Genomic DNA, 71299 nt, shown 5'->3' with positions numbered 1-71299 from the left:
GAACGTGGTACTCATTTTGGATGATCAGCCGTGATCATATTAAATGGCGGTGCTGGCTCGAAGGGCCGAATGGCCTACTCCAGCACCTATTGTCTATTGAGGATGGGACTATCCCAATGTTTAAGAAGCAGTTGGACAGGTACATGGATTGGACAGGGTTGGAGGTATATGGGCCAAATGCAGGCAGCTCAGACTAGTGTAGCTGGGACATATTGGCCGGTGTGGGCAAGGTGACATCAAACTAAACTAAACTAAACTAAACTAAACGAAACGAAACTAAAGTAAACTAAAGTAAACACGTTTCAATAGCAGCGGGAAGCCATCAAAGATCCATTGGAAGCACCAGCGGTTGTTGCAATGGCTCTGTGTTTCTCAGTGGAGAGAGAGCGATCAGCAGATCCGTTCTCAGCATCACGAAGGCTCGATGATTTCAGTTTGCCACCCTCATCTTCAGAGGCTGCGTGTTCAGTGTTGATGTTGTTCAATTGAATCTCTTCCTGAAATAAATACAATGCACTTGTAACATGCAACGACGGGATATCACCACAGAATCTTTAGAGACACAGCGCGGAAACAGGCCCTTCGGCCCACCGGGCCGTGCCGACCAGCGATCCCCGCACACTAAACACCATCCTACACCGACCAGGGACAATTTTTATGTAGGAAAATAACTGCAGATGCTGGTACAAATCGAAGGTATCACAAAATGCTGGAGTAACTCAGCGGGTCAGGCAGCATCTCAGGAGAGAGGGAATGGGTGACGTACCTACAACATTTTCTCTGGAATGCTGGAGGTTGAGGGGACTCGATACAAGTGGTATAAAATTATGCGAGGCGTGGATAGATTGGGTAGACAGTCAGAACCTTTTTTCCCCAGAAATGTCCACCACTAGAGGCCATGGCTTTAAGGTGAGAGGGGGGAAAGTTTAATGGAGATGTGTGGGACAAGTGTTTTACACAGAGGGTGGTGGGGACCTGGAACGTGCTGCCAGGGGTGGTGGTGGAGGCAGATACGATAGTGGCGTTTAAGCGGCTTTTGGATAGGCACATGGAAGTGCAGTGAATGGAGGGATAAGGATCACATGCAGGCAGAACAGATCAGTTTCACTTCAGTTTAAGTGGCACCATGTTCGGCATGGATATTGTGGGTCGAATAGGGTTGCCAACTGTCCCATATTAGCCGGGACATCCCGTATTTTCGGCTAAACTGGTTTTCCTGTGTGGGACTGCCCTTGTCCCGTATTAGGGGACGCTTTAGGCCCGGACGGTGTAGGCCCGGACGCTGTGGGCCCGGACAGTGTCGGCCCGGACACTGTCGGCCCGGACAGTGTGGGCCCGGACAGTGTGGGCCCGGACAGTGTAGGTCCGGAAGCCCGAGCGCCGCCTAACAGAGGTTGCGTAGCAACCCACCTCCCTGCCTGGGCGGCCGCCATTGGTGGAGCAGGTGTACATGGCCGCTGGCTGGGTGAGGTCACATGGGGCGCAGGGCGGTGACATCACCTTGTCCCTTATTTGGGAGTGAGGAAGTTGGCAACCCTAGGGCCGAAGGGCCTGTGCTGTACAGTTCTATGTTCCATGTTCTATTGAGTAACAGCAGTTAATTACCGGTTGCTCCTCTTCATTATTTACATTGTTGGTGGTGTCTTTGTTTCCAACTGTAAAGAAAAAAAGTTTGTTAATTCTTTCACCTTGTATGGCTTATCTTTTCTTCAATCATTTAACAAATATCTGAGATTTACTATTTTCCACTCATGGAAACTAGATGTGGGAGAGTCCAGGACTGGAGGTCGTAGTCTCAGAATTAAAGGACGTTCCTTTAGGAAGGAGATGAGGAGGAATTTCTTTAGTCAGAAGGTGGTGAATCTGTGGAATTCTTTGCCACAGAAGTTCTGTGGAGGACAAGTCAGTGGATATCTTTAAATCAGAGACAGGTAGATTCTTGATTCGTGCGGGTGTTGTCAGGGGGTATGGGGAGAAGGCAGGAAAATGGGATTAGGAAGGAGAGATAGATCAGCCATGATTGAATGGCGGAGTGGGCTTGATGGGCCGAATGGCCTAATTCTGCTCCGATCACTTATGACCTTATGATGACTATTGTGTTTAGTCCACTTAGTTTGTGTTCTCCCAGGGAACTTTGAACCAGTGTAGGACTTCCACAGAGAACGGTAGGAACAGTAGAACGAGGGGATTGTTGTAGAATAGATGGAGCCAGAGGTACAAGTACATAATTCCCTGATAGTGGCATTACAGGTGGGCATGGTGGTGGAGATGACCTTTGGCCTTTATCAAATGGACAGACAACCTTTCAGGTCAGGACCCTTCTTGACATTGAACCCCAGACCATCTCTAGTTAAGGAGCGTTGCAGAGCAGAGGGATCTTGGAGTACAGGTATATAGTTCTTGCAGATGGACACAAAGTGCTGGAGTAACTCAGTGGGACAGGCAGCATCTCTGGAGGGAAGGAATGGGCGACGTTTCAGGGTGAGACTTCTTCTGAAGGACCCTTCGTCTGAAGAAGGGTCTCGAACCGAAACATCGCGCATTCCTTCTCTCCAGAGATGCTGCCAAACCCGCTGAGTTACTCCAGTTTTTTGCGTCTCTGTTCAGTTTAAACCAGCATCTGCAGTTCCTTCCGACACACGTAGTTCTTGCAGTATTGGATCCAGGAGAATAGGTATATAGTGTGAAGCAGAGGTTCACCTGCAATTCCTCCAACCTCATCTTTTGTATCCGTTGTTCAAGATGTGGACTCCTGTATATTGGTGAGTCCAAGTGCAGGCTCGGCGATCGTTTCGCTGAACACCTCCGCTCAGTCCGCCTGGACCTACCTGATCTCCCGGTTGCCAAACACTTCAACTCCCCCTCCCACTCCCACACTGACCTCTCTGTCCTGGGCCTCCTCCACTGTCAGAGTGAGGCCCAGCGCAAATTGCAGGTACAGCACCTTGTATTTCGCTTTGGCAGCTTACACCCAGCGGTATGAACATTGACTTCTCCAACTTCAAGTAACCCTTGCTTTCCCTCTCTCTCCATCCCTCCCCCCCTAGTCAAGTTACTAGTTTCACTGTTGTTCTGGTGAGTTTCATTGTCAGTATTATGACACCCCCCGAAACCCTTAGTAATCAAGAATCTATCTATCTCTGCCTTGAAAATATCCACTGATGGCCTCCACAGCCTTCTGTGGCAAAGAATTCCACAGATTCACCACCATCTGGCTAAAGAAATTCCTTCTCATCTCCTTTGGAAAGGAACGTCCTTTAATTCCAAGGCGTTGACTGTTCTTAGACTTTCCCACTAGTGTAAACATCCTCTCCACATCCACTCTATCCAATCCTTTCACTTCAAGTTAAAGTTGTTGCAAGAGCTGGATTTATTGGCAAAATCATTCACGGTGAGGTCACAGCCTCAGAATAAAAGGACGTTCCTTTCGGAAGGAGATGAGGAGGAATTTCTTTAGTCAGAGGGCGGTGAATCTGTGGGATTCTTTGCCACAGAAGGCTGTGGAGGCCAAGTCAGTGGATATTTTTAAGGCAAGATGGATAGATTCTTGATTAGTGCGGGTGTCAGGGGTTATGGGGAGAAGGCAGGAGAATGTGGTTACGAGGGAGAGATAGATCAGCCATGATTGAATGGCAGAGTAGACTTTAGTTTAGTTTGGTTTAGAGATACAGCGCGGAAACAGGCCCTTTCGGCCCACCGGGTCCGCGCCGACCAGCGATCCCCGCACATTAACACTATCCTACACCCACTCGGGACAATTTTTACATTTACCAAGCCAATTAGCCTACAAACCTGTACGTCTTGGAAGTTGATGGGCCGAATGGCCTAATCCTGCTCCTGTCGCTTATGAGCCATAACTGTAGTCCTTATATAAAAAGATGTTTAAATCTTTAATACTCACCATGCCATACTGCGAAAAAAGCAAGGAAGATCAGAACAACACTGATGATAATTGGGGCCAGTATGCTCCAGGTTAGAATAGTTTCGTAGCAACCTTGACCTGAAATAAAAAATACATAAGTAAATTGTGCAAAATTGATGCGTTCAGTTTTGTTTAATGAATCATCGTCAGGTGTACCGAGATACTTTGAAAAGCTTTTTCTTGCTTGCTATCCAGTCAGCGGAAAGACTGTATCATCATATCATATATATACAGTCGGAAACAGGCCTTTTCGGCCCTCCAAGTCCGTGCCGCCCAGCGATCCCCGTACATTAACCCTATCCTACACCCACTAGGGACAATTTTTACATTTACCCAGCCAATTAACCTACATACCTGTACGTCTTTGGAGTGTGGGAGGAAACCGAAGATCTCGGAGAAAACCCACGCAGGTCACGGGGAGAACGTACAAACTCCTTACAGTGCAGCACCCGTAGTCAGGATCGAACCTGAGTCTCCGGCGCTGCATTCGCTGTAAAGCAGCAACTCTACCGCTGCGCTACCGTGCCGCCAGGTACATGATCACAATCACGCCATCTACAATGTGCCGATACAGGAGTAACAGTCGAAGGAGGAAACCGGAGATCCTGGAGAAAACCCACGCAGGTCACGGGGAGAATGGGGCTAGGAGGGAGAGATGGATCAGCCATGATTGAATGGTGGAGTGGACTTGATGGGCCGAATGACCTAATTCTACTCCTACAACTTATGACCTAATGACTTGTAAGTAGGGTTGCCAACTTTCTCACTCCCAAATAAGGGACAAAAGGTGACTTCACCGCCCCGCGCCCCACGTGACCTCACCCAGCCAGCGGCCACGTGCTCCCGCTGCACCAATGGCGGCCGCCCGTGCCGGGAGGCGGGTTGTAATACAACCTCCGTTAGGAGGAGCCCGAGCCTCCGGACCTACACTGTCTGGGCCTACAGTGTCCGGGCCTACAGCGGCCCCCGGGCCTACACTGTCCGGGCCCGCAGCGTCCGGGCCTGCAGCGTCCGGGCCTGCAGCGTCCTCCGGGCCTACAGTGTCCTCCGGGCCTACAGTGTCCAGTCCTGCAGTGCCTCCCGCGCCTAATATGGGACAAGGGCAGTCCTGTACGGGCCAAACCAATTTAGACCAATATACAGGATGTCCCAACTAATCCGGGACAGTTGGCAACCCTACTTGTAAGGTGGGTTCAAGGGCCTGTTTCCCGTGTTCCCGGATGTGTAACAGCGGGCCGTTGCCAAACTTACTTCTTTGCTGAGTCTCTTCGTGGAGAATGACGATGGAGCTGACGAGAACGATGAAGGAGCTGACGATACAGCAGACGTCCATCCAGGCCCGTACACCTGTCGGGTACAGAGAGCGGAGTGGAGTTAGGGGAACGGTCCCGCCGTCCGAGAGCGGCATTCCACCCTGTGGGCGCCCTCCTCCTTACCTGTGCAGTCCAAGAGACGCGCGATGCAATGGCAGCCCAATTTCCAAACAGTGATGGTCAACGACAGGTTGAACAGCAGGAGGACAAACGCAGTGCAGGAAGCAACCACAGTGACTGAGGCAGGTCCTGCAATAATGATGCACAGTAATGACACGGAGGTTCAATCATAGAAACATAGAAACATAGAAAATAGGAGTAGATTGAATAGGAATAGATTGAAAAAACTAGGCTTGTATTCACTGGGGTTTAGAAGGATGAGAGGGGATCTTATAGAAACATATAAAATTATAAAAGGACTGGACAAGCAAGATGCAGGAAAAATGTTCCCAATGTTGGGCGAGTCCAGAATCAGGGACCACACACAGTCTTAGAATAAAGGGGAGGCCATTTAAAACTGAGGTGAGAAGGAACTTTTTCACCCAGAGAGTTGTGGATTTGTGGATTTCTCTGCCACAGAGGGTAGTGGAGGCCAAGTCACTGGATGGATTTAAGAGAGAGTTAGATAGAGCTCTAGTGGCTGGTGGAATCAAGGGATATGGGGAGAAGGCAGGCATGGGTTACTGATTGTGAACCATCAGACATGATCACAATGAATGGTGGTGCCGGCTCGAGGGGCCGAATGGCCTCCTCCTGCACCTATTTTCTACGTTTCTGTTTCCTTGCTCACAGACCTGTCTGACAAAATATAATGTGGGCTCATTCCTCTGATCACCATCCAGAAAATGAGGGCAATGAAGATGGCGACAAGAGAGATAGTGTTCGAGGCAACCAGTAGTAGGACCCATCGTTTGTGCTGCCTCAGCGGAGCTATGGAGAAATAAACACAAAAGTAGGTTGAAGTTGAGGTTTATTATTGCCACGTATTTTGCACACGACCCAATAAAAATGAGGTAACGTGTCGGAAGGGACTGCAGATGTTGGTTTACGTCAAAGATGGACACAAAATGCTGCAGTAACTCAGCGGGACAGGCAGCATCTCTGGAGAGAAAGAATGGGTGACGTTTCGGGTCGAGACCCTTCTTCAGACTCTACTATGCACAAACACAATCAACCCAAACTCAAGTGGAATAGGGAGAGCAAAGGGGAAGATACAGAGCAGAGAATATAGTCCTCAGCATTGTAGGAAGGACCTGCAGATGCTGGTTTACACCGAAGATAGACCCGGGTTCGATCCTGACCACAGGTGCTGTCTGTAGGGAGTTTGCACGTTCTCCCCGTGACCTGCGTGGGTTTTCTCTGCAATCTCCGGTTTCCTCCCACACTCCAAAGATGTGCAGGTTTGTCGATTAATTGGCTTCGATAAAAAGTGTAAATTGTCCCCTGTGTGTGTGGGATGGTGCTAGTGTGCTGGGATCGCTCGTCGGCGCGGACCCGGTGGGCGGTGAAAGGGCCTGTTTCCACGCTGTATCTCGAAAATAAACCCAGAGCGTCACCGGTCCACGTTCTCCAGAGATGCTGCCTGACCCGCTGAGTTACTCTGTATAGTTTTTGTCAACCAGCATCTTACTATCAGATTAATTGATCTGGGTTCCCTTGGTTTATAGGAGTAAATTAGACCCATTCAACAAATACCTTGCACCAGTTTCTTCCTGCTGATACAGAGAACCAGCAGTCCAATAAATGACGTAGTAGGGAATATTATTCCCACAATTGATGCCACAATAACAACGATATCCATTTGCTGAAGGCCTGCAAAATAAAACTTCCATATTAGGATCATAAAGGGATGCCCAGAGAAAATAGGTGGATAGGGTGATCAGAAAGGTTTTTGGCACTTTGGCCTTCATCAGTCAGAGTATTGAGTTTAGAAGTTGGGAGGTCGTGTTGCAGTTGTATGAGACGTGGGTGAGGCTGCATTTAGAGTATTGTGTTCAGTTCTGGGCACCGTGTTAGAAGGTCATAAGTGAAAGGAGCTGAATTAGGCCATTCGGCCCATCATGTCTACTCCACCATTCAACCACGGCTGATCCATCTCTCCCTCCTAACCCCATTCTCCTGCCTTCTCCCCTTAACCCCTGACACCCAGGATCCTATCTATCACTGCCTTACAAAATATCCATTGACAGCCTCCATGGCCTTCTGTGGCAAAGAATTCCACAGATTAGCCACGCTCTGAGCTCTATTTGAATGGTGGAGTAGACTTGATGGGCCGTAGGGCCTAATTCTGATCCTATCACTTCTGAACTTAATTCACAGAGAGATTTTACTAAGGGGAAGTCAATGGGTGGGTTTGATAATGTTGGCAGATGCATTCTTACATGGAACTGATTCTGCACCGGTATCATCAGAGACACCATAAACGCACTCGAGGGGGGGAATAAACCTGCCCTTTATCACTTCAATGATGCCATCCACCCTAAGTGAAGCAATGGCCAAGAAGGCACACCAACGCCTCAACTTCCTTAGAAGGCTTAGGAAGTTCGGCATGTTCCCCAACAACTCTCACCAACTTCTACAGATTCGCCGTAGAACGCATTTTATCATGAAGTCTGAAGTACGGTATCATCAAGTCTGAAGTACGGTATCATCAAGTCTGGAGTACCGTATCATCAAGTCTGGAGTACCGTATCATCACGTCTGAAGTATCATATCATCCAGTCTGAAGTACGGTATCATCAAGTCTGAAGTACGGTATCATCAAGTCTGAAGTACCGTATCATCAAGTCTGAAGTATCGTATCAAGTCTGAAGTACTGTATCATCAAGTCTGAAGTACAGTATGATCCAGTGTGAAGTACAGTATCATCGGCAGGTCAAGCTTACCGTAAATGGTGAGAGTGTAGTCTTCCTGGACATAGCTGACAGGATTGCTGACGGTACAAGTGTAAATGCCGCAGTTCTTTCTGGTCACATCTAGGAGGACTAGGCTTCTGTTCCCCTCTACCAGGTGATGATGGGGGATGTCCACTCCGTCTTTCTGCCACCAATATCTTCTGGCATCTCCCACAACGGTACATTCGAGCTGGATGGTGGCACCTGGAGAACTGCCGTTGCTCCACATCGAAGGGTTGGAAGCCTCTCTACAGGAGAAACCAGACGCAATGTCTGAAGAAGGGTCTCGACCCGAAACTTCACCCATTCCTTCTCTCCAGAGATGTTGCCTGTCCCGCTGAGTTACTCCACCATTTTGAGTCTATCTTCGATGTAAACCAGCATCTGCAGTTCTTTCCTACACATGCAATGGGCTTGTCATAGACTTCATAAGGCCATAAGTGTTAGGAGCAGAATTCGGCTAGTTGGCCCATCGAGTCTACGCCGCCATTCAATCTTGGCTGATCTATCTCTCCCTCAGAACCCCATTCTCCTGCCTTCTCCCCATAACCTCTGACACCCGTACCAATCAAGAATCTATTTATCTCCGCCTTAAAAATATCCATTGACTTCTGTGGCAAAGAATTCCACAGATACACCACCATCTGGCTAAAGAAATTCCTTCTCACCTCCTTCTGAAAGGAACGTCCTTTAATTCTGAGGCTGTGCCCTCTGGTCCTAGACTCTCCCACCAGTGGAAACATCCTCTCCACATCCACTCTATCCAGGCCTTTCACTATTCGGTACGTTTCAATCCCCATCATCCTTCTAAACTCCAGCGAGTACAGGCCCAGTGCCGACAGATGATGGCAGCAGATGGAACAGTCTGCCCAAGACCGCAAGAAATTACAGAGAGTTGTGGATGTAGCCCAGTCCATCACACAGACCAGACGCCCCCACCACCGCCTCCCTCTACACTTCACGCTGCCTCGGGAAAGCAGCCAACATCATCAAAGACTTGTCCAGAAGCTTGAAAGCGCGCACCACCAGACTCAGGAACAGCTTCTTCCCCTCTGTTACCAGGCTTCTGAACGCCCCTTCCATAAGCTAGGTTACTGTCCGATTCACCTCTACCCCATTGCGGACATTGGACTTTGTCTCTGGAACTGTGCGCCACAATGCTGAGAACTATATTCTGCACTCTATATCTTCCCCTTTTACTCCACGTTTTACTTTTGAGTTTGAACTGATTGTATCAATGTGTGGTATATCTGATCTGTTGGGATCGCTGACAAAAGAAAGCTTTTCACAGTAACCTTGCCTACGTGGCGATAATAAGTCTAAGCATGAACCAGAATTTTGTTCTTAAGGCCGTATCACGGTTGAAGAAAATTCACTTTGTACTTTGTTTAGTTTGGTTTAGTTGATAGATATGGAACCGAAAGAGGCCCTTCGGCCCACCGAGTCCACGCCCACCGGCGATCACCCCACACACCAGCACTATCTCACACACACTAGGGACAATCTTACATCAGGCTTGTGGGTTAATTGGCTTGGTGAATGTTAAAATTGTCCCTAGTGGGTGTAGGACAGTGTTAGTGTGCGGGGATCGCCTGTCGGCACGGACCCGGTGGGCCGAAGAGCCTGTTTCCGCGCCGTATCTCCAAAATAAATCTGGCAAAAGATACCGCTTGGTTCGGGAACAGCTCCGTCCAAGACCGTGAGAAATCGCAGAGAGTTGTGGACGCAGCCCAGACCATCGCACAAACCTCTACCAACCTCCCTTCCATTGACTCCATCTACACCTCATGCTGCCTCGGCAAGGCCAGCAGCATAATCAAGGACCAGTCGCACCCCAGCCACTCCCTCTTCTCCCCTCTCCCATCAGGCAGCAGGCAAAGAAGCTTGAAAGCGCACACCTACAAACTCAGGAACAGCTTTTCCTGAATATTTGTTTTTATCTTTTCCTTAAAAGAAATTCCTCCTCATCTCCTTCTGAAAAGAACGTCCTAAAATTCTGAGGTTCTGACCTCTGGTCCAAGACTCTCCCACCAGTGGTAAAAATACTCTCCGCATCCACTCTATCCAGGGGCCACACACAGTCTAAGAATAAAGGGGAGGCCATTTAAAACTGAGGTGAGAAATAAAACGCTTTCACCCCAGAGTTGTGAATTTGTGGAATTCTCTGCCACAGAGGGCTGTGGAGGCCAATTCACTGGATGAATTTAAAAGAGAGTTAGACAGAGCCCTAGGGGCTAGCGGAATCAAGGGATATGGGGAGAAGGCCGGCATGGGTCACTGATTGTGGATGATCAGCCATGATCACAATGAATGGCGGTGCTGGCTCGAGGGGCCAAATGGCCTCCTCCTGCACCTATTTTCCATGTTTCGTTGTTTCTATCCAAGCCTCCCATTATTCTTACTTCAACCTGCGCGAGAAACTTACCCGTGATCCAAAGCCTGACGTGCCGAATGATCCGGGTCCGTAGATTGATGGAAAGTCGGTAAAGGCCAGTGTCTGCGGAAGTTAGATTGCTGAAGACCAGTGAGCCATTGAGCGGGATGAAGTGGATGCGCCCCATGTATTTCTGTATCAGTGAAGGTTTTGTAGCGCTAACATGGAACTGGAGAACATATTCCGTGGAGGTCAGATTCCCTAAACGTACGTCCACTTTCTCCCAGCTGAGTACCCGAGTAGTATTCATCACCTCTTCACCCATTCCGAGAAACATCACCGAGCTGCCAGGCGGCCGATAAATCTCAGCTTCATCTTGTGCTGTAAAATATACTAAGGACAATAGACAATAGGTGCAGGAGGAAGCCATTCGGCCCTTCGAGCCAACACCACCATTCAATGTGATCATGGCTGATTATTCACAATAAGTACCCCGTTCCTGCCTTCTCCCCATACCCCCTGACTCCGCTATCTTTAAGAGCTCTATCTAGCTCTCTCTTGAAAGCATTCAGAGACTTGGCCTCCATTGCCTTCTGAGGCAGAGAATTCCACAGATTCACAACTCTCTGACTGAAAATGTTTTTCCTCGTCTCAGTTCTAAATGGCCTACCCCTTATTCTTAAACTGTGGCCCCTTGTTCTGGGCTCCCCCAACATTGGGAACATGTTTCCTGCCTCTAATGTGTCCAAATCCTTAATAATCTTATATGTTTCAATAAGACATCGGATCAGGTGCACGGCACCTCCTCCAACCTCATCAACTGCTACCGCTGTTTCTGCCGCGGGCAACGCAAGGGTTAATCTGACTATGCCAGCTAAAATGGAGTTTAGTTCAGTTGGAGTTGGAGATTCAGAGTGAAAACAGGCCCTTCAGCCCATCGAGACAGCGCCGACCAGCGATCCCTGCACACTAACACTATCGTCGAGTCATGGAGTGATACAGTGTGGAAACAGGCCCTTCAGCCCAACTTGCCCAAACCTGCCAACAATGTCCCATCTACACTAGTCCCACCTGCCTGCGCTTGGTCCATACCCCTCCAAACCTGTCCCATCCATGTACCTTCCAACTGTTTCTTAAACGTTAGGATAGTCCCAGCCTCAACTACCTCCTCTGGCAGCTCGTTCCACACACCCACCACCCTTTGTGTGAAAAAGTTACCCCTCAGATTCCTATTAAATCTTTTCCCCTTCACCTTGAACCTATGTCCTCTGGTCCTCGATTCCCTACTCTGGGCAAGAGAATTCGTGCGTCCCACACACACTGGGGACAATTTACAATGATCCCAATTAAACCGAAGATCACAAGAGAAAACCCACGCGGGTCACAGGGAGAAGGTACAAATTCCGTACAGACAACACCCGCGGTCAGGATCGAACCCGGGTCTCCAGCACTGCAACTCTACCACTGCGCCACCGTGCGACTGTTCAGACATCAGCTGGATTAGCAGCACCACATTTCAAAGCCTGCTTCGTACTCGTTGCAATGACAATAAATGAATATTATTATTATTATTATATTATTATTAAAACAAATAGATGTTTCAGAAGAATGCTTCGGCTAACTTTGGCGCAGCGGGCAGCGGTAGAGCTGCTGCCTTAAGGCACTTGCAGCGCCGGAGACCCGGGTTCGATGCCGACCACGGGCGCTGTCAGTACGCAGTTTGTACGTTCTCCCCGCGACATGCGTGGGTTTTCTCTGAGATCTTCCACTTCCTCCCACACTCCAAAGACGTACAGGGGTATGCAAGTTAATTGGCTGGTGTAAGTGTAAAATTGTCCCTAGTGTGTGTCGGGTAGTTTTAATATGCTGGGATCGCTGGTCGGCGTGGACTCGGTGGGCCGAAGGGCCTGCTTCCTCGCTGTATCTCTAAACATAACTAAAAACTAAACTCGGAGGGGGTAGTAAATCTACGGTTAGCTTTGACTCCTGGTTCTTGTCTCCCCCAACATCAGGAACATGTTTCCTGCCTCTAGTGTGTCAAATCCCTTAATAATCTTATATGTTTCACTGGGATCCCCTCTCATGTAAAGGACCGCACTGAGGAATTAGGAGAGGTTTGCTGCTTCGGTGAGTTCTGCCCGCAGAATCCATGCTGACCATCGATCATCCTTTAGACCTGAGAGACACCGCGTGGAAACAGGCCCATCGGTCCACTGAGTCGGCGCCCTGGCCTCCCTCCCTCACTGTGACTTACCTTCTGTGAACAAAACACAATAATGCAGGGTGCTGAGGTAAAGAAGCCAACGAAACATATCGGCAACAAAACTGCCTGAGGTAGGTGTGTTGAACAGTCCCTATGGATCACCTTATTGCTGGGTGAAGCTTCTTCATGTGCAAGGTTACCCCCTGCAGCCTTTTATGAGCTGTGCAGAAACAAAATGGGGAGAGAGAGTTTACGTTCAGAATTGTGAGCGGCCTGGATAGAGGGGGAGAGGATGTTTCCATGAGTGGGAGAGTCTGGGACCAGAGGTCATAGAAACATAGAAAACTAGACCAAGTTGGGCCCAAACCTCTCCTGCATTGGTGCAGCACCTTCTCCTCCCCCTTGCCCCTCTCCTCTTCCCATCCTTCCCCCTCCTTCTCCCCTTTCCCCTTCCCCTCCCCCCACGACATCCCCCTCAACCCCCCTTATCATCCCTCCTCCCACTCCCTCCCTCCCTCCCTCCTCCCTAGGAGATAGATTTAAACTTTAAAATGTGAATAACTTAAAAAATATAACACCGATTTCCATGAAATCTCTTCCATTGAGACGGTGAGAAAGGTGGGCCTAAAATTGTCGTGCTATCGTGTACCATTTTGGCTGTAGTTCAGGAACAAACAAACAAACAAATGAGAGTTTAAGTGTTTAGATAGGTGCAGGAGTAAGCCATTCGGCCCTTTGAGCCAGTACCGCCATTCAATATGATCGTGGCTGATCATCCAAAATCACTACCCCGTTCCTGCTTTCTCCCCATATCCCTTGATTCTGTTAGCCCCAAGAGCTTTATCCAACCCTCTCTTGAAAACATCTACGGAGGTCAAAGCCACAGAATTAAAGGACGTTCTTTCAGGAAAGAGATGAGGAGGAATTTCTTTAGTCAGAGGGTGGTGAATCTGTGGAATTCTTTGCCACAGACGGCTGTGGAGGCCAAGTCAGTGGATATTTTTAAGGCAGAGATAGATAGATTCTTGATTAGTGCGGGTGTCAGGGGTTATGGGGAGAAGGAAGGAGAATGGGGTTAGGAGGGAGAGACAGATCAGCCGTGATTGAATGGCGGAATAGACTTGATGGGCCAAATGGCCTAATTCTGCTCCTATCACTTATGACCTTATGCGAGAAGGGACATGTATTTAATAGATTCTGCAGCTCATAGAAACATAGAAACACAGAAAATAGGTGCAGGAGGAGGCCATTTGGCCCTTCGAGCCAGCAACGCCATTCATTGTAATCATGGCTGATCATCCACAATCAGTACCCCGTGCCTGCCTTCTCCCCATATCCCTTGATTCCACTAGCCCCTAGAGCTCTATCTAACTCTCTCTTAAATTCATCCAGTGATTTGGCCTCCACTTGGCAGAAAATTCCACAAGTTCACAACTTTCTGGGTGAAAAAGGTTTTTTCTCACTTCAGTTTTAAATGGCCTCCCCTTTATTCTAAGACTGTGACCCCTGGTTCTGGACTCCCCCTACATTGGGAAAAATGTTCCTGCATCTAGCTTGTCCAGTCCTTTTGTAATTTTATATGTCTCTGTCAGATCCCCTCTCATCCTTCTAAATTCCAGTGAATAAAACCTAGTCTTCTCAATCTTTCCTCGTATGCCAGTCCTGCCAACCCGGGGATCAACCTCGTGAACCTATGCTGCACTGCCTCAATTACTCAAAATATACCAAAGCACTTCACAGCCAATGAAGCTACGATCATAATGCAGGCAAAACAACAAAGAATTTGAGAACACCAAGATAACATGGACAGCTGTAAGTTTAAAAAACATATTATACTTTACTAGACCAAGTGGACCTGTTCGACCCAAACCTCTCCTGCATTGTTGCAGCACCCTCTTCTCCCCCCTCCCACTCCCCTCCCCCCCCCACTCCATCCCCCTCAACCCCCCTCCCTTCCTCCCCCCCCTCACTCCACCCCTTCCCCCTCCCTCGGAGATAGATTTAAACTTTAAAATGTGAATAACTTTTAAAATATAATGCTGATTTCAATTAAATTTCTTCCATTAGCACCAAAGGGACGACGGTGAGTGAGGTGGGCCTAAAATTGTTGTGCTAACTTGCACCATTTTGGCTGTAGTTCAGGAACAAACAAACAAACAAACAAACAAACGAGAGTTTCAGTATATAGATAGATGTTGATACATACATATATTTATTAAACATGCGGAAACATTCCCCTACAACTCTGTACAAAGCCAGTGACCAGTGATCACCCGTTGTATGATAGTGACCTCAGACTATGGAGATACAACACTGAAAGAGGCCCTTCGGCCCACTGAGTCCGTGCTGACCAGCGATCACCCCGTACACTAGCACGGTCCTACCCACACTGAGGACAGCTTACAATTTTTCACCGAAGCCAAATTCACCTACAAACCTGCATGTCTTTCAGATGTAGGACGAAACCGGAGCACCCGGAGAAAACCCTCACAGTCACAGGGAGAACGTACAAACGTGGCACACAGGCGCACATACACACAGCACCTGAGGTCAGGATCGAACCCTGGTCTCCAGCACTTTGTCTCTATCTCCACAGATGCTGCCCGACCCGCTGAGTTACTCCAGCACACTGTGTCTATCTCCACAGATGCTGCCTGACATGCTGAGTTACTCCAGCACTCTGTGTCTATCTCCACAGATACTGCCCGACCTGCTGAGTTACTCCAGCACTCTGTGTCTATCTCCACAGATGCTGCCCGACCCGTTGAGTTACTCCAGCACTCTGTGTCTATCTCCACAGATCCTGCCCGACCCGCTGAGTTACTCCAGCACTTTGTGTCTATCTCCACAGATGCTGCCCGACCCGCTGAGTTACTCCAGCACTCTGTGTCTATCTCCACAGATGCTGCCCGACCCGCTGAGTTACTCCAGCACTTTGTGTCTATCTGAGTTCCCTTGTCGTCTAACAAGTTCTCTATAAGTGACTTTAAAGGTTGAGTGGAAAGTTGAGCCGCGCTTTGAGGGATTCCGACCGCCCGGGTTAACTTTCGCAAAGACTGAAAGCAAACCTACTTACCCTGAGTGGATTTGAAAGTGGACTGGCTGGTCGCGGCGAACGGAGGCCTCTTATAAAGACTCAACAGATTTGAAAGCCTCCCACTGTCGGGGGTGACAATTTCTCAACTCATATTCAGAATGATAAATTGAAACATCGGCCACACACGCACACACTCACACCCACACACACATATACACACACTCACACACACACACACACACACACACACTCACACACATACACACACACATACACTCACACACATACACACTCACACACATACACACTCACACACACACACATATACACACTCACACACATATACACACTCACACACATATACACACTCACACACACTCACACACATATACACACTCACACACACATACACACTCACACACATATACACACTCACACACACATATACACACTCACACACATATACACACTCACACACACATATACACACTCACACATATACACACTCACACACACATATACACACTCACACATATACTCACACACATATACACACACATATACACACACACTCACACACACATATACACACACACTCACACTCACACACAGGCGCTGCGAGCTCAGTCCAAGCTTATCTTTGGATCAGTCGCCGCCTACTGGTGTTTGCTATAAGTTTGCCTTGAGATAGATACAATGTGCTGGAGTAACTCAGCGGGCCAGGCAGCATCTGTGAAGGGAAGGGATGGATTACATTTCGGGTCGAGACCCTTCTTCAGACTCAAGTCAGACTTCAGTCTTCACCCAAAAGGTCACCCATTCCTTCTCTCCACAGATGCTGCCCGACCCGCTGAGTTACTCCAGCACTCCGTGTCTATCTCCAGAGATGTTGCCCGTCCCGCTGAGTTACTCCAGCACCCTGTGTCTATCTCCACAGGTGCTGCCCGACCCGCTAAGTTACCCCAGCACTTTGTATTTACCTCCACAGATGCCGCCTGACCCGCTGAGTTACCCAGCACTCTGTGTCCATCTCCAGACACGCTGCCCGTCCCGCTGATTGACTCCAGCACTTCTGTGTCTCTCTGCAGTGAGACAGACTGCTACATTATTTACAGGCGGCTTAACGTGGACTGGTGAAAATGTTTCACACGAACTACTAGAAGCCGGGGGAGGGATAGACAAGTTCTTCCATCCAGCAGCTTCCATCCCCACTCTGGATTCAGCCAGTGATCCAATTTGTAAAAAACAGTGAAACATACTCACTGGACGGTGGATGTCTGGGTTTGCACAAGTTGCTCAGATCATTTTCCTTTATATAGTGGCGCTACTGCCTTTAGCTCCACCCGCTGCAGGTCAGGCAGCATCTCTGGAAACAGACACAGAGTGCTGGAGTAACTCAGCGGGTCGGGCAGCATATCTGGAGAGAAGGGCTGGGTGACGTTTCGGGTGGAGACCCTTCTCCAAGTCATTCTTTGACTTTGCCACCAGCTGCAACCCAACCCCACCACGGTTTGGTCTTCCTGCTTTCCCAAAGACCCACGCTCTCTGTGACATTACTGGTTGTTGCATCCCCTCCCGTTCCCCACGAACCCCCCCATCCCCCTCCATCCATCTCTCCCCCTCATCCTCTCCCCATCCATTACCCAATCCACACCCCCCCCTCCACTCATTGCTCCACATCTATTCATTCCACACCCCTCCCCCTCCAAACTCCACCCCCATCACCTCCCCTCCCTGCACCCCTCCATCTTCTCCCCCTCCCTGCACCCCTCCATCTTCTCCCCCTCCCTTCCCTCTCCATCTTCTCGCCCTCCCTCCCCTCTCCAACTTCTCCCCCACCCTTCCTTCCACTCCACCCCCTCCACTCCTTGCGTAGGCAGGTGGGACTAGTGTAGATGGGACATTGTTGGCCGGTTTGGGCAAGTTGGGCCGAAGGGCCTGTTTCCAAGCTGTATCACTCCATGACTCTACGATAGTGTTACTGTGCAGGGATCGCTGGTCGGCACGGTGTCGATGGGCCGAAGGGCCTGTTTCCACTGAATCTCCAAACCAAACTAAACTAATGTCCATTTGAGCTGGCGTAGGCTGGTTAACCCTTGCGTTGCCCACGGCAGCAACAGGGGATGCGGTAGATGAGATTGGAGGAGGTGCCATGCACCTGTTCGGATGTCTTATTGAAACATATAAGATTATTAAGGGATTGGACACGTTAGAAGCAGGAAACATGTTCCCAATGTTGGGGGAGTCCAGATCCAGGGGCCACAGTTTAAGAATAAGGGGTGGGCCATTTAGAACGGAGATGAGGAAAAATGTTTTCAGTCAGAGAGTTGTAAATCTGTGGAATTCTCTGCCTCAGAAGGCAGTGGAGGCCAATTCTCTGGATACTTTCAAGAGAGAGTTAGATAGAGCTCTTAAAGATAGCACACATGCGGAAACAGAGATAGGCACAAAGTGCTGGAGTAACTCAGCGGGTCAGGCAGCATCTCTGGAGATAGACACAAAGTGCTGGAGTATCTCAGCAGGTCAAGGCAGCATCTCTGGAGAGAAGGAGAGGGCGACGTTTCGGGTCGAGACCCTTCTTCAGACAGGGGAGAGGGAAATGAAAGATACAGACGGTGTTGTAGAGGGGTATGGAACAAATGAATGGAAGATACACAAAAAAAGTAACGATGAGGAAGGAAACAGGCCGTGGGTTGGGTTAAAGGAAACAGGCCATTGTTAGCTGTGGGCTAGGTGAAAACGAGTTACAGACAATGAGACGCAACAAGGTGACCTTGAAGCTGGTACGACTTGGGTGGGGGAGGAACGGAGAGACAGGGAAAGCAAGGGTTACTTGAAGTTAGAGAAGTCAATGTTCATACCGCTGGGGTATAAGCTGCCCACGCGAGATATGAGGTGCTGTTCCTCCAATATTACACGCTACCACTGGACTTGGCAAATCATTAAGTATTAAATGATCCTAATGTCCTGCTCCATCTTATCATTACCTACGGTCTCTGAGTAATTGTGGGCAGGGTGGCGCAGCGGTAGAGTTGCTGCCTCACAGCGCCGGAGACCCGGGTTCAATCCTGACCACGGGTGCTGTCTGCACGGAGTTTGCACGTTCTCCCCGTGACCCGCGTGGGTTTTCTCCGGGTTCCTCCCACACGCCAAAGACGTGCATGTTTGTAGGTGAATTGGCTTCTGTAAAAATTGTAAATTGTCCCTGGTGTAGTGGGGATCGCTGGTCGACATAGATACAGTACGTGATGTTTCGGAATGAAGGGTCATGACCCGAAACCTTATCCAAAGGGCCAGTTTCTGCGTCGTATCTCTAAACTAAACTAACGTGGAAACAGGCCCACCGAGTCCGCACCGACCAGCGATCCCCGCACACTACACTATCCTACACATACTGGGGGACAACTTACATTTATACCAAGCCAATTAACCTACAAACCTGCACGTCTTTGGAGTGTAGGAGGAAAGCGAAGATCTGGGAGAAAACCCACGCAGGTCACGGGGAGAACGAACAAACTCCGTACAGACAGCACCCGTAGACAGGATCAAACCCGGGTCTCCAAAGATGAACAGGTCGGACTGTCCAGTCCAGTCTGTATGGAAGATTCTCGGCTTGAAATTCATTGGAATTCATTGCCACAGAAGGCTATGGAGGCCAAGTCAGTGGATATATTCAAGGCAGAGATAGATAGAAACACAGACATCGAAAATAGGTGCAGGAGGGTGGTGGGTGTGTGGAACAAGCTGGCAGAGGAGTTAGCTGTATGGTTTTGTTCCGGCCTCTAGTATATTCCCCCCCCCCCCCCCCCCCATCACTATCTTTTAGTCTGAAGAAAGGTCTCGACCCAAAACGCCAACAATTCCTTCTCTCCAGAGATGCTGAATTACTCCAGCATTTTGTGTCTATCTTCGATGTCAACCAGCATCTGCAGTTCCTTCCTACTCATTTATAGAGTGAGAAAGGATCTTGGAGTCATAGAGTGTGGAAACAGGCCCTTGGGCCCATCTTGCCCAGACCGGACGTGTCCCAGCTACACTAGTCCCCCCCCTGCCTGCATTTGGACCATATCCCTCCAAACCTGTCCTATCCGTGTACCTGTCTATCCGCTTCTTAAACAATGGGATAGTCCCAGCCTCAACTACCTCCTCTGGCAGCTCGTTCCACACCCCCACCACCCTTTGTGTGAAAATGCTACCCCTCAGATTCCTATTAAATCTTTTCCCCTTCACCTCAAACCTATGTCCTCTGGTCCTCGATTAACCTACTCTGGGCAAGAGACTCTGTGCGTCTACCCGATCTATTCCTCTCATGATTTTGTGCATCTCTATAAGATCTCCCCTCATCCTCCTGCGCACCAGGGAATCTCCCGTAATCCTCCTGCGCACCAGCCTGCTCAACCTCTCCCTGTAGCTCACACCCTCTAGTCCTGGCAACATCCTCGTAATCTTCTCTGTACCCTTTCCAGCTCGACAATGTCTTTCCTGTAACACGGTGCCCAGAACTGAACACAATACTCCAAATGTGGTCTCGCCATCGTCTTATACAACTGTAACATGATCTCACAATTTCTATACTCAATACTCTGGCTGATGAAGGTCAATGTGGCAAAATGTGGGGGCGATGTAACTGTTAGGGTTTCATCACAGGGTGAATGCATGAGCTGAACTGCTTCAAGGCACAGGGGAAAGTTCCAGGCCAAGTGACCGCCTTGAAAAACACTAGAGATACCCTTTACCCTGACTTACCCTGAGATACCCTGACTTTCGTTTTGAATCGATGCCCTGCTGCCAAACGCTGTTACTTGGCCCCTTTCTTCTCCAGAGGAACGTCACTGCTTTTACGGTGAGTTTGTGCGTAACGCCTTCCTGATCATTGGGCACCTCTTGCAGGGGAGAGGGTGGACGGGAGAGGGGGAGAGGGTGGAGGTGGAGAGGGTGGAGGAGAGGGTGGAGGAGAGAGGGGGAGAGGGTGGAAAGGAGAGAGGGAGAGGGGGAGAGGGTGGAAAGGGGAGAGGGAGAGGGGGAGAGGGTGGAAAGGGGAGAGGGAGTGGAGGGGGAAAGGAGAATGGAAAGGAGAGAGGGTGGAGGGGAGAGGAGGAGAGGTTGAAGGGAAGAGGAGAGGGGGTGGAGGGAAAAGATAATGTGGAGGAGAGGGTGGAAGGGAGAGAGGCGGAGGAGAGGGGATGGAGAGGGAGAGGGGGTGGAGAGGGAGGAGGGGGAGAAGGGGATGGGGAGTGAGAGGATGTGGAGGGGGAGAGGGGATGGAAGGGAGAGGGTGCAGGGTGAGAGAGGGGTGGTGGAGAGGGGGAAGGGGGAGAGAGCAGGAGAGGGTGGGGAGGGTGGAGGGAGGGGAGAGAGGGTGGAGGGGAGAGAGAAGGGGGAGTGAAGGGGAAGAGAGGGCAGAGGAAGGGCAGAGGGGTGGAGGGGGGAGAAGGAAGGGGGAGAGAGGGAAGGGGAGAGAGTGGAGGGGGGTAGAGGGAGGGGGGGGAAAGGCTTTAAGAATACCCATTGCCTTGGCCCCCACAGCCGTCTGTGGTAATGTTTCTGTGCTGTAATTCTCAAAGCCCTGACAATATTTCAGTCAGTGTCACAAATTGAACTGTACAAGATCGTGTAAAGTCATTTCACCTTTGGCGAGTTAGAGTCATTCAGCACAGAAACAGGCCCTTTGGCACTGAATCCGTGCCGGCACTCAGCATCCAAACTTGCACTAATCCTATGCTAATCCCATTATTATCACGGGCATTTCAGACGCATTTCAGAGGTTCTAAGGGGTTCTAAGAGGCTTTAAGAGGCTTTAAGATGTTCTAAGAGGTTCCAAGAGGCTTTGAGGCTTTAAGAGGTTCTAAGAAGTTCTCAGAGGCTTTAAGAGGTTTTGAGGTTCTATGAGACTTTAAGAGGGTCTAAGAGGTTCTAAGACGCTTTAAGAGGATCAAGGAGGCTTTAAGAGATTCTAAGAGGCTTTAAGAGGCTTTGAGGTTCTAAGAGGCTTTAAGAGGCTTTAAGAGGTTCTAAGAGGCTTTACGAGGTTCTCAGAGGCTTTAAGAGGTTCTGAGGCTTCAAGTGGCTTTAAGAGTCTATAAGAGGCTTAAAGATATGGATATGTAGGGATATAGGGGGTCACGGTGGTGCAGCGGTAGAGTTGTTGCCTTACAGCGAATGCAGCGCGGGACTCCCGGGTTCCATCCTGACTACAGGCGCTGTCTGTATGGAGTTTGTACGTTCTCCCCGTGACCTGCGTGGATTTCTCCGAGATCTTCGGTTTCCTCCCACACTCCAAAGACGTGCAGGTATGTAGGTTAATTGGCTTGGTAAAGGTAAAAATTGTCCCTGGTGGGTATAGGATAGTGTTAGTGTGCGGGGATCGCTGGGCGGCACCGACCCGGTGGGCTGAAAGGGCCTGTTTCCGTGCTGCATCTCTAAAGTGAGATATGGATTCACGAGTTCATGTTCTAGGAGCAGAATTATGCCCTTCGGCCCATCAAGTCTAGTCCACCATTCAATCGTGGATTAGGTGCAGGCAAAGATTAATTTAACATGTTATCTGACAGGGTTCAGACTGTGTGGGCTGAAGGGCCTGTTTACTTTAGTTTAGTTTAGTTTAGTGTAGAGATACGTACGGAGAGTAGAGATACCTACGCTGCACGCTGCACGCGTGGAACCTACGCTGCACGCTGCACGCGTGGAAACAGGCCCATTGGCTCACCGACCAGCAATAGCATATGTCAGTCCCGCCATCCCGGGAATTAACCTGGTGAGCCGATGCTATTGAGGGAGTGCAGCGTAGGTTCACCAGGTTAATTCCCGGGATGGAGGGACGGACATATGGTGAAAGAATGGATCGACTGGGCTTATATTCACTGGAATTTAAAAGGATGAGAGTGGATCTTATAGAAACACATAAAATTCTTAAATGATTGGACAGGCTAGATGCAGGAAAAATGTTCCCGATGTCGGGGGAGTCCAGAACCAGGGGTCACAGTTTAAGAATAAGGGGTCGGCCATTTAGGACTGAGATGAGGATAAACCTTTTCACCCAAAGAGTTGTGAATCTGTGGAATTCTCTGCAACAGAAGAAGTGGTTAATTCACTGGATGTATTCGAGAGATTTTGATACAGTTCTTAGGGCTAATGGAATCAAGCGATATGGGGAAAAGGCAGGAATAGGATACTGATTGTGGATGATCAGCCATGATCATAGTGAATGGCGGTGCTGGCTCGAAGGGCCGAATAGCCTACTCCAGCACCTATTTCCTCTGTTGCTATGTTTCTATTAATGACTTAGACGAAGGGATTAAAAGTACCATTAGCAAATTTGCAGATGATACTAAGCTGGGGGGTAGTGTGAATTGTGAGGAAGATGCAATAAGGCTGCAGGGTGACTTGGACAGGTTGTGTGAGTGGACGGATACATGGCAGATGCAGTTTAATGTAGATAAGTGTGAGGTTATTCACTTTGGAAGTAAGAATAGAAAGGCAGATTATTATCTGAATGGTGTCAAGTTAGGAGGAGGGGGAGTTCAACGAGATCTGGGTGTCCTAGTGCATCAGTCAATGAAAGGAAGCATGCAGGTACAGCAGGCAGTGAAGAAAGCCAATGGAATGTTGGCCTTCGTAACAAGAGGAGTTGAGTATAGGAGCAAAGAGGTCCTTCTACAGTTGTACCGGGCCCTGGGGAGACCGCACCTGGAGTACTGTGTGCAGTTTTGGTCTCCAAATTTGAGGAAGGATATTCTTGCTATGGAGGGCGTGCAGCGTAGGTTCACTAGGTTAATTCCCGGAATGGCGGGACTGTCGTATGTTGAAAGGCTGGAGCGATTGGGCTTGTATACACTGGAATTTAGAAGGATGAGGGGGGATCTTATTGAAACATATAAGATAATTAGGGGATTGGACACATTAGAGTCAGGAAACATGTTCCCAATGTTGGGGGAGTCCAGAACAAGGGGCCACAGTTTAAGAATAAGGGGTAGGCCATTTAGAACGGAGATGAGGAAGAACTTTTTCAGTCAGAGAGTAGTGAAGGTGTGGAATTCTCTGCCTCAGAAGGCAGTGGAGGCCAGTTCGTTGGATGCTTTCAAGAGAGAGAGCTGGATAGAGCTCTTAAGGATAGCGGAGTGAGGGGGTATGGGGAGAAGGCAGGAACGGGGTACTGATTGAGAGTGATCAGCCATGATCGCATTGAATGGCGGTGCTGGCTCGAAGGGCTGAATGGCCTACTCCTGCACCTATTGTCTATTGTCTATTGTCTATTGTCTATTCCCGCACACTAACACTATCCTACACACACAAGGGACAATTTACACTTTTACCAAGCTGATTAACCTGCACACCTGTATGTCTTTGGAGTGTGGGAGAAAACCCACGCAGGTCACGGGGAGAACGTACAAACTCCGTACAGACAGCACCCATAGTCGGGATGGAACCCGGGTCTCTGGCGCTGTGAGGCAGCAACTCTACCGCTGCGCCACCCTGTGGCCACTTTGTCCTTGTTCCGTACTGATCTAGGGTCTGCTTTCTACACTTTCCAACGTTCCCATCAACTCCCCAAGTTTCCACCACTCACTTACAATCCAGGGATATTTACAGCAAACATTTTCTGGAGTTTAGAAAGATGAGAGGGGATCTTATAGAAACGTATAAAATTACAAATGGACTGGACAAGCAGGAAAAATGTTCCCAATGTTGGGCGAGTCCAGAACCAGGGGCCAGGTTCACGATATTGATCCCTGGTATGACGGGACTGTCATATGAGAAAAGATTGAAAAGACTAGGCTTGTATTCACTGGAGTTTAGAAGAACGAGAGGGGATCTTATAGAAACGTATAAAATTATAAAAGGACTGGACAAGCTAGATGCAGGAAAAATGTTCCCAATGTTGGGCGAGTCCAGAACCAGGGGCCACAGTCTTAGAATAAAGGGAAGGCCATTTAAAACTGAGGTGAGAAGGAACTTTTTCACCCAGAAAGTTGCGAAGTTCTCTGCCAATTGCGACATCATATTTCATTTCAAACAATGTTATTAATTTGAATGTTGACTAACGCTCAGATTAATTCAGTAATTATATATCAGATTAATTCAGTAACTATATATCTGCGTGAGGCTTGGCTTTTAATTTTTTTAGTTTTAGCTATACGGCATGGAAACAGGACCTTCGGCCCACTGAATCCACGCAATCGATCACCCATTCACACGAGTTCTTGCTATTGAGGGAGTACAGTGTAGGTTCACCAGGTTAATTCCTGGGATGGCGAGACTGACATATGATGAAAGAATGGGTCGACTGGGCTTGTATTCACTGGAATTTAGAAGGATGAGGCGGGATCTTATAGAAACATGTAAAATTATTAAGGGATTGGACAGGCTAGATGCAGAAAAAATGTTCCCGATGTTGGGGGAGTCCAGAACCAGGGGTCGCAGTTGAAGAATAAGGGATTGGCCATTTAGGACTAAGACGAGGAAAAGTTTTTTCACCCAGAGAGTTGTCTTCTTCTTGCGTTTGAGGCAGTAGAAGTTATGTAACGCCCTCCAGACGCTGTAGCCAGTGCAATGTGCTGTGTCGAGGGCCGTGAGGTCTACCTCTCCACCAGGGGGCGGAGGACAGCGTAGTCGAAAATGACGTGCTGCCCTGTTTGCTGGTCTGCTCCACACATGCAGGCTGCTGATGAACGCAACCCCCAACGATGCATGTTGGCATTGAACCGGCCGACCCCTGTGTGGAACAGGTTCAGGGTGACCCACTCTTTGCGGGGCATGTCCGAGCCGGGTGGGGCTGTGGTGTTCGGTGCGACAGTGAGTTGAGGAGGTCGCAAAATCTGTTCCCAGCTGGTTCTCCATGCTCCTAGTATGTTGAAACCGGAGCCACAGAGGGTCACTGCATGACGGGAGAAAGGGCGACGAGATGACAGGCGTTGAGGTCCCAGTTGCTGTGAATCCTGGGCGAGGTGGTGCAAAGGATGTTTAAATAATTTGGAATTGATCTTGTCAACTGCAAGATTTAAATTCACATGAAAAGAATGGTGACAATGAAACGAACGGATTTACATAAATATTCACCTGGCTCACGTGCTCTCAGTGAGAGAAATCTGTTGTGTTTACCAGGCCTGGCCAACCATGACAGTACTGAAGCTGACCACCCAGTTCCGATGTACATTTTCTATTTGTAATATTGACTCAGTCTTTCTTTATCCACTGGTATGGGATGGCATGCTGGAGGTTTCATAGTGTTTCCATTCCTTTGTCTATGTTATCTCTCTTCCTTCGAACTACCCTCTTTAAACAGATTACATTGGAAACATTTTATCACTGAGGCAACTCTGGCCTCACTCACCCTCTTAAAAATATTCCCATTGGTTTGAAGATGTGTCTTGACCCGAAACGTCACCCATTCCTTCTATCCTGTCCTGCTGAGAAACTCCAGTATTTTGTGTCTACCCTTTGTTCTATCGCTCCCTCCCCCATCCTCTCTTCAACAACTTTGAACTCACAAGCGCAGCGGTGGACGTTGGATCATAATCCCAAGTGAACCGCTCCATAGGATGGCAGGTATATCATAGCTGCCTGATTGTCTAACATTACAGTGCTTGTTCTACAAGGGCAGGCTTCCTACAAAACCTTTCTTGAAACCACCAGCCCCAGATTTCACATGCTTCACCACAAAAAGTGAAAAGTCTTACCAATGACAAGCAGTTGTATTGTTTTCAAATCTTTGCCATCTACAGTAAAGGTGTCATTTCCCTCATCACTGGCTTTTAGTCCATTTATCATCAGCGCGCCATTAGTTGCATTGAATAGTGAACGGTTCTTGAACTGTTCACTTGGTTCCATTGTGAAGAGACCTGGGACGTGATCCAAAATAACAATGCCTTCGTTGCTGCCATGAGGTCCAAAACATCTCATTGCTGGGATCAAACCGTGATTTTGGGATCCAGTAAAAATGACGAACCAAGGAAACCAACCACTTCATCCGTTTCTGCTGAATAGAATAAAAATAAAACAATCATTTGAACTGTCGAGGCAATAAAACGTTGAAATGCAGCAACAAATGAAACAAATACAACAGTCAAGTACGGTGAAGAAGGGTCTCGACCCAAAACATCACCTATTCCTATTTTCCAGAGATGCTGTCTGACCTGCTGAGTTGTGCCCAGCTGTTTGTGACTCTACTTTGTGGTTATTTAGTTGGTATTCTGGATCTGGCTATTTGTAGTTTTCTCTTGATGAAATGGATAAGATCAACTACTTCACCAATTATTTGAGAGAGAACAAACGTTGAGGAAAGTTTAAATATAAATAAACAACAGTAAGAACCACTCAAGTTCATGCGTTTCTTTATTCATATGATTCTGTTGGCCTCATACAGTTTCTGCTGAATTTAACCACCTCTGTAAAATCTTCCGATAAACTTCCCTGCACCAGTTCACAAACCTCAACTCCTTCAGTCATTCCACAGAGCAGTAATCTTCATGAGGGGAATCCCCTCTGCACTGCACTGCACTCAATATACCCCAGAGTTGGGCACAATACTCCAGCTGCCCCAAACCTTTATATTGGTTTAAAATAATATCCTAGCTTTTGATTTTCACATATCAAAAACTGTGTGAAAATTTATGCCTCAGATCTCGTTTAAAGCTCATATTAAACCTCTGCCTTCTAGTTTTAGAGGCCCCGTAGCATGGGAAACAAACACTGGTTATCTATGCCTCTCAAATGTTATGAACCTGTATCATGTGAACTCAGTCTCCTTCCCTCCAAGTCCCAACCTATCTCATTTAACGTGATAAATCAAATCCTCCAATCAAAGCAACTTCCTTGTGAATATTTTGTGCACCTTTCTAGATTATCTAGATCTTGCTCCCACAGGGAGATAGTGGGAGAAATGGTTGCACACCAGGATAGAGCAGTTTTGTCTGCTGGAATACAGTGCATATTTTCAGATAGGGTTCACCAACCAGCTTTAGAGAAAGACCAAAAGAGATTAATTGAGCTAATTCCAACATCTGCAGTTCCTTGCGTGTTCACTGGGCTAATTGTTGGAATGTGAGGGTTATCCTTTCATCAGCAGTTAAAGAAATTATAGACACAAAAAGCTGCAGTAGGTCAGCGGGTCAGACCAGCATCTCTGGTGACAAGGAATAGGTGACTTTTCAGGTGGAGACCCTTCTTCAGACTGGGAGTCAAGGATGAGGGAGACAAGGACCTCATCCTCTACCTGTTCCCCCTTGGTCAATTAATCCGCTGTCATGGTCTCAACTTCCATTGCTTCGCCGATGATATCCAGCTCCTCATCTCCACCAAGTCAATTTCCCCCACCACACACTCTACACTGACAAACTGCATCACTGAAATAAAATCTTGGCTTCAATCAAATTTCCTCAAACTCAACTGCAACAAATCTGAAATCATCATCATTGGTCCAAAAACGCTCACCAAATCCACCCAAAACTTCATCCTCAATATTGATGGTCTCCCAGTATCCACCTCCCCTCACATCCGGAATCTTGGAATCATCTTTGATCAAACCCTCTCCTTCGACAAACACATCAAACACATCACAAAGACAGCCTTCTTCCACCTCAAAAACATTGCCCGTCTCCGTCCATCCCTCTCCTCCACAGCTGCAGAAACCCTCATCCACGCCTTCATCACCTCCCGTCTGGACTACTGCAACAGCCTCCTCTATGGCGCACCCTCAAAAATCATCAGTAAACTTCAATACATTCAAAACTCCGCTGCCCGTCTACTCACCCACACCCCGATCCGTGACCATATCACCCCCGTCCTTTACAAACTCCACTGGATCCCCATCCCCCAGAGAATCCAGTACAAAATCCTCCTCATGACCTACAAAGCCCTCCATAACCTGGCCCCATCCTACCTGACCGACCTCCTCCACAGGCACACTCGCACCTGCACCCTCCGCTCTGCTGCTGCCAATCTCCTATCCCCCCACATCTGGACCAAACTCAGATCCTGGGGGGACAGGGCTTTCTCCATCGCTGCTCCCACCCTATGGAACTCACTACCCCAAACCGTTAGAGACTCCTCCACACTCACCACATTCAAAACATCACTGAAGTCTCACCTATTCAGTACTGCCTTCAACCACTGAAGGTCACCTCACCTTTTGTCTCCTTTCTCTGTTCGTTTACTTATTTATCTATTTATTCACTTCCCTATGTTCTCTAAATCCCTGTAAAGCGTCTTTGAGTATATGAAAAGCGCTATATAAATGTAATGTATTATTATTATTATTAATATCTACACTAGTCCCACCTGCCCGCATTTGGCTCATGTCCCTCCAACCCTGACCTATCAATGTACCCGTCTACATGTGTCTCAAACATTGGGATAGTCCCTGCCTCAACTACATGCTCTTGCATCCCGTTCCACACACCCACCACCCTTTGTGTGAAAATGTCACCCTTCAGGTTCCCATCAAATTCCCCACCCCCCTCCGCACACCTTAAACCTCTAAGTTATGTCTATAAAGACTATGTGATAGGAGCAGAATTAGGCCATTCAGACCATCAAGCTGATCTATCTCTCCCTCCTAACCCCATTCTCCTGCCTTCTCCCCATAACTCCTGACATTCATGCTAACCCTTATCTATATACTAAAACTCTCGTTTGGGGTTTGTTTGATTGTTCCTGAACTACAACCAGAACGGTACACGATAGTGCGACAATTTTAGTCTCTTTGGTGCTAATGGAAGAATTTTAGTCTCTCTGGTGCTAATGGAAGAAGTTTCATTGAAATTGGTGTTATATTTTTTAAGTTATTCTCATTTTAAAGTTTAAATCTATCTCCTAGGGAAGAGAGGGGGGGGGGGGAGGGGAGAGAGGGGGAGAAGAGAGGGTGCTGCACCAATGCAGGAGAGGTTTGGGCCCAACGGGTTCACTTGGTCTAGTTAACCTATAAAGGTGCAGGAAGCAACTGCAGACGCTGGTTTAAACTGAAGACGGACACAAAAAGCCGGAGTAACTCAGCGGGACTGACAGCATCTCTGGATTGAAGGAATGGGAGACGTTTGGGGTCGAGACCCTTCTTCAGACTGAGAGTCAGGGGAGAGGGAGACACAGAGATCATGGAACATGGAGAATAGATCGTTGTTAGCCAGGGACAACAAGGCAGAGATAACGTGAGCGGTGACAGTCAGACAGGTCGGAGAACTGGAAGGAGGGAGGGACGGATGGCGAGCAAGGGTTACTTGAAGTTATCTTAAGTTCCACCATCGTTTTATACATAGAAAGCTGGAGTAACTCAGCAGGTCAGGCAGCATCTCTGGAGAGAAGGAATGGGTGACGTTTCGGGCCGAGACGCTTTCAGCTGAAGATTCCCACATGTTTCGTTTCTTGTCCATCACTGGGACACGAACCTGCAACACTCACCGATCGAGGAAGCGACCGTCTGCAGCTGTAAGGGGATTGCAGCGTTGGCGATGGGACGAATGGCCTTGCTTGAGCTCCCCTCCGGCACAATCGGGTGTTGAGTGCAGACACAGAACCTCACTGGACCGACCACAACCTGGGCGCTTCGGAGCTGAGATGTGCCGGCACTCCTCTCAGCAAACACACGAGCCGACTCCAACGCCAGCGGCGATATCTGCAGAGAAAAGCTGTTTGTTCCCCAGTGATCTTCACACCGGAGATCGCAATGAATTCCACGGGAATACACTTTCACTTTCTGTCTGCCCACAAACGAGGCTGAGCTTCAACTCCCCATCCCATTCCCAGTCTGACCTTTCTGTCCTGGGTCTCCTCCACTGTCAGAGCGAGGTCCACCGCAAACTGGAGGAGCAGCATCTCATATTTTGCTTGAGCTTTCACTTCTCTAAACTTTAGATAGTTCCTCTGTCCCTCTCTTCCCCTCCCCCTTCCCAGTTCTCCCTCTATCTTCCTGTCTCCACCTTTATCCTTCCTTTGTCCCCCCCCCCCCCCCCCGACATCAGTCTGAAGAAGGGTCTCGGCCCGAAACGTCACCCATTCCTTCTCTCCTCAGATGCTGCCTGACCTGCTGAGTTACTCCAGCATTTTGTGAAATACAAACATTCGATTTGTACCAGCATCTGCAGTTATTTTCTTACACCAAATACAGCAAGCTGGCTTGTGAATATTGGTTCCTTCAACTTTAAGAAACCCTTGCTTTGCCTCCCTCTGCACCCCCCCCCCCCCCCCCCCCGTCCCCCGTCCCCCACCGCCCCCCCGTCCCCAGTTCTCCGACTTGTGCCACTATCCTGAGTCTCACTGAGATGAGGAACAACTTTTTCACTTTTTATTAGTTTAGTTTAGGTTAGAGATACAACGTGGAAACAGGCCCTTTGACTCACCGAGTCCACTACGACCAGCGATTACCCCGTACACTAGTTCTATCCTAGTGAAAGGCTTGGATAGAGTGGATGCGGAGAGGATGTTTCCACTGGTGGGAGAGTCTAGGACTAGAGTGCACAGCCTCAGAATACAAGGAAAGAGATGAAGAGGAATTTCTTTAGTCAGAGGGTAGTGAATCTGTGGAATTTTTTGCCACAGAAGGCTGTGGAGGCCAAGTCAGTGGATATTTTTAAGGCAGAAATAGATAGATTCTTGATTAGTGCGGGTGTCAGGGGTTATGGGGAGAAGGCAGGAGAATGGGGTTAGGAGGGAGAGATAGATCAGCCGTGATTGAATGGCGGAGTAGATGATGGGCCGAATGGCCTAATTCTGCTCCTCTCACCTTTGAAGTTATGAAAGTCATCTGTAGTAAGAGGTAACATTCTGGAGCAAATAACCTTTCATCATTTCTGAAGTAAGATTGTCAACCTGAATGGTTAAAACTCTAGTGGCACGGTGGCGCAGCGGTAGAGTTGCTGCCTCACAGCGCCAGAGACCCAGGTTCGATTCTGACCAGGGGTGTTGTCTGTACAGAGTTTGTACGTTCCCCCCCGTGACCTGCATGGGTTTTTTCCGGGTGCTCCGGTTTCCTCCCACACTCCCAAAGATTCCCAAAGGTTTGTAGGTTCATGGGCCCTCTGTAAATTGCCCCTAGTGTGTAGCGAGAGTATGCGAAAGTGGGATAACAGAGAACTAGTGTGAACGGGTGATCGATTCTCAGCGGGGACTCGGTGGGCCGAAGGTCCTGTTTCTGCGCTGTATCTCAGAACTAAACTAAACTACATGAAACTAAAGTAAACTAAACTAAACTCAACTCAACTAATCCAAACTAAACTTAAATAAACTGAACTAAGCTTCGAGAAGGAAACTCTAAACACCAAACTGCGTGCCACTAAGGAAAAATAAGTTACCAAACTATTTTTATTTCAAAAGCTGAAGTTGCACATTCTTGTCTTCAGAAGACATATTCTTTCTGCATCTACGCAGCAAAATTCCAATCATGTTTTAAAACCTATTTACCCTCAATGCCCTCTGTGGTATTTATGGTTTACCGTAAATAAGGTGGGACTGAATTATTTGGAATGACCTGAAACGTCACCCATTCCTTCTCTCCAGAGATGCTGCCTGTCCTGCTGAGTTACTCCAGCTCTTTGGGTCTATAGCTATAAGGCTCAGTACAGGTATCACTGTACATGAGCACTTAGACACATCTCAGATAAGCAACTCAGATACAGTACAAGTGTACAGCATAGTCATAGAGTCATACTAGACCAAGTGGACCCGTTGGGCCGAAACCTCTCCTGCATTGGTGCAGCACACTCTCCTTGCCCCTTCCTCCTCCCCCTCCCCTCTCCACCCCTTCTCCCCCCCTCCCTCCCCCCTCCCTCTTTCCCTCCCCATCCCCTCTCTCCCACTCCATTTCCCTCAACCTCCCTCCTCCCCTTCTCCCTTCCTGGGAGACAGATTTAAACTTTAAAATGTGAATAACTTAAAATATATAACACCGATTGCAATGAAATGTCTTCCATTAGCACCAAAGGGACGACGGTGAGTAAGGTGGGCCTAAAATTGTCGCACTATCGTGTACCGTTTTGGCTGTAGTTCAGGAACAAACAAACAAACGAGAGTTTTAGTATATAGATAGTCTGGAAACAGGTCCTTCGGCCCAACTCGCCCACACCGGCCAACATGTCCCAGCTACAATAGTCCCACCTGCCAGCGTTTGGCCCACATCCCTCCAAAACTGTCCTTTCCATGTACCTGTCTAACTGTTTATTAAACAATGGGATAGTGCCTGCCTCAACTGCCTCCTCTGGCAGCTCGTTCCTTACACCCACCACCCTTTGTGTGGAATTTAGAAGGATGAGGGGGGATCTTATTGAAACATATAAGACAATTAGGGGATTGGACACATTAGAGGCAGATAACATGTTCCCAATGTTGGGGGAGTCCAGAACAAGGGGCCACAGTTTGAGAATAAGGGGTAGGCCATTTAGAACGGAGATGAGGAAGAACTTTTTCAGTCAGAGGGTGGTGAAGGTGTGGAATTCTCTGCCTCAGAAGGCAGTGGAGGCCAGTTCGTTGGATGCTTTCAAGAGAGAGCTGGATAGAGCTCTTAAGGATAGTGGAGTCAGGGGGTACGGGGAGAAGGCAGGAACGGGGTACTGATTGAGAATGATCGGCCATGATCACATTGAATGGCGGTGCGTACAGGCTCGAAGGGCCGAATGGCCTCCTCCTGCACCTATTGTCTATTGTCTATTGTAAAAGGTTACCCCTCAGATTCCTATAGTTTAGTTTAGTTTAGTTTAGTTTAGTGTAGAGATACAGTGCGGAAACAGGCCCATTGGCTCACTGAGTCCACGACGACCAGCAATAGCATATGTCAGTCCCGCCATCCCGGGAATTAACCTGGTGAGCCGATGCTATTGAGGGAGTGCAGCGTAGGTTCACCAGGTTAATTCCGGGATGGCGGGACGAACATATGGTGAAAGAATGGATCGACTGGGCTTATATGTAAGACCAGTGCCTGTAAACATAAATCCAGTGCTTGTGTTAAATCAAGTTCTTTACCTTCAGTCTGAATAATCACACGTAATACTGGATTAGCACATCAGATTTATTCCATCATGGGGTTCTCCCATGAGAATCTCCAGACACAATACTAGTGTCTGAAAAGATCTCAACTCAGGGGAGGGGAAGAACAACTTTTCCACGATTGTTTACTTTTTTATACAGAAAGGAAAAAGGGGCGTAACAGATAAAATTAAGGACCAATTACAAATCTAATACAATTCCCATGGTTACAGAGAAAACAAAATCATTAAACAGGTCACATGCTCAGAAACCAAACCATTAATATAAGTCACATGCTTTTGGGGAAACACATCAATTTACCTAGAGTGGATTCAAAACTTTTCCTACTTTCACACGCACCCATATAAGGAGTTGTTATTAAGAAAGAAACTTTCTTTATCTCTATAGACGAGCAATCTCGCAGCTGCATGACCTCGCTTTACTGTTTCAATACACAGCACTCACACAGTCAGACAGAGTAGTGGGAGAGGACAAGAGCCCCTATTCTGTATACTCCTTATCATTCGTAAAGGGACAAACACATTCTGTTCCCAAGGATAACATTTCTGCCACAAGCATCCATCTTACTGCTTTCCACTGAAAATAAGCATTCATTTTATATTAGCTAAAACAACAAAATAAACCATCTCAACTACAACAAAATATCAATATCTCTAATTGACTATATCAGCTAATAGCATAGATTCTCATTTGGATATGTTTGTCCAGTGCTTGTTAATGTAAGACCAGTGCCTGTAAATATAAATCCAGTGCTTGTATATGTTTGTCCAGTGCTTGTTAATGTAAGACCAGTGCCTGTAAATATAAATCCAGTGCTTGTTAATTGCAGTCTAGTGCTCATAAATGTAGGTTCAGCAGTGCTTGCACATTGCCTCCTTACTGAATGTGAAGCAAGGAGGTGCCGCAGATGCTGGTTTAAACCGAAGACAGACACACAGACACAAAATGCTGGAGTGTGTCGCGCGTGCACGCGCTTGCGTGCGTGTGTGTGTCGGGGGCGCGCATTTTTGAAGATGGCCGGGGACTTCCCCACTCTCTGTGACTGGGGCGTTGACGGGGCGCACTTCGGGGAAAGCTCGGGAAGGATAGTTGTTTTCAGACCATTGCAACGGAGAAGCGATACCGTGCTGCGGCAGACGCGAACGTGTAGATAAAGAGCTGGTAAATGTAAGTACAGAGCTTGTTAATGTAAGTGCAAAGCTTGTTAATGTAAGTGCAAAGCTTGTTAGTGTAAGTGCAAAGCTTGCTAATGTAAGTACAGAGCTTGTTAATGTAAGTACAGAGCTTGTTAATGTAAGTACAGAGCTTGTTAATGTAAGTACAGAGCTTGTTAATGTAAGTGCAAAGCTTGTTAATGTAAGTGCAAAGCTTGTTAGTGTAAGTGCAAAGCTTGTTAATGTAAGTACAGAGCTTGTTAATGTAAGTACAAAGCTTGTTAATGTAAGTACAGTGCTTGTTAATGTAAGTACAGAGCTTGTTAATGTAAGTGCAGAGCTTTGTCAGATAGACACACCCCCCCATCCCCTCTCTCCCCCCCCCATCCCCTCTCTCCCCCCCATCCCCTCTCTCCCCCCCATCCCCTCTCTCCCCCCCCATCCCCTCTCTCCCCCCCCATCCCCCTCTCTCCCCCCCCATCCCCTCTCTCCCCCCCCATCCCCTCTCCCCCCCCCCCATCCCCTCTCCCCCCCCCCATCCCCTCTCCCCCCCCATCCCCCTCTCCCCCCCCCATCCCCTCTCCCCCCCCCCATCCCCTCTCCCCCCCCCCATCCCCTCTCCCCCCCCCCATCCCCTCTCTCCCCCCATCCCCTCTCTCCCCCCATCCCCTCTCTCCCCCCCATCCCCTCTCTCCCCCCCATCCCCTCTCTCCCCCCCATCCCCTCTCTCCCCCCCATCCCCTCTCTCCCCCATCCCCTCTCTCCCCCCATCCCCTCTCTCCCCCCATCCCCTCTCTCCCCCCCATCCCCTCTCTCCCCCCATCCCCTCTCTCCCCCCCATCCCCTCTCTCCCCCCCATCCCCTCTCTCCCCCCCATCCCCTCTCTCCCCCCATCCCCTCTCTCCCCCATCTCCTCTCTCCCCCCATCTCCTCTCTCCCCCCCATCCCCTCTCTCCCCCCCATCCCCTCTCTCCCCCCATCCCCTCTCTCCCCCCATCCCCTCTCTCCCCCCCATCCCCTCTCTCCCCCCCATCCCCTCTCTCCCCCCCATCCCCTCTCTCCCCCCATCCCCTCTCTCCCCCCCATCCCCTCTCTCCCCATCCACTCTCTCCCCCCATCCACTCTCTCCCCCCATCCACTCTCTCCCCCCATCCACTCTCTCCCCCCATCCACTCTCTCCCCCCATCCCCTCTCTCCCCCCATCCCCTCTCTCCGCCCATCCCCTCTCTCCCCCCATCCATTACCCAATCCACACCCTCCCCCCTTCCCCTACACTCCACCACCCCATCCCCTCCCTCCCCTCCACTGTCGTCCCCCCCCCCATCATCCCCTCTCGCTCGCCCCCTCCCCTTCCACCCACTACATCCCTCCCCTCTACCGTCCCTCCCCTTCTATGCCCTCTCCCCCGCCCCCCTCCCTCCATCCCTCCATCCCTCCCCCCTCTGTCTCCCATCCCCTCCCAATTCAGAAAACCAGTTTCTGTTTCGAAACTCAATCGACCAGCAATCTAACTGGTGCGCAGGAAGGAACTGCAGATGCTGGTTAAAACCGAGGATCGACACAAAATGCTGGAGTAACTCAGCGGGACGGGCAGCGTCTCTGGAGAGAAGGGAATGGGTGACGTTTTGGGTCGAGACCCTTCTTCAGACTGGTCGGAGATAAGGGAAACGAGAGATATAGACGGTGATGTGGAGAGATAAAAAACAATGAATGAAAGACGTGCAAAAAAATAACTACGGTAAAGGAAACGGGCCGTTGTTAGCGTTTTGTTGGGTGAAATCGAGAAGCTGATTAATGTAAGTCTAGTGCTAGTTAATGTAAGTCTAGTGCTTGTTAATGCAAGTCTAGTGCTTGTTAATGCAAGTCTGTGCTTGTTAATGCAAGTCTAGTGCTTGTTAATGTAAGTCTAGTGCTTGTTAATGTAAGTCTAGTGCTTGTTAATGTAAGTCTAGTGCTTGTTAATGTAAGTCTAGTGCTTGTTAATGCAAGTCTAGTGCTTGTTAATGTAAGTCTAGTGCTTGTTAATTTAAGTCTAGTGCTTGTTAATGTAAGTCTAGTGCTTGTTAATGTAAGTCTAGTGCTTGTTAATGTAAGTCTAGTGCTAGTTAATGTAAGTCTAGTGCTTGTTAATGCAAGTCTAGTGCTTGTTAATGTACGTCCGGCCGAGTTACTGGATGTGTAAGAAGGAACTTCAGATGCTGGTTTACACCGAAGATAGACACAAAATGCTGGAGTCACTCAGCGGGACGGGCAGCATCTCTGGAGAGAAGGAATGGGTGACGTTTCGGGTGGGGTACGCAGCCGTTGCATTTGCAGCTCCCTGTGTCCCTGCATTAAAGGTACATTGCGGTAGAGTTGCCGCCCCACAGCGCCGGAGACCCGGGTTCCATCCCGACCACGGGTGCTGTCCGCACGGAGTTTGTACGTTCTCCCCGTGACCCGCGTGGGTTTCCTCCGGGCGCTCCGGTTTCCTCCCACACTCCAAAGACGTGCGGGACTGCAGGTTAATCGGCTTCGGTAATATTGTAAAATGTCCCTGGTGTGTGTGTGTGTAGGATAGTGTTGGTGTGCGGGGATCGCTGGTCGGCACGGACTCGATGGGCCGAAGGGCCTGTTTCCGCGCTGGAGGAAAGACACAAAGTGCTGGAGTAACTCAGCGGGTCAGGCAGTGGATACCAGCAGTTCACCCCCCCACTCCCTGCCTTCAGTCTGAAGAAGGGTCCCCACCCCAAAACCTCACCTACCCACCTTCTCCAGAGATGCTGCCCGAGCCGCCGAGTTACTCCAGCACTTTGTCTCCTTTTTGTTGTATTATACAACATCTGCAGTTCCTTTGTTTCCAGATTCTGAACTGGGCTCTCCCTCTCTTTCTCTTTTTCTCTTTCTCTCTTTCTCTCTGCTCTTTAACATGCCCTGACTTGCCATTTTACCCACAGCGTCTGGAACTCAGCTGATGTGGAACCTGTCTCTACCTCTGTTGCTCCTCTCCAAAGGCAGAATGTACCTGGCTGTTCAACTGGTGTTTGTACTGTTCGTCCCCACTAAAATCACACGTAAGTACTACTTCCCCCCCTCCCCTCCTTCCCGCGTGTTGTAATCTTAGCCTCGAAATTCCTCTCCTCGACTATTCCTTTAGTTTAGAGACACAGCACAGAAACAGGCCCTTCGAGCCCACTGAGTCCGCGCCGACCAGCTAACACTGCCCTACACACACTAGGGACTATTTACAATTACACCAAGCCAAGTTACCTACAAACCTGCACGTCTTTGGAGCGTGGGAAGGAACCGAAGATCTCGGAGACAGCCCACGCAGAGCACGGGGAGAACGTACAAACTCCGTACGGGCAGCGCCCGCGGTCGGGGTGGAACCCGGGTCTCCGGCGCTGTGAGGCGGCAACTTTAGCGCTGTGCCCAGGTGCAACTTAACCAGAGTAGTCCAGAGTAGACTCGCCATCCTGTGCTGGAGTTACAGAGCGGGTCAGGCAGCATCTCCGGAGAATGTGGACCGGTGACGTCTCCAGACAGAGCCCTTCTTCAGTATCCCGACCCGAAACATCACTCGAGTTTGAGTTTAGTTCATTGTCACGTGTTACCGAGGTACAGTGAAGAGCTTTTTCGTCACGTGCTAACCAGTCAGCGGAAAGACAATACACGATTACAATCGAGCCGTTTACAGTTTTTACCGATACATGGTAAAGGGAATAAGGTTTAGTGCGAGGTAAAGCCAGCAAAGTCCGATCAAGGATAGTCCGAGGGTCTCGTATGAGGTGGATAGTAGTTCAGGACTGCTCTCTGGTTGTGGCTGGGAATGGGGGGACCGCCGTGAGGGGAGGGCGAGGAGCAATGGGGACCCAGCATGGGAGGGGGGCGGTGGTGCGGAATTTTAAACTTTGTCACTGCCCTTTATATGGTGACCATTGGCATACCTCGGTTATGCCAGTAGATTTCACTGAGACTGGTAACATGGGACAATAAGGTATTCCACTCCATTGAGGGGGGGGGGGGAACAAATGAGGACCTGGCGCGGGAGTGGGGGGGAATTTGTAACTTTGTCAGCGCCCTTTACGTGGCGACTATTGGCATACCTCGGTTATGTCAGCAAAGAATGTCACCGTAACTTGTCATGCGGGACAATGAGGCATTCCATTCCATTCTATCCGCAGTTTGCACACAATAGGCAATAGGTGCAGGAGGAGGCCATTCGGCCCTTCGAGCCAGCACCGCCATTCACTGTGATCATGGCTGATCAATCACAATCAGTACCCCGTTCCTGCCTTCTCCCCTGACTCTGCTATCCTTAAGAGCTCTATCTAGCTCTCTCTTGAAAGCATCCTGAGAATCGGCCTCCACTGCCTTCTCACCACAGATTCACAACTCTGGGTGAAAGAGTTTTTCCTCATCTCCGTCCTAAATGGCCGACCCCTTATTCTTAAACTGTGTGGCCCCTGGTTCTGGACTCCCCCAACATTGGGAACATGTCTCCTGCCTCTAGCGTGTCCAATCCCTTAATAGTCTTATATGTTTCTATAAGACCCGCTCTCATCCTTCTAAATTCCAGTGAACACAAGCCCTGTCGCCCCATCCTTTCACCATACGACAGTCCCGCCATCCTGGGAATTAACCTGGTCGTTTTTCCCCCTTGTTTTTTCTCACAGGGGGAGTTGACACCGAGATTTCTTCGGTCGACGGGGGCTCGGTGATGTTTCCCGGTGTGGCCGCCGATCAGCACGGCGGCGTGAAGGTTTTCCAGTGGAAGAAGGCCGGCGGGGCGGCGGGGAAGGGAAGCCCAGCGAAGGCCATGCTGCAGTTCCACTCGGGGTCGCGGGGAGCAGCCGTGGTCCGGAGTTACAGGGGACGGGTCACTTTCTTCCCGCGCAACGGGTCGATGGCCTTCCTGAACGTCACGCGACGAGACGCCGGACTCTACCTACTCTACGTCAACCTGCAGCGGGATGCCGTCCAATCCGTGAGGCTGTTGGTCATGGGTACGTTGGCCCTGTCGTTCCACTGACCGCCATTTTGAGTGTCGTGTTCAGTTCTGGCCACCTGGTCCTTGGCTCTTGGTCCTCCAAAATATTCCAAGTGGAATTCAAACTGGAGGTTTAGGGTTAGGAAAGATGTGGCCACGGTGGCGCAGCGGTAGAGTTGCTGCCTCACGGCGCCCGAGACCCGGGTTCCATCCCGACTACATGTGCTGTCTGTATGGAGCCTGTTCCCCCGTGACCTGCGTGGGTTTTCTCCCAGATCTTCGCTTTCCTCCCACGCTCCAAAGACGTGCAGGTTGTAGGTTAATTGGCTTGGTAAATGTTTTTTAAAAATTGTCCCTAGTGTGTGTAGGATAGTGTTAGTGTGTGGGGATCGCTGGTCGGCGCGGACCCGGTGGGCCGAAGGGCCTGTTTCCGTGCCCTATCTCTAAATTAAACTAAAAGATATATTTTCAAGCTTGAAAGGGTTCAGAGAAGATTCACGAGGATGTTGCCAGGACTGGAGGGTGTGAGGTACAGGGAGAGGTTGAGCAGGCTGGGTCTCTATTCCATGGAGCGCAGGAGGATGAGGGGTGATCTTATAGAGGTGTACAAAATCACAAGGGGAATAGACCGGGCAGAGTAGGAGCTGAGTCAGTTTAGAGATAGTCTTTGTGTTGTGACCTTGGCCTCGAAAAATCCCCTTCTGTGATTCCTCCTGCTTTAGTTTAGTTTAGAGATACAGCACGGAAACAGGCCCTTCGGCCCACCGAGTCCTCTCCGACCAGCGATCCCTGCACACTAACACTATCCTACACCCACTAGAGACAATTTACATTTATGACCCAAAGTCAATTCGCCCACAAACCGTTTCCTCCAAGTACTCCAGATTCATCTCATACTCCAAAGATGTGCAGGTTTGTAGGTTAATTGGCTTTGGTACAAATGTAAAATTGTCCCTAGCGTGTGCAGGGTAGTGTTAGTGTGCGGGGATCGCTGGTCGGCACGGACTCGGTGGGCCGAAGGGTCTGTTTCCGTGCTGTATCTCTAAACTAAACCGAACTAAACACATTAGGGGTAATTTACAGAGGGGCCGATTAACCTCCAAACCTGCATGTCTTTGGGATGTGGGAGAAAACCGGAGCATCCGGAGGAAACCCACACGGTCACAGGGAGAACGTGCATACTCCACACACACACACACACACACACACACACACACACACACACACACACACACACAGACACACGCACAATCAGAGACACACACACACACACACACACACACACACACACGCACGCACAATCAGAGACACAGACACACACACACACAATCAGACACACGCACAATCAGAGACACACACACACACACAATCAGAGACACACACACACAGAGACACACACACACAGAGACAGACACACACAGAGACAGACACACACACACACACACACACACACACACACAGACACACAGACCGACACACACACCAACACAGACACACACAGATACACACACGCACTGAGGTCAGGATGGAAGCCGGGTCTCTGGCGCTGTGATGCAGCGGCTCTACCCGCTGCGCCTCCGTGCTAACCTTAACGCACAGCTCCAATTAACATTCAGTTCCAATCTTCGTTCATGATAAATTCATGATTCCCAATTGAAATTTGAGTGGTGTGTAAAAAAAAGTTTAAGAGATGTTTCCAAACAAAATCGTTGGAAACTCCCCAAACCTCTGTGCCTGGAAATTCCAAGTGTTAAGTTTCCCAGAAGAGACTGATCAGGTAAATTCCAGGAATTAATACTGACGTAGACACAAAATGCTGGAGTAACTCAGTGGGCAGGCTGCATCTCTGGAGAAAAGGGATGGGTGACGTTTCAGGCCGAGACCCTTCCTCAGACTGATGTCAGGGGCAAGGGAACCGAGAGTTATAGACGGTGATGTGGAGAGATAAAGAACAATGAATGAAAGACGTGCAAAAAAGTAACGGTGATAAAGGAAACAGGTCATTGTTAGCTGTGTGCTGGGTAAGAACGAGAAGCTGGTGCGACTTGGGTGGGGGAGGGGTGGAGAGGGAGGGAATGCCTCTATAAGATCGCCCCTCATCCTCCCGCATCAGGGGTGGTGCAGTGGTAGAGTTGCTGCCTTATAATGCTTGCAGCACCAGAGTCCCGGGTTCGATCCCAACTATGGGCGCTGCCTGTACGGAGATTGCACGTTCTTCCTGTGATTTTCTCTGAGATCTTCGGTTCCCCCCCCTGCTCCAAAGACGTTGTAGGTTAATTGGCTTGGTTTGTAGGTTAATTGGCTTGGTATCGGTGTAAATTGTCCCTAGTGTGTGTAGGATAGTGTTAATGTGCGGGGATCGCTGGTTGGCGTGGACTCGGTGGGCCGAAGAGCCTGTTTCCGCGCTGTACCTTTAAACTAAACTAAAAGGTATGGTGCAAGTGTGTGTGTAAGTTTTACATGCGTGTTTGCACATGCTGCCTGTGTGCCACAAGTTGGATCCATTTGTCTTGTCATTTTTCTTGGCACAGGCATTGTGTGCCGTAGGTCCTGTTCTACTGCTTTAGTTTGCTTTAGAGGTACAGCGCGGAAACAGGCCCTTCAGCCCAACGAGTCCGTGCCGACCAGCGATCCCCGCACACTAACACTATCCAACACACGCTAACGATAATTTACAATCTTTACCACAACGTGGTAGTTTTGGTTTCGCCTTTGGTTTAAACCAGCATCTGCAGTTCCTTCCTGCAAACTCCGAATAATCTAGTGGCTCATTTGTCATAAGGTCATGTCATAAGGAATAGGAGCAGAATTAGGCCATTCGGCCCATCAAGTCCACTCCGCCATCAAGTCCACTTCCTAAGATTGCTCGCAATGTTCCAAATGCAGCCTGACCAAATGCGCCTCAGCGTCACAGAGCTACTTTTGTACACATGTCCATCTGTTCCCCCATCAGACAGGCTGAGCGAGGTGTCGCTGTGGAGTAACTCCAGCTCGCTGGGTTCTACAGTCCAGCTCAACTGTGCCGTGACTGGGACTCCTCGCCAGTACCAGTGGCGGAAGGACGGCCGGCCCGTTTCCCGACACCACCGGCTCTTGAACGGGAACGCGAGCCTGGTCATCCCGAGGGCTTCCAGAGTCGACTGTGGGACGTACACCTGCATCGTCAGCAATCCCGTCAGCTTCGCCCGGGAAAACCTCACCCTGACTCTCTACGGTGAGTTTGATTTTGTTTTCAGTTTGGAGATGCAGCGGGGAAACGGGCCCCGCGTTGTGGCTCCAGGCCCTTCTTCAGGCAGTCTCGACCCCGAAACATCGCCCGTTCCTTCTCTCCAGAGACGCTGCCTGACCCGCTGAGTTACTCCGGCTTTTTGTGTGTAAACCGTTGAGTTACTCTGGCTTTTTGTGTATACCACTGAGTTACTCCGGCTTTTTGTGTGTACCACTGAGTTACTCTGGCTTTTTGTGTGTACCACTGAGTTACTCTGGCTTTTTGTGTGTACCGTTGAGTTACTCTGGCTTTTTGTGTATACCGCTGAGTTACTCCGGCTTTTTGTGTATACCGCTGAGTTACTCTGGCTTTTTGTGTGTACCGCTGAGTTACTCCGGCTTTTTGTGTGTACCGCTGAGTTACTCCGGCTTTTTGTGTATACCGCTGAGTTACTCCGGCTTTTTGTGTGTACCGCTGAGTTACTCTGGCTTTTTGTGACCATCTTTGGTTTCAACCAGCATCTGCAGTTCCTTCCCACACAGGTTTATCGGCTAATTGGTTTGGTAAAAATTGTAAGTTGCCCCCAAGTGTGTGTTGGACAGTGTGATTGTGCGGGGATCGCTGGTCGGTGCGGACTCGGTGGGCCGAGGGGCCTGTTTCCGCGCTGAATCTCTAAACCAAACTAAACTTTTTTTAAATTCCAGGTGTTCCCGCTGAGCAGATTGTGGCCATGATGGTTTGGGCATCGGGACTCTTGTATTCCAGTTTGTCTCTCATTGGCTCGACGTTTTTACGTGTCTATAAGCACGCGTCAACAACGGGTAGGTGTTGATGTTTAAATCTATCTATATACTAAAACTCTCGTTTATTTGTTTGTTTGTTCCTGAACTACAGCCAAAACGGTACACGATAGCGCGACAAGTTTCGGCCCACCTTACTCACCGTCGTCCCTTTGGTGCTAATGGAAGAAGTTTCATTGAAATCGGTGTTATATTTTTAAAGTCATTCACATTTTAAAGTTTAAATCTATCTCCTAGGGAGGGAGGGGGGAGGGAAGGGGGTGGAGGGAAGGAGGATAAGGGGGTTGAGGGAGGGGGGAGGGGAGAAGGGGGAGATGGGGAGAGGGGAGGGATGGAGGGGGGGATGGGAGGGGGAGTTGGGGAGGAGAGGGTGCTGCACCAATGCAGGAGATTTGGGCACAATGGGTCCACTTGGTCTAGTTAGACATAAAATGTAAGCACACAGGTAACCCTTCAAACTTCATCTCGTGTTCACATGTCAGAGGAGCAGAATTGGACCATTCGGCTCATCAAGTCCACTCCGCCATTCAATCATGGCTGATGTATCTCTCCCTCCGAACCCCATTCTCCTGCCTTCTCCCCGTAACCCCTGACACCCGCACTAATCAAGAATCTGCCAATCTCCGCCTTAAGAATATCCACTGACTTGGCCTCCACAGCTGTCTGTGGCGATGAATCCCACAGATTCGCCACCCTCTGGCTAAGGAAATTCCTCCTCATCTCCATTCTAAAGGTACGGCCCTTTTCCCAAAAAACTAAAACTAATTCAGTGCAAAATCCCAAATTGTTAAGGTGGATTCTTGAATGCTATGGATGCCAATGGTTATGGGGAGAAGGCAGGAGAATGGGGTTGCAAGGGAAAGATAGATCAGCCATGATTGAATGAAGTTAGAGAAATCAGTATTCATTCTGTTGGGTTGTTTCGCTTGGGCAGCTTACATCCCAGAGGTAGGAATATTGATTTCTCTAACTTCAAGTAACCCCGGCATTCCCTTCTCTCTCCATCCCTCCCCCACCCAAGTCACACCAGCTTCTCGTTCTCGCCTAGCACACAGCTAACAATGGCCTGTTGCCTTTATCATTGTTACTTTTTTGTGTATCTTTCATTAATTTGTTCTGTATCTCTCCACATCATCGTCTATGTCTCTCGTTTCCCTCTCCCGCGACTTTCAGACTGAAGAAGGGTCTCGACTCGAAACATCACCCATTCCTTAGCTGGGTGGTAGTGTGAACTGTGAGGAAGATGCTATGAGGTTGCAGGGTGACTTGGACAGGTTGCGCCCAGGTTAGTGGGCGGATGCATGGCAGATGCAGTTTAATGTGGATAAGTGTGAGGTTATCCACTTTGGTGGTAAGATTAGGAAGGCAGATTATTATCTGAATGGTGTCAAGTTAGGAAAAGGGGACGTACAACGATATCTGGGTGTCCTAGTGCATCAGTCACTGAAAGGAAGCATGCAGGTACAGCAGGCAGTGAAGGAAGCCAATGGAATGTTGGCCTTCATAACAAGAGGAGTTGAGTATAGGAGCAAAGAGGTCCTTCTGCAGTTGTACAGGGCCCTAGTGAGACCGCACCTGGAGTACTGTGTGCAGTTTTGTTCTCCAAATTTGAGGAAGGATATCTTGCTATTGAGGGCGTGCAGCGTAGATTTACTAGGTTAATTCCCGGAATGGCGGGACTGTCATATGTTGAAAGACTGGAGCGACTAGGCTTGTATACACTGGAATTTAGAAGGATGAGAGGAGATCTTATCGAAACGTATAAGATTATTAAGGGGTTGGAAACGTTAGAGGCAGGAAACATGTCCCCAATGTTGGGGGAGTCCAGAACATGGGGCCACACAGTTTAAGAATAAGGGGTCGGCCATTTAGAATGGAGATGAGGAAAAACTTTTTCAGTCAGAGAGTTGTGAATCTGTGGAATTCTCTGCCTCAGAAGGCAGTGGAGGCCAATTCTCTGAATGCATTCAAGAGAGAGCTACATAGAGCTCTTAAGGATAGCGGAGTCAGGGGGTATGGGGAGAGGGCAGGAACGGGGTACTGATTGTGAATGATCAGCCATGATCACATTGAATGGCGGTGCTGGCTCGAAGGGCCGAGTGGCCTCCTCCTGCACCTATTGTCTATTGTCTCTCCAGAGATGCTGCCTGTCCCACTGAGTACCTCCAGCATTTTGTGTCTGTCTTCGGCGTAAACCAGCATCTGCAGTTCCTTACTACGCACCAAAACATTACCTATTCATAGAGTCAGTCGTACAGCGTGGAAACAGGCCCTTCAGTCCAACTTGCCCACACCGGCCAACATGTCCCAGCTACACGAGTCCCACCTGTTCCAGGGGACACACAGTCTAAGAATAAAGGGGAGGCCATTTACTACCCAGAGAGTTGTGAATTTGTGGAATTCTCTGCCACAGAGGGCAGTGGAGGCCAATTCATTGGATGAATTGAAAAGAGAGTTAGATAGAGCTCTAGGGGCTAGTGGAATCAAGGGATATGGGGAGAAGGCAGGCACGGGTTACTGATTGTGGACGATCAGCCATGATCACAATGAATGGCAGTGCTGGCTCGAAGGGCCAAATGGCCTCCTCCTGCACCTATTTTCTATGTTTCTATGTATCTGGTGAACTGCGTCTTGCCTGTAACATGGGTTCCTCTGGATCCACTGCTCCGTCTCTTGTGCATCAGTTATCCACAGGGTAAGGTGGATTCTGAGACTGTTTTAACTCTCTTGTTGATTTCTCTGTAGAGTCCCGGAGGATATTATTTTACCTCTTGACATGGCTCTCCGGTTGGAACACACCATCCCTTGTTATCGTGCACATTGCAGTCATTTCCTGGGTCGTTCTTAAAGGTGGGCGCACAAATAATCTTTTATTTACGAGAAACTGATCACCTCGGACGTACTGCCTTTTGTCGGCTAATTGTCTTTGGCAACATTGCAAATTAGTTTAGTTTAATTTAGAGAACAGGCCCTTTGGTCCTCGATTCCCCCCACTCTGGGCTAGAGACTCTGTGCGTAGGGGTGCCAACTATCTCACTCCCAAATAAGGGACAAGGTGACGTCACCGCCCCCGCGCCCTACGTGACCTCACCTAGCCAGCGGCCACATGCTCCCGCTCCACCAATGGCAGCCACCGGGAGGTGGGTTGCTATGCAACCTCTGTTAGGCGGCGCCCGGGCCTCCGGATCTACATTGTCTGGACCTACAGCGGCCCCCGGGCCTACGCTGTCCGGGCCTACAGCGGCCCCCGGGGCTACGCTGTCTGGGCCTACAGCGGCCCCCGGGCCTACACTGTCCGGGCCTACAGCGGCCCCTGGGCCTACATTGTCTGGGCCTACAGCAGTCCCCGGGCCTACACTGTCTGGGCCTATAGCGGCCCCTGGGCCCACGCTGTCCGGGCCTACAGCGGACCCTGGGCCTACACTGTCTGGGCCTACAACGGCCCTCGCGCCTACAGTGTCCAGGCCTACAGCAGCCTCCGGGTCTAATACGGGACAGGGGCGGTCCCCTACGGGACAAACCAATTTAGCCCAAAATACAGGATGATCCGGCTAATACGGGACAGTTGGCGACCCTATCTGTGCGTCTACCCGATCTATTGCTCGTGATTTTGTACACCTCTATAACATCACCCCTCATCCTCCTGCGCTCCAAGGAATAGAGTCCCAGCCTGCTCACGCACTCGAGTCTTGGCAACATCTGAAACATTCCACCATTTCACAGCTTCAAGAGTGGTAAATCTTTTATATGATTTAAGTAGGTTTGCAGGTACAGCAGGCAGTGAAGAAAGCAAATGGCACGTGGGCCTTCATAGCGAGAGGATTTGAGTACAGGAGCAAGGAGGTTCTATAGCTGTTGTACAGGATCCTGGTGATACCACACCTGGAGTATTGTGTGCAATTTTGGCCTCCTAATTTGAGGAAGGACATTCTTGCTATTGAGGGAGTGCAGCTTAGGTTCACCAGGTTAATTCCTGGGATGGCGGGACTGTCATATGAGGAAAGAATGGGTCGACTGGGCTTGTATTCACTGGAATTTATAAAGATGAGGGGGGATTTTATAGAAATGCCAAATTCTTAAGGGATTGGACAGGCTAGATGCAGGGAAAATGTTCCCGATGTTGGGGGAGTCCAGAACCAGGGGTCACACAGTTTAGGAATAAGGGGTAGGCCATTTAGGACTGAGATGAGGAACAACCTTTTCACCCAGAGAGTTGTGAATCTGTGGAATTCTCTGCCGCAGAAGGCAGTGGAGGCCAATTCACTGGATGTTTTCAAGAGAGAGTTAGATTTTGCTCTTCGGGCTAATGGAATCAAGGGATGTGGGGAGAAAGCAGGAACGGGGTGTTCATTTTAGATGATCAGCCATTTTGGATCGAAGGGCCGAATGGCCTACTCCTGCACCTATTTTTTATGTTTCTGTCCTGGGCCTCCTCTATTGCCAGAGTGAGGCCCAGTGCAAACTGGAGGAACAGCACCTCATATTCCACTTGGGCAGCTTACACACCAGCAGTATGAACATTGAATTCTTCAATTTTAGGTAAATAACCTACAAAAACCCTTCCCACCTTTTTCCCCTCAGTCTGAAGAAGGGTCTCAACCCTATCCATGTTTAGATCAGTTTAGATACAGCGAAGAAACAGGCCCTTTGGCCCACTGAGTCCACGCCGACCAGCGATTGCCCGTTCACACACCAGTTCCACGTTATCCCACTTTCTCATCCACTCCCTACACACCAGAGGGAAATTTACAGAGGGCCATTTAATCTACAGACCCGCACGTCTTTGAGATGTAGGAGGAAACCCATGCGGTCACGGGGAGAACGTGCAAACTCCACACAGACAGCACCCGAGGTCAGGATTGAACTCGGGTCTCGGACTCTGCAAGACACCCATCCTTTCTCTCCAGAGATGCTGCCTGACCCGCTGAGTTACTCCAACATTTTGTGTCCATCTTCGGTATGAACCAGCATCTGCAGTTCTACACATCTTCCCACTGCAAGTTACACAAGTGTACACCGATCAGCCAAAACATTCTGACCACTGACAGGCGAAGTGAATAACATTGATTATCTTGTTACAATGGCACCTGTCAAGGGGTGGGATATATTAGGCAGCAAGTGAACAGTCAGTTCTTGAAGTTGACGTGTTGGATGCAGGAGAAATGGGCAGGAGTAAAGACCTGAGCGACTTTGACAAGGGCCAAATTGTTCTGGCCAGACGACTGGGTCAGAGCATCTGTGAAACGGCAAGGCTTGTGGGGTGCTCCCGGTCAGCCGTGGTGAGTACCGACCGACAGTGGTTCGAGGAGGGACAAACCACAAACCGGCGACAGGTAGGGTGTTGGGCGCCCAAGGCTCATCGATGCGCGAGGGCAACGAAGGCTATCCCGTCTGGTCCGAACCGACAGAAGGTCGACTGTGGCACAAGTCACAGAAAATGTTAATGGTGGTCACGGGAGGAATGTGTCACAATACACAGTGCATCGCACCTTGCTGCGTATGGGGCTGCACACGGAGGACCAACAGCATATGAGGTCATAATGTTTTGGCTCATCAGTGTATATTTCCTACAGGACACCCTGTCTCCCACTTCAGCCTGCAGAGGGCAGTAGTGAGCCTCTTCACCACTCTGCAAATATCCCACTGTTTTATTGTCATATGTCCCAGATAGGACAATTAAATTCTTACTTGCAGCAGCACGACAGAATGATGCAGTGTGGAAACAGGTCCTTAGCCCAACTTGCCCACAGCGGCAAACATGTCCCAGCTACACTAATCACACTTGCCCGCGTTTAGCCCGTATCCCTCCAAGCCTGTCCTATCCATGCGCTTGTCTAACTGCTTCTTAAACGTTGGGATAGTCCCAGCCTCAACCACCTCCTCTGGCTTCTCGTTCCATACACCCACCACCCTTTGTGTGAAAAAGTTACCCCTCAGATTCCTATTAAATCTTTTCCACTTCACCTTAAACCCATGGCCTCTGGTCCTCGATTTCCCATACTCTGGGCAAAAGACTCTGTGCGTCTACCCGATCTATTCCTCTCATGATTTTGTACACCTCTATAAGATCTCCCCTCATCCTCCTGTGCTCCATGGAATAGAGACCCAGCCTTCTCAACCTCTCCCTGTAGCTCACACCCTCTAGTCCTGGCAACATCCTCGTAAATCTTCTCTGTATCCTTTCCAGCTTGACAACATTTGGTGCAAATTATTCTGAATACTCCAAAATGAACTTCCTTTCTCCCATGAAATAGTTAGTTTATTCCAATCTGTAAACATTATAACCCCCTTGGAAACTATCACGCCCTTGTTCCATGTGGCACAGTTTCTGAATTTATACATTCCACAGCTTAGGAGAGTGGTAAATCCTTTATAGAGCCATAAGTTTGCAAGTTAAAGGAGCAGCATTAGATCTTTCGGCCCATCAAGTCTGCTCCGCTATTCAATCGTGGCTGATCTATCTTTCCCTCTCAACCCCATTCTCCTGGCTTCTCCCCGTAACCCCTGACACCCGCACTAATCAAGAATCTGTCAATCTCCGCCTTAAACATACCTGGTGACGGCCTGCACTGCTGGGAGTGAGCTTTGCACTGGGCCTCACTGTGACAATGGAGGAGGCCCAGGACAGAACCATAAACAATATGTGCAGGAGGAGGCCATTTGGCCCTTCGAGCCAGCACCACCATTCAATATGATCATGGCCGATCATCCGCAATCACTACCCCGTTCCTGGTTTCTCCCCATATCCCTTGATTCCGTTAACCCTAAGAGGTAAATCTAACTCTCTCTTGAAAACATCCAGTGACTTGGCCTCCATTGCCTTCTGCGGCAGAGAATTCCACAGATTCACAACTCTCTGGGTGAAAAGGTATTTCCTCATCTCAGTCCTAAATGGCCGACCCCTTATTCTTAAACTGTGTGACCCCTGGTTCTGGATTCCCACAAGAGGGGGAACATTTTTCCTGCATCTAGCCTGCCCAATCCCTTAAGAATTTTATGTTTCTGTCAGATCCCTTCACCCTTCTTAATTCCAGTGAATATAAGCCCAGTCGATCCATTTTTTCATCGTATGTCAGTCCCGCCATCCCGGGAATTAACCTGGTGAACCTACACTGCACTCCCTCAATACCAATAATGTCCTTCCTCAAATTTGGAGACCAAAACAGCACACAATACTCCAGGTGCGGTCTCCCCAGGGCCCTGTACAACTGCAGTCCTTGCTCCTATACTCAAATCCTTTTGCAATGAAGGCCAACGTGCCATTTGCTTTCTTCACTGCCTGCTGTACCTGCACGCTTACTTTCAGTGACTGATGTACAAGCACACCCAGGTCTTGTTGCAACTCCCCTTTTCCTAATCTGACACCGTTCAGAATCTGTCTTCTTGTTCTTGCCGCCAAAGTGGATAACCTCACATTTATCCACATTATACTGCATCTGCCATGCATCTGCCCACTCGCCCAACCTATCCAAGTCACCCTGCAACCTCACAGCATCCTCATCTCAGCTCACACTGCCACCCAGCTTTGTGTCATCCGCAAACATGGAGATGTTACATTTAATTCCTTTGTGTAAATCGTTAATAAATATTGTAAATAACTGGGGCCCCAGCACCGAGCCTTGCGGCATCCCACTAGTCACTCTGTGGGAGTGGGAGGGGGAGTTAAAGTGTTTAGCAACTGGGGCATCCAGCAGGCCTGGGCATTGAACAGCCCCTACCTCTCTTCCATGCTGCCTGAGCCGCTGAGTTGCTCCAGCGTTTTGAGTTTTGCTCAAGGTTCCAGAGGAAGGAATGGACGGGCGACGTTTCGGGTCCGGACCCTTCTTCAGACCGAATCTTCCATCGCCTGTCCATCTCCCTCCACAGATGCTGCCCGGCCCGCTGAGTTACTCCAGCAATTGGTGCTCCAGACCAATACTGAGTTACAACTGTGGAGAGAGAAGAGAGTGCAGATGCTGGGATCATAGTGCTGGAGTAACTCAGTGGGACAGACAAGCCAGCATCTCTGGAGGGAATGGAAAGTGATGTTTCAGGTCGGGACCCTTCTTCAGATTGAATATTCCCTTGTCCATCCATTCTCTCCTCGGATGCTGCCTGACCCGCTGAGTTTAGTTTAGTTTAGAGATACAGAGTGGGAACAGGCCCTTCGGTCCACCAAGTCCGCACCGACCAGCTATCCCCGCACACTGACACTATCCTGCACACACTAGGGACAATTTTACATTTACACCAAGCCAATTCATAAGATCATAAGTGATAGGAGGAGAATTAGGCCATTCGGCCCATCAAGTCTACTCCGCCATTCAATCATGGCTGACCTATCTCTCCCTCCTAACCCCATTCTCCTGCCTTCTCCTCATAACCCCCGACACCCGTGCTAATCAAGAATCTATCTATCTCATTGGCAGAATATTTACCGAAGCTGGTTAAAGAGGACCAAACTGGATTTGTCAAAAAAAGGAAAATATCTGATAATGTAGCAAGATTTATAAGTATTTTACATTTAGCACAGAAAAGAAAGGAATTGAGCGTAGCAGTTGCTTTAGATGCTGAAAAGGCGTTTGACAGGTTAGAATGGGATTTTTTATTTAAAGTATTAGAGAAGTACCGATTAGGAAATGGTTTTATTAACTGGGTAAAAGCTCTTTATAAACAACCTAAAGCCAAAGTGGTGACAAATGGCCAATCTTCTCAATCATTTAATTTGGAAAGATCCAGTAGACAGGGATGTCCCTTGTCACCGGCTTTATTTGTATTGGCCATTGAACCTCTGGCAGAGCTAATAAGATCAGATTTAGATATTAAAGGATTTAAAGTTAATCAGGAAGATCACAAAATTACTTTATTTGCTGATGATGTCTTAATTTGTCTTACTAGACCATTGGAATCCTTAAGAAAATTATATTTCAGACTGGAAGAATATGGGAAAGTATCAGGATATAAAATTAATAAAGATAAAACTGAAATAATGCCTCTTGTTGAAGGCAATTATGATCAATGTAAAAGAGAAAGTCAGTTTAAATGGCAAAAAGAAGGCATTAAGTTTTTAGGAGTTAATGTAGATAATAAGTTAAATAATTTGTATAAATTAAATTATAAACCACTAATAAAAAAAATAGATGAGGACCTGAAGAAATGGATGAATCTTCCAATTACATTGATAGGGAGAGTGAATTGTATTAAGATGAATATTTTTCCGAGGATACAGTATTTATTTTCAACACTGCCTATACCTTTGCCAAATAATTTTTTTCAAGAATTGAACAAAACTGTGAGGAATTTTCTTTGGAAAGGTAAAATGCCAAGAGTGTCTCTGGAAAAATTAACATGGAAATTTGAATTAGGTGGATTGCAATTACCAAATTTTAAAAATTACTATCTGGCAGCACAAATGAGTTTTATTTCATCCTTTTATCAAAAGGGTGGAAAAACAGCATGGGTTAAAATTGAAATGGATAAAATAAAAGAATCTTGTCCAGAAGAATTTATATATAAATGGGAAGCGAAGCTACTAGTTAAGGATAAAGAGTCACCTTTGCTAAAACATTTAATTAATACATTGTTGAAAACAGTTAAAGTTAAGGATAAAAGATTTTTCTTAACAGCTAAAACTCCATTAGTAAAAAATGGATTATTGCCGTTTGCTTGGAATAATCAAATACTACAACTCTGGGAACAGAAGGGTATTAAAAATATAGGAGACTGCTATGAAGGGAATATCTTTTTGACATTTTCGCAATTGAGAAATAAATATCAAATTCCAGGGAATAGTATTTTTTTCTATTATCAATTACAATCTTTTTTAAGGGAAAAGTTAGGTAATTCAATGTCTCTATTTCAGATTAAAGGAATTGAATCCTTGATTCAGGGCAAGGGAATGAAAAAATTTATATCATCAATGTATAAACTACTACAGATATCTAGTCCAAAGATAGGAATTCATAAAGCAAGACAAAGATGGGAAACAGATCTTAATATTATTATTGATGAACCAAGTTGGGAAAGACTGTTTAGATAGTATGAAAAATACTATTAATGTGAGATACAGCTTAGTACAGTATAATTTTTTGCAGCAACTATATTTAACCCCGGAAAAATTAAATAAATTTAAACCAAACTCATCTGAAAGGTGTTTTAGATGCAACCAAGACGTGGGCACTTTTATACACTCTACATGGGCATGCCAGAAGGTAATTCCTTTTTGGCAAGACCTAAAAAAGTTTTTAGATCAATTGATGAATAAGATCATACCAATGGATTCAAGGTTGTTTTTGCTAGGAGATACAAAAGGAATAATACCAAAGCTAAGTTTGGATAAACATCAGGAAAGATTTCTCAAAATATCATTAGCAGTAGCAAAAAAATGTGTTGCGGTCACATGGAAAGAACAAAATGAAATAAGATTCGAAAGATGGCATGCAGAAATGCGGAGTTGTATCCCATTAGAAAAAGCAACGTATAATCTGAGAAATGGATATGACTTCTTTTTGAAGGTGTGGAACCCATTCATAGCAAAGCTAGGATTAAGAATAGGAAGTAGTTAAATTCAGGTTTGCTTTGATACCTAACAAGAATTTAAAAAGAAATTACTCGGAAGTGACTCCCTCGGGACTCCAGGTTTTTCTTTTTCTTTCTTTCTTATGCTTTTTCTTTTTCCTTCTTTTGAACTGGGGGGTGGGGGGGAGGGGAGAAAAATACAGAACAATACGTGTATAATCGAAGTTATAGGTCAGTGACTATTGTTTACTAAGGAATGTAAAATGTATAACGTATGGGTTCTGTTAAAACTTAAATAAAATATTTTTTTTAAAAAAGAATCTATCTCTGCCTTAAATATATCCACTGACTTTCCCTCCACATCCTTCAGTGGCAAAGAATTCCACAGATTCACCACCCCAATTAACCTCCAAACCCAAAACAGAATCAAGGGATGTAAGGAGAAGGCAGGAACGGGGTACTGATTTTGGATGATCGGCCGTGATCATATTGAATGGCGGTGCTGGCTCGAAGGGCCAAATGGCCTCCTCCTGCACCTATTTTCTATGTTTCTATGTACGTCTTTGGTCATGGTCAGCCATGGCCGAGGCGGGCCTAGGAAGAAGGCCTAAGACATCTTTGGAGTGCGGGAGGAAACGGGAGATCTCGGTGAAAACCTGCGTGGGTCGCGGGGAGAACGTGCAAACTCCGTACGGACAGCATCCGTGGTCGGGATCGAACCCGGGTTCTCTGGCGCTGTAAGGTGGCAGCTCTACCGCTGTGCCTGTATTTTTAACACCTCTTGCCTCTTTGCTCCAGGTACGTTCACGGTCCCAACAGGCTCTTTGTACATTGTGTCTGCCCTGTTCCTGACCACGATTGCATTCACGGCCATTCCAAAGTTGCATCATCCCGGTTTTTTAAAGTTTGTCCAGTTGACAGGTAAGGCTCATTTTATCCCGTTAAAGTTTTGCGGTGAATAATGAAACGATATTCTCCAAATCATGCCTCCATCTTCATCCGGCAGGTTTCAAGATTGTACTTGAGTTCAGTCCAACCATTGTGATCCTAACTTCAATCATTGAGCTGAAGGAAACGTTCCAGCAGATGAGTGAGTTCACTTTCTTTGCCATTCCTAACAACTTCATTATCCTCTGGGCAACGAGCACATCTTATTTTTCTTTTAAGGGAGACACAGAATGCTGGAGTAACTCAGCGGGTCAGGCAGCATCTCTGGAGCGAAGGAATGGGTGACGTTTCGGGAAACGACACCCATTCCTTCTCTCCAGAGATGCTGCCTGACCCGCTGAGTTACTCCAGCACTTTGTGTCTACCTTCGATTTAAACCAGCATCTGCAGTTCTTTCCTACACACTTAGGTTTTTTTTTAGTTTAGTTCAGTGATACAGCGCGGAAACAGGCCCTTCGATCCTCGGAGATATATACGGGTGCTGTCTGTACGGAGTTTGTACGTTCTCCCCGTGACCCGTGTGGGTTTTCTCCAAGATCTTCGGTTTCCTCCCACCACGCTAAAGACATGCAGGTTTGTAGGTTATTTGGCTTGGTACAAGTGTAAATTGTCCCTAGTGTTTGTGTGTGGGATAGTGTTAATGTGCGGGGATCGCTGGGCGGGGCGGACTCTGTGGGCCAAAGGGCCTGTTTTCATGTTGTATCTCTACACTAAACTAAAGTTCCTCACCACAAGATGGCGCAGCAGCAGAGTTGCTGTGCCATTGTGCTGTCCCAATATCTACATACCAAAACTCTTGTTTGTTTGTTTGTTCCTGAACTACAGCCAAAACGGTACACGATAGCGCGACAATTTTAGGCCCACCTTACTCACCGTCGTCCCTTTGGTGCTAATGGAAGACGTTTCATTGAGGAGAGGGTGCTGCACCAATGCAGGAGAGGTTTGGGCCCAACGGGTCCACTTGGTCTAGTGTATATTAGATATGAAACTATCAAACAATAAATGTTCCCTGTGTGGCTGTATGGTGATTGGTGCAAGGATTCGCCATAGGCTCTATCGCGAGCTGGGAGGAGTTTGTCCGGGCGAATGAGAAACTCTGGAAAGTCTGCCTGTGAGGTGTTGCATTTTGGGGAAGTCTAACATGGGCAGGACCTACACAGTGAGTGGTAGGGCTCTGGGGAGTGTTGTAGAGCAGTGGGATCTAGGAGTGCAAGTGCATGGATCCTTCATGGTCGAGTCGCAGGTAGGTAAGGTGGTCAAAAAGGCGTTTGGCACATTGGGCTACATCAGTCAGTATTAAGTATAGAAGTAGGGAGGTCACGTTGCAGTTGTATAAGACGTTGGTGAGACCGCATTTAGAGTATTGTATTCAGTTCTGGGCACCATGTTACAGGAAAGATGTCAAGTTGGAATGGGTACAGAGAAGATTTACGAAGATGTTGCCAGGACTAGAGGGTGTGAGCTACAGGGAGAGGTTGAGCAGGCTGGGTCTCTATTCCTTGGAGTGCAGGAGGACGAGAGGTGATCTTATAGAGGTGTACAAAATCATGAGAGGAATAGATCAGGTAGACACACAGAATCTCTTGCCCAGAGTAGGGGAATCGTGGACCAGAGGACATAGGTTTAAGGTGAAGGGGAAAAGATTTAATAGGAATCTGAGGGGTAACTTTTTCACACATAGGGTGGTGGGAGGTGGAACAAGCTGCCGGAGGGGGTAGTTGAGGCAGGGACAATCCCAAAGTTTAAGAAACAGGTAGACAGGTACATGGATAGGACAAGTTTGAAGGGGTATGGACCAAGCGCAGGCAGGTGGGACTAGTGTAGCTGGGACATGTTGGCCGGTGTGGGCGAGTTGGACCTGTTACCACACTGTATGACTCTGTGCCGATGGCCATGAAGATATGGATGGTAATCAAGTACCGGCACTGTGCTGGTCTTCCGTCCATGAAAGTAACCCATATGGGGCCCAGAACTGCTCACAATACTCCACATGCGGTCTGACCAGTGCCTTATAACCAGTACCTCACGCTGCCTCGGCAAGGCCAGCAGCATAATCAAGGACCAGTCTCACCCCCGGCCACTCCCTCTCCTCCCCTCTCCCATCGGGCAAGAGGTACAGAAGTGTGAAAACAGGGCACACCTCCAGATTCAGAGGCAGTTTCTTCCCGGCTGTTATCAGTCAGCTGAACCATCCCACCACAACCAGAGAGCGGTCCTGGTCAACTATCTACCTCATTGGTGCACCTTGGACCATCCCTGATCGGACTTTGCTGGCTTTACATTGCTCTAAACATTATTCCCTTATCATGTATCTACACACTGTAAACGGCTCGATTGTAACCGTGTGTTGTCTTCACGCTGACTGGATAGCACGCAGCAGAAGCTTTTCACCGTACCTCGTTAAACGTGACAATAGACTGAACTAAATAGCTGGTCTATCTCTCCCTCCTCACCCCGTTCTCCTGCATCCTCCCCATAACCCCTGACACCCGCACTGATCAAGAATCTATCTAAACTAAACTAAGCTTATAAAGCCACAGCATTACACCCCTGGTTCTGTATTCTCATCCTCTCGAAATAAATGCCAGCATTGCATTTGCCTTTCTTGCTGCCGACCCGACTTGCAAATTAACGTTTTGCAAGTAAAGGTGAAGTTAAACTCGGGGAGATGGAGGGCCATAAAATGAGGGTAGCCGCAAACGGTAGAGGGGATAAAAACTACCACGAGTGATCGTTCTACTCGATAACCAAAGTCGGCCGTCTCTTTTTTGCTCCGGTTTATTTTCACCCACAAATTTAGACTGTAATGTTGTATCCTTATTGTTTTGATGTGGTTATACACTGGAATTTAGAAGGATGAGGGGGGGATCTTATTGAAACATATAAGATAATTAGGGGATTGGACACATTAGAGGCAGGAAACATGTTCCCAATGTTGGGGGAGTCCAGAACAAGGGGCCACAGTTTGAGAATAAGGGGTAGGCCATTTAGAACGGAGATGAGGAAGAACTTTTTCAGTCAGAGAGTGGTGAAGGTGTGGAATTCTCTGCCTCAGAAGGCAGTGGAGGCCAGTTCGTTGGATGCTTTCAAGAGAGAGCTGGATAGAGCTCTTAAGGATAGCGGAGTGAGGGGGGTACGGGGAGAAGGCAGGAACGGGGTACTGATTGAGAGTGATCAGCCATGATCGCATTGAATGGCGGTGCTGGCTCGAAGGGCTGAATGGCCTACTCCTGCACCTATTATCTATTGTCTATTGTTATGCTTTATTCTTAATTGTTAACTGTATGTTTGTGTTGTCATTTGTGAGTGGAGCACCAAGGCACATTCCTTGTATATGCACATGCTTGGCCAATAAACTTATTGATTCATTCATTCATTCAGAAAAGAGAAACAAAAAGCTTTGTGCCTCAATGCGAGGAGCATTTATAATAAGGTGGATGAATTGAATGCGCAGTTAGTTGTTAACTGATATGATGTAGATGGGATTACGGAGACATGGCTCCAGGGTGACCAAGGCTGGGAGCTCAATATGTTGGGGGAAGTCCAGAACCAGGGGTCACAGTTTAAGAATAAGGGGTTGGCCATTTAGGACTGAGATGAGGAAAAACCTTTTCACCCAGAGAGTTGTGAATCTGCGAAATTCTCTGCCAATGGAAGCCAATTCACTGGATGTTTTCAAGAGAGAGTTAGATTTAACTCTTGGGGCTAATGGAATCAAAGGATATGGGGAGAAAGCAGGAGCGGGGTACTGATTCTGGATGATCAGCTGTGATCATATTGAATGGTGGTGCTGGCTCGATGGGCCGAATGGCCTACTCCTGCACCTATTTTCTATGTTTCTAAATTGTGAATGGGAGTGGGAAAAACTCGATGTGACTACACCAGTGTGAGTTCTAGGTGGCGCCACCGCCCAGCGGTCGAGTTGCTGCCTCACAGCGAATGCAGGAGACCGGGGTTCGATCCCGACTACAGGTGCTGTCTGTACCGTTTGTACGTTCTCCCCGTGACCTGCGTGGGTTTTCTCCCAGATCTTCGATTTCCTCCCATACTCCAAAGACGTTCAGGTTTGTAGGTTAATTGGCTTGGTAAATGTAGAAATTGTCCCAAGTGGATGTAGGATGGTGTTAGTGTGCGGGGATCGCTGGTCGGCGCGGACTCGGTGGGCCGAAGGGCCTGTTTCCGCGCTGTGTCTCTCAACTAAAGTTTGCTCTTGTACGTTTCAGATCAAGGTTGTCACAGCCACTCTCTAAGCTGGGGTACATTCCTTGCATCAACCACTGTGGGAGCAGTGATCTTCTCTCTCTACTTTGCGGAAAGCCATCGTAAGTGTCGATCCCATCAAAGCATTCGGCTGTTCAAGAGGCAAGAGCGTTTTATTGCCATACAGTGTATCCCAAACGGAACAATGGAATTCTTACTTGCAGTAGCACAGCACATGTGTAAACACAGTATACATGTGTAAACACAGTATACATGTGTAAACACAGTATACATGTGTAAACACAGTACACATGTGTAAACACAGTATACATGTGTAAACACAGTATACATGTGTAAACACAGTATACATGTGTAAACATAGTACACATATGTAAACATAGTACACACATGTAAACATAAGGCGGCACAGTGGTAGAGTTGCTGCCTAACAGCGAATGCAGCGCCGGAGACCCGAGTTCGATCCCGACCACGGGTGCTGTCTGTACGGAGTTTGCACGTTCTCCCCGTAACCGCGTGGGTTTTCTCCGAGATCTTTGGTTTCCTCCCACACTCCAAAGACGCACAGGTTTGTACGTTAATTGGCTTGGTGTATGTGTAAATTGTCCCAAGTATGTGTGTGTGTGTGTGTAGGATAGTGTCAGTGTGCGGGGATCGCTGGTCGGCATATAGCTGGGACATGTTTGCCGGTGTGGGCAAGTTGGGCCAATGGGCCTGTTTCCACACTGTGTATCACTCTATGAATCGATGACTCTATTTCCCTCCACAGATGCTGCCTGACCCGTTGAGTTCCTCCAGCACTTTGTGTTTTGTTGAGTTAACCAGAGATGCTGTGAGCACTTGTTTCCAGTTGCAAAGGATCGGGTGAACAGAAATAGGTTAAAAGAACAGAGCAAATGAAAGTTGATTGTTACCAGTTAGCGACTGGTGGTGAGAAAGATAATCCTCCACAACACTGTGTATCCATAAATTATAAAATAATATTTCATTTATTACAGGTAGAATCCAGACACCAGCAGATCCAGAGGGATCGGGGGAAAAAACAGGTATTTTGTTAATATAAATCCCCACCGCTTTAAGGTGTTATAATGTCCTAAGTCATATAATCATATACAAGATCATAATGTCCTACGTCATATAATCATGGAGGCAAACAGCACACAAAATGGCTCTCCGGCTCAACTCTTCTCCTACCTGCATTTGGCCCATCTATCTATATACTAAAACCCTCGTTTGTTTGTTTGTTCCTGAACTACAGCCAAAACGGTGCACGATAGCGCAACAATTTTAGGCCCACCTTACTCACCGTCGTCCCTTTGGTGCTGATGGAAGAAGTTTCATTGAAATCAATGTTATATTTTTTAAGTTATTCACATTTTAAAGTTTAAATCTATCTCCTAGGGAGGGAGGGAGGGGGGTGGAGGGAGGGAGGGACGGGGGAGGGAGGGACGGGGGAGGGAGGAGGGAGGATGAGGGGGATGGAGGGGAAGGGGGGCAGGAGAGGGTGCTGCACCAATGCAGGAGAGGTTTGGGGCCAACTTGGTCTAGTATTCCTCTCTAAACCTTTCCTATCCATGTACCTGTCCAAATGTCTTTTAAATACTGTTTTGTTTCGAGATACAGCAAGGAAACAGTCCCTTTGGCCAACCGGGTCCGTGTCGACCGACGATCACCCATACACGACCACTACCCGACACACACTAGGGACAATTTACCAATTTTTTACCAGAGCCAATTAATCTACAAACCTGAACATCTTTGGTGTGGAAGGAAACCCACTCTGTCACAGGGAGAACGTACAAACTCTGTACGGACAGCATCTGTAGTCAGAGTAGTGTAAGAAAATAACTGCAGATGCTGGTACAGATCGAAGGTATTTATTTCACAAAATGCTGGAGTAACTCAGCAGGTTAGGCAGTATCTTAGGAGAGAAGGAATGGGTGACGTTTCGGGTCAAGACCCTTCCTCAGACTGATGTCAGGGGGGCGGGACAAAGGAAAGATATTGGTGAAGTCAGGAAGATAGAGGGAGAACTGGGAAGGGGGAGGGGAAGAGAGGGACAGAGGAACTATCTAAAGTTGGAGAAGTCAATGTTCATACCGCTGGGGTGCAAGCTGCACAAGCAAAATATGAGGTGCTTGTTGTTCTTCGTGCGGTACCTGTTGTACCTTTGTTGTGACTCTGGACGGACCACGAGTGCACATGTTTATGATGTTATCATGGTGCAGCTTGTACTCCAGGCTGTTTCTTCCAAGGCCGCCTGGATCCAGAGTGACCGCCTAATCACACCAATCACTTATATACACAGGCATACAAAGTAGTCCTTGGATACACAAAGTAGTCCCAGCAATATCACAACATCCCCCTTGTCTTATATAAAATTGTTTTCTTTACCATTCGAGGGCTAAAATATATTTAACAAACAAAACCATCATGGTGGTCACTCCTCTGCGGAATTTCACTCATCTCCGTGTGGTCACTCATCTCCGGGTGGTCACTCACTCCGTGTGGTCACTCATCTCCATGTGGTCACTCACTCCGTGTGGTCACTCATCTCTGTGTGGTCACTCACTCCGTGTGGTCACACACTCCGTGTGGTCACACACTCCGTGTGGTCACACACTCCGTGTGGTCAATCCACAGATATATACATTTATACAAAAGCTCCAAATATAATACATTAAGCTTTCAGTACACAGATCACTACACAGGTCATTAAACACAAAATATTCATTTTGTTCCATATCTACCCCTCAAGAAGACGTGCTGTGTAGATCAAACGTAGAGTAGGCTCTAGATGCTCCACCACCATGATTTGCCTGCCACTGCTGGGCTCCCACTGCTGGGCTGGCACTGCTGGGCTGGCACTGCTGGGCTCCCACTGCTGGGCTCCCACTGCTGTAATCGCGGTGCGCTGGCCCCGCCCACAGGTGCTCCCCGGCAGCTGTCGCTCAACTTTTCGAACGCGCTGCCGCTGGCCCCGCCCACAGGTGCTCCCCGGCCCCGCCCACAGGTGCTCCCGGCAGCTGCCGCGCTATTCCAACGCGCTGCCGCTGCCTCGGGCCCAGGGCCGTCCCGACTCTACGGTTGACGCGCCTGGGTGAGTATTTAGTGCCTCGCCCTTACCGGCCGCCGCACCACCGCGGGTAGTCGGTCCCTCCGGTCGCCGACCCCCTCCGGTCGCCGCACACCTCCGTGGGTGTCGGTCTCCTCCGGGGCTCTCCCGGTTGCCGCACACCTCCGTGGGTGTCGGTCTCCTCCAGGGCTCTCCCGGTCGCTGCACACCTCCGTGGGTGTCAGCCTCTCCCGGTCGCCGCACACCTCCGTGGGTGTCGGTCTTACCGGTCGCCGCACACCTCCGTGGGTGTCAGCCTCCCCCGGTCGCCGCACACCTCCGTGGGTGTCGGTCTTACCGGTCGCCACACACCTCCGTAGGTGTCGGGTCTCCCGGTCTTTCCGGTCACCGCACACCTCCGTGGGTGTCGGGTCTCCCGGTCGCCGCACACCTCCGTGGGTGTCAGTCTCCTCCGGGGCTCTCCCGGTCGCCGCACACCTCCGTGGGTGTCGGTCTTCCCCGGTCACCGCACACCTCCGTGGGTGTCGGGTCTCCCGGTCTCCTCCGATTGCCGCACACCTCCATGGGTGTCGGTCTTCCCCGGTCACCGCACATCTCCGTGTGTGTCGGGTCTCCCGGTCTTCCCCGGTCACCGCACATCTCCGTGTGTGTCGGCTCTCCCGGTCTCTCCCCCGCGAAGCAGTCGCAGGCTTCTAATCTCGGGCCTACACAGGTGCTGGGGCACGACGTGGGCCTACACGCACCGCCCTCAGCAGCTTGCAGCAACTCGGCGCCGACTACAGAGCAGGTAACTATACCAACTCACACTGGCCCTGTCGGGATGCACTCCAAACGTCCCGTACCGAGCTGGAAACTTTTCTTTTGTTTTGTTTTGTTTCTTCTTTTTAACCTTTTCTGCTCGGGCATGCTTCATTCCCTCCCTAGGCGAAACACCAAGCCGCTGCCACCATGTTGTTCTTCGTGCGGTACCTGTTGTACCTTTGTTGTGACTCTGGACGGACCACGAGTGCACATGTTTATGATGTTATCATGGTGCAGCTTGTACTCCAGGCTGTTTCTTCCAAGGCCGCCTGGATCCAGAGTGTCCGCCTAATCACACCAATCACTTATATACACAGGCATACAAAGTAGTCCTTGGATACACAAAGTAGTCCCAGCAATATCACAACAGTGCTGTTCCTCCAATTTGCGGTGGGCCTCACTATGGCACTGGAGGAGACCCAGGACAGAAAGGTCAGACTGGGAGTGGGAGGGGGAGTTGAAGTGCTCAGCCACAGGGAGATCAGGTTGGTTAAGGCGGACTGAGCGAAGGTGTTGAGTGAAACAATCGCTTTTGGTTTGGTCGAACCTGGGTCTCTAGCGCTGTGAGGCAGCAACTCTACCGCTGCACCACTGTTCCGCCCCTGAATGTTTTCATCGTACCTGCCTCAACTACAACTTCTGGGAGCTCATTCCATGTGCCCTCACCCTCAGATTCCTATTAAATCTTGCCCCTTTCATCTTAAACCCATATTCTCTGCTTCTCTAGAGCAAAGAGTGGGGATAAATGGGTCCCTTTCGGAATGGCAGGCAGTGACCAGTGGGGTACCGCAAGGTTCGGTGCTGGGACCCCAGCTATTTACGATATACATTAATGACTTAGACGAAGGGATTAAAAGTACCATTAGCAAATTTGCAGATGATACTAAGTTGGGGGGTAGTGTGAATTGTGAGGAAGATGCAATAAGGCTGCAGGGTGACCTGGACAGGTTGTGTGAGTGGGCGGATACATGGCAGATGCAGTTTAATGTAGATAAGTGTGAGGTTATTCACTTTGGAAGTAAGAATAGAAAGGCAGATTATTATCTGAATGGTGTCAAGTTAGGAGGAGGGGGGGTTCAACGAGATCTGGGTGTCCTAGTGCATCAGTCAATGAAAGGAAGCATGCAGGTTCAGCAGGCAGTGAAGAAAGCCAATGGAATGTTGGCCTTCGTAACAAGAGGAGTTGAGTATAGGAGCAAAGAGGTCCTTCTACAGTTGTACCGGGCCCTGGTGAGACCGCACCTGGAGTACTGTGTGCAGTTTTGGTCTCCAAATTTGAGGAAGGATATTCTTGCTATGGAGGGCGTGCAGCGTAGGTTCACTAGATTAATTCCCGGAATGGCGGGACTGTCGTATGTTGAAAGGCTGGAGCGATTGGGCTTGTATACACTGGAATTTAGAAGGATGAGGGGGGATCTTATTGAAACATATAAGATAATTAGGGGATTGGACACATTAGAGGCAGATAACATGTTCCCAATGTTGGGGGAGTCCAGAACAAGGGGCCACAGTTTGAGAATAAGGGGTAGGCCATTTAGAACGGAGATGAGGAAGAACTTTTTCAGTCAGAGGGTGGTGAAGGTGTGGAATTCTCTGCCTCAGAAGGCAGTGGAGGCCAGTTCGTTGGATGCTTTCAAGAGAGAGCTGGATAGAGCTCTTAAGGATAGCGGAGTGAGGGGGTATGGGGAGAAGGCAGGAACGGGGTACTGATTGATAGTGATCAGCCATGATCGCATTGAATGGCGGTGCTGGCTCGAAGGGCTGAATGGCCTACTCCTGCACCTATTGTCTATTGTCTATTGTCTATTCCCCTGCTCTGGGTAAAAGACTGTGCATTCACCCTCTCTCTTCATGAATGTATACATCTCTAAAAAATCAACTCTCGGCCTCCTGCACTCCGAGGAATAAAGTCCTAGCCTGCCCACCTCTCCCTGTAGCTTAGGGCCTCGATTCCTGGCAACATCCTCTTAAATCTTCTCCACACTTTTTCCAGCTTGATGACATCCTTCCCCTAGCAGGGTGACGAAAAATGAAAAAATGTACTCCAAATGTGGCCTTACCGTCAGCTTGAAACATGACGTCCCAACTTTTATACTCAATATCCTGACTGATGAAGACCACCGAGTGGCGCCACAATGGCTGCCTCGCCAACAGTCTGTCTGTCCTGTTCCATCTTGCTGTTTTTTAGTATGTGTTAAATGTATGTTTTAGTGTTCTTTTGCTTTGTTTTAAGGTGGGGGTTGGGGGAAACTTTTTTTTCATTTCTTACCTGGACGGAGGTGTAACTTTTTCCTTATCGAGGGGCTGGTGGCCTCTTGCAGGGGATTGACCTCGGGAGCTCCAACCGTGGGAGCCTGTGGACCAAAGATACTAGAGGAACAAGATGGACCACTCCGTTGAAATCATCTATACTGAAGTGTAGTAAGCAAAGGAGCGTAACGTACGCCATTTTAGTAGGCAAAACCCGCCGTTCGTTATGCCTCGCGCAGTGTAATCAGTGTTGTGGGGGAACAGTATGTGTGATGATACCATTACAATGCAGAATATATCTCATCTATCAATTCACAGATTTTTGTTATTTTTCTTTCTAAATGTCTCGGCAAGTTTCTGCTTACTAAAATGGCGCCGTGACATACAACGGTTTTTAGGGTCGAGTGGTCTATCTTGTTCCTCTAGTATCTTTGCTGCGGACTTAACATCGAGGAGCTGGCAGAGATGGGTAGATCCTTGATTAGTACGGGTGTTAGGGGTTGTGGGGGGAAGGCGGGAGAATGGGGTTAGGAGGGAGAGACAGAAACTTGCAGAGGGAGAGGGGGTTTACATAAATTCTTGAAGCAGAATTAGGCCATTCGGCCCATCATGTCTACTCCGCCATTCGATCATGGCTGATCTATCTCTCCCTCTCAACCCCATTCTCCTGCCTTCTCCCCATAACCCGTGACACCGTCATCAATCAAGAATCTACTTATCTCTACCTAAAAAATATCGATTGACTCGGCCTCCAAGGCTTTCTGTGGCAATGAATTCACCACCCTCAGACTAAAGAAATTCCTCCTCCTTCCTAAAGGAAGGTCCTTTGATTCTGATGGTCTGACTCTCCTACTAGTGGAAACATCCTCTCCACATCCACTCGATCCAGGCCTTTCACTGTTCAGTAAGTTTCAATGAGGTCCCTCCTCATCCTTCTAAACTCCAGCGAGTACAGGCCCAGTGCCGTTAAATGCTCATCATATGTTAGCCCAATCATTCCTGTAAACCTCCTCTGGGCCCTCTCCAGCCCCAGCTTCCTCAGATACGGGGTCCAAAACCGCTCCAACTGCGGCCTGACCAGCGCCTTGTAAGCGCCACAGCACGAAACTGCAGATGCTGGAATCAAAGTGCTGGAGGAACTCAGCGGGTTAGGGAGCATCTGTGGAGGGAATTGGACAGACGATGTTTTGGGTCGGGACCTTTCTCCATGCTTTCTATCAGTCTGAAGAAGGGTCGCGACCCAAAATGTCGGCCGTCACGAGTGTTTTGTTGTCAGTACGTCCCGAAACGGAACAAAATGAAATTCTTACCATCCTCTTGCCTCCGCAGATGCTGTCTGACCCGCTGCGTTCCTCCTGCACTTTGATGTTTGCTTGGAAACTCGCTTCGAAGTAGGAGGGAGGGAGGGAAGTTCACAGGTTCACGTTATAGTAGAACTTGGCCTTTCAACCCATCGAGTCCACTTCGCCATTCATTCACAGCTGATCTCTGCCTCCTAAACCCCATTCTGCTGCCTTCTCCCCATAACTCATGACACCCGTTCTAATCAAGAATTGGCTATCTCTGTCTTAAAGCCATCCACTGACTTGGCCTCCACAGCCCTCTGTGGCAATGAGTTCCACAGATTAATTATCCTTCCTCACCTCTTTTCTAAAGGGGATGCCCTTTAATTCTGAGGCTGAGACCTCTGGTCCTAGACTCTGGCACTAGGGGAAATATCCTCTCCACATCCACGCTATGCCTTTCACTAAGAGGGAGGGGAAGGTGTCGTTAATCTGAAGTGCTCAGAACTGGGTTCCAGTCCATGCATTGAACATAAAGGGCTGGGTTCAGATTCACGGAGCCAAACATCGTCGTTAGTTGTGGTAGTGTTGGCCCTTGCTTACTGTGGGCGGCACGATGGCGCGGCAGTAGAGTTGCTGCCTCACAGCGCCAGAGACCCAGGTTCGATCCTGACCTCGGGTGCTGTCTGTACGGAGTTTGTCCGTTCTCCCCTTGACCTGCGTGGGTTTTCTCCGGGTGCTTGTGTTTCCTCCCACACTCCACAGACACACAGGTTTGCAGGTTAATTGGCTTTGGTAAAAAATTGTAAATTGTCCCCAGTGTGTTAGTGTGCGGGGATCGCTGGTCAGCATGGACTCGGTGGGCCGAAGGGCCTGCTTCCGAGTTGTATCTCTAAAAGTCTAGAGAAAACATTTATTTAAGACTTTTTAAACATTTATTGTTTACTGTAATCACATGTACTTTCATCGTTATGATCTATGCCAAATTTAATAAAGTTATTAAATAAAATGTGTTCACCTTGCTGTACATGATTATTCTTCAACGAAAATAGACACAAAAACCTGGAGTAACTCAGCAGGTCAGGCAGCATCACTGGAGGAAAATGAACAGGTGACGTTTCGGGTCGAGACCCTTCTCCAGACTGAGAAACTTGCATTGGCGAGAACAAGCGTAGACTGGGCGATCATTTCGCTGAACACCTTTGCTGGACCTACGTGATCTCCTGGTTGCTAAACACTTTAACACCCCCTCCCATTCCCACACTGACCTTTCAATCCTGGGCCTCCTCCACTGTCAGAGTGAGGCCAACTATAAATTGGAGGAACAGCACCTCATACTTCGCTTGGGCACCTTACACCCCAGCGGTATGAACATTGACTTCTCGAACGTCAACTAACCCTTGCTTTCCCTCTCTCTCCATCCCTCACCCTTCCCAGTTCTCCGACCAGTTTGACTGTCCTCCTGACTAAATTTTATCTTTGAAGACAAAGATAGCAGTCTACAACGCCTGTGTCAACAGCACGCTGCTGTATGGCAGTGAGGCATGGCCTACAAATGCCAGACTGGAGAGAAGACTCAACACCTTCCAGCTTAGAAGCACCCGCCGTATCCTGGGTGTATCCTGGCAAGACAGAGCGTCCAACGCCGAGATTCTGTCTCGCGCTGGCCTTCCGAGTATGTACACTCTACTCAGGCAGCACAGGCTGCAGTGGCTGGGCCATGTCCACCCCATGGAGGATGGCCGTATTCCAAACGACATCCTCTATGGAGAGCTGACATCTGGGTGGGGAACCATCGGCCGCCCCCAGCTACGTTACAAGGATGTCTGCAAGAGAGATCTGAAGGCGCTCGACATCGATGTGGAGTCCTGGGAGAGCCTTGCAGCTGACCGCACGAGGTGGAGAGGTACCCTGAACCAACATCTCAAAACGGGGGAAGAGAAACTGGTGAACGCAGCGGCAGACAAGCGGGCACGCAGAAAGGAGCGCGGCAACTTCAACAGACCAGAGAGCACACGACACAGACTGTCACTCCCGCATTGGTCTCTTCAGCCACAAGTGACACTGCTCTAGCCGAGGTGTGGAGCAAGCAGCCAACTAGGATGCATCACCCATGGTCAGCCATGATCGAGGGGGGGCTAACAATGCCTCGTTGTCACCTTCCCCTCGCTAACGATGATCTACGCTATATTTTCTTTGGCTTTGGTCCCATTGGATCTTTCCTTTTCACACCTTACCCTTCCTTATCTCTGTCTCTGTCTCTCCCCTGACTCTCAGTCTGAAGAAGGGTCTCGACCCGAAATGTCACCCCTTTCTTCTTTCCAGAGGTGCTGCCTGTCCCGATGAGTTACTCCGGCTTTTTGTGTCTACCTTCCATTTTGTTTGATTAGATCAATAGGCATTGTATTGTTTCCCTTCACCATGTTAAGTGGATGGCAAACTGTTTACTGGGAGTTTAAACCGTCATTCTGCTGAAAGTCTTTCACTCTAAGTATAGGAGCAAGGTCCGACTGCAGTTGCACAGGGCCCTGGTGAGACCACACCTGGAGTATTGTGTACAGTTTTGGTCTCCTAATTTGAGGAAGGACATCCTTGCTATTGAGGGAGTTCAGCGTAGGTTCACCAGGTTAATTCCCGGGATGGCGATCCTGACATATGAAGAAAGAATGGGTCGACTGGGCTTATATTCACTGGAATTTAAAAGGATGAGACGAGATCTTATAGATACATGTAAAATTATTAAGGGATTGGATAGGCTAGATGCAGGGAAAATATTCCGGATGTTGAGGGGAGTCCAGAACCAGGGGTCACACAGTTTAAGAATAAGGGGTCGACCATTTAGGACTGAGATGAGGAAAAGCTTTTTTAACCCAGAGAGTTGTGAATCTGGAATTCTCTGCCACAGAAGGCAATGAAGGCCAATTCACAGGATGTATTCAAGAGAGGGTTAGATTTAGCTCTTAGGGCTAACAGAATCAAGGGATATGGGGAGAAAGCATGAACGGGATACTGATTTTGGATGATCAGCCAACGATAGTGATTGATATTGAATGGCGGTACTGGCTCGAAGGGCCGAATGGCCTACTCCTGCACCTATTTTCTATGTTTCTGTTTACCGCGGCACGGTGCCAAACAGCGCTCACAGCGTCGGAGGCCTGGGTTCCATCCCGACAGCGGGTGCTGTCTCTACGCAGTTTGTACGTTCTCCGCGTGACCGCTTGGGTTTCCTCCAAGATCTTCGGTTTCCTCCCGCACTCCAAAGATGTACAGTTTATAGCAGGTTTAATTGGCTTGGTGTAAGTGTAAATTGTCCCCAGTGTGTGTAGGTTAGCGTTAATGTGTGGGGAACGCTGGTCAGCGTGGACTAGGTGGGCCGAAGGGCCTGTTTCTGCGCTGTATCTCTAAATTAAAACTAAACTGAAAAGCAAAAAAAACATTTTGAACATTTTTGTTTGTTTCACTTTCGTGCCTAATTAAAAACTGAGTTGTGATAAGCATTTTAGACTTTGGACAGTAAATAACCCTCACACCCATCACCTCTCACGAAATCTACCCCAGTAAATCTAAGCTGAAACTCATTTTGATAAGTCTTATAAGTTCATAAATTATAGGAGGAGAATATGGCCATTTGGCCCATCGAGTTTGCTCCGCCATTCAAACATGGCTAATTTATTTTTCCATCACAATCCTATTCTCCTGCCTTCTCCCCATAAACTTTGTTGCAGTAACTAATTAAGAAACTATCAATCTCTGTTGTAAAAAATCCCAATTGACTTGGCCTCCATGACCGTCTGTTGCAATGAATTCCACCCTCTGACTATAGAAGTTCCTCCTCATCTCCATTCTGCAGGTACGCCCTATTATTCTGAGGCTGTGGCCTCTGGTCCTAGACTCTCCCGCCAGTGGAAACATCCTCTCCACATTCACTCTATCCAGGCCTCTCGGTTTGATTCCATGAGGTTCCTCCTAGTCCTTCTACACTCGAGTACAGGCCCAGTACATGGGACGTGTTGGCTGGTGGGAGCAACTTGGGCCAAAGAGCCTATTTCCATGTGCTACGACTCAATGGCTCCAGAGGCAGTTGGACATGTTAGAGGCAGGAAACATGTTCCCAATGTTGGGGGAGTCCAGAACAAGGGGCCACAGTTTAAGAATAAGGGGTAGGCCATTTAGAACGGAGATGAGGAAAAACTTTTTCAGTCAGAGAGTTGTGAATCTGTGGAATTCTCTGCCTCAGAAGGCAGTGGAGGCCAATTCTCTGAATGCATTCAAGAGAGAGCTGGATAGAGCTCTTAAGGATAGCGGAGTCAGGGGGTATGGGGAGAAGGCAGGAACGGGGTACTGATTGAGAATGATCAGCCATGATCACATTGAATGGCGGTGCT

At 48.6% G+C, this 71299-nt stretch overlaps 2 protein-coding genes across 4 annotated transcripts; one reads left to right on the top strand and one right to left on the bottom strand.

Moving 5' to 3' along the window:
• Positions 1–302: 302 nt before the first annotated feature.
• Positions 303–10786, bottom strand: LOC144602894 (uncharacterized). Its single transcript, XM_078416016.1, has 9 exons — positions 10555–10786; positions 8121–8377; positions 6931–7047; positions 6030–6165; positions 5359–5484; positions 5174–5269; positions 3912–4000; positions 1606–1655; positions 303–497 (listed from the first exon to the last, which is right to left on the bottom strand). The coding sequence occupies exons 2-9, from the start codon at positions 8356–8358 to the stop codon at positions 303–305; spliced, it is 1047 nt and encodes a 348-aa protein (XP_078272142.1). The 5' UTR covers positions 8359–8377; positions 10555–10786.
• A 24012-nt stretch (positions 10787–34798) lies between these two features.
• Positions 34799–67888, top strand: LOC144602733 (uncharacterized). Of its 3 annotated transcripts, XM_078415871.1 has the most exons (12): positions 34799–34877; positions 36387–36660; positions 37801–37917; positions 39520–39849; positions 42787–43047; positions 43746–43862; positions 46587–46691; positions 55137–55259; positions 55345–55428; positions 59510–59608; positions 60503–60550; positions 66961–67888. In XM_078415871.1, the coding sequence occupies exons 3-12, from the start codon at positions 37818–37820 to the stop codon at positions 66969–66971; spliced, it is 1278 nt and encodes a 425-aa protein (XP_078271997.1). In that variant the 5' UTR covers positions 34799–34877; positions 36387–36660; positions 37801–37817; the 3' UTR covers positions 66972–67888. The 3 variants fall into 3 exon arrangements, with proteins under 3 accessions (XP_078271997.1, XP_078271996.1, XP_078271998.1); XM_078415870.1 differs by lacking the exon at positions 36387–36660; XM_078415872.1 differs by lacking the exons at positions 36387–36660; positions 66961–67888 and adding an exon at positions 65375–65569.
• The last annotated feature ends 3411 nt before the right edge of the window (positions 67889–71299 follow it).

This window comes from Rhinoraja longicauda, chromosome 19 (genome assembly GCF_053455715.1).
Source record: "Rhinoraja longicauda isolate Sanriku21f chromosome 19, sRhiLon1.1, whole genome shotgun sequence".
Lineage (NCBI taxonomy): Eukaryota > Metazoa > Chordata > Chondrichthyes > Rajiformes > Arhynchobatidae > Rhinoraja > Rhinoraja longicauda.
Note: the sequence above shows the minus strand (reverse complement) of the source record. Positions and strands in the feature narration are given on the sequence as shown.

Bases quoted from the DNA above. Each gene is read 5' to 3' on its own strand.
- LOC144602894 (XM_078416016.1), bottom strand. From the start codon at position 8,358: ATGTGGAGCAACGGCAGTTCTCCAGGTGCCACCATCCAGCTCGAATGT. The intron at 5,485-6,029 runs GTCTGTGAGCAA...TCATTATTGCAG, and splicing joins CATTATATTTTGTCAGACAG to GACCTGCCTCAGTCACTGTG. The intron at 5,270-5,358 runs GTAAGGAGGAGG...TGTACCCGACAG, and splicing joins GCGTCTCTTGGACTGCACAG to GTGTACGGGCCTGGATGGAC.
- LOC144602733 (XM_078415870.1), top strand. From the start codon at position 37,818: ATGTGGAACCTGTCTCTACCTCTGTTGCTCCTCTCCAAAGGCAGAATG. The intron at 37,918-39,519 runs GTAAGTACTACT...TTTTTCTCACAG, and splicing joins CGTCCCCACTAAAATCACAC to GGGGAGTTGACACCGAGATT. The intron at 39,850-42,786 runs GTACGTTGGCCC...TTCCCCCATCAG, and splicing joins CGTGAGGCTGTTGGTCATGG to ACAGGCTGAGCGAGGTGTCG.